The sequence below is a fragment of the Hevea brasiliensis genome, chromosome 9 (assembly GCF_030052815.1).
Source record: "Hevea brasiliensis isolate MT/VB/25A 57/8 chromosome 9, ASM3005281v1, whole genome shotgun sequence".
NCBI lineage: Eukaryota > Viridiplantae > Streptophyta > Magnoliopsida > Malpighiales > Euphorbiaceae > Hevea > Hevea brasiliensis.
The window spans coordinates 90943544-91015056 of record NC_079501.1 but is presented as its reverse complement, the minus strand read 5'-3'; the positions used below and the strand labels follow the sequence as shown (position 1 = coordinate 91015056).

The following is a 71513-nucleotide window of genomic DNA, read 5'->3' as shown; positions in this document are numbered from 1 at the left end:
AAATACTCAATTGGGGAGCTCAGCTCACCCTCCACATACTCATATCCTCATAAAAATAAATGGGAGCTCAGCTCCCTCATCCAATACATCAAACATGCATATCATTATACGTTTACAGGTCCAACATGATAATAATATTACAGACCATAATCAAATAAATACTTCTAACACATGCGGAAATTCTAGGAGTAAATAAAATTACACAAATATTGATAAACAACCTGCGAAGGAGAAAAGCAGGTTAACCAAAATAAAATCCTCCTGTAGCCTGAAAAAAAATATTGAACAGGAGTGAGCGTTCGACTCAGAGAGTAAAATATCAATTTTAACCATAATCTCTATAACTATCTAAAACTAATGCACCCTGTAGAGTGAAATGCAACATCAACATCATAACATCAAAAAGGTAATTTGGAGCACTCACGCACCCTGTAACATCAATCATAATATATGGGAGCTGATCCCTATCTGACCCTCTTAAATCCAACCTGGTACCAGCGAAGAACTCAAGCCGGACTTTCGCTTAATAAACCAAATCGAGGGTCCCAGCGAAGAACTCAAGCCGTGACTACCCCCCGAAGGATCGGGTCCCAGCGAAGAACTCAAGCCGTGACTACCCGTCCTGTCCATAGTCCACACCACATCACACGCACGCCAACGCACGCACACTGCTCCAAATTACCACAACAACATCCATGGCACGTTAACAGTTATGAATGCAACATAAATCGTGCCTAGAGTTTAACTACATAAATATGCATATAAGTGATGCATGGACATGCTTGAACATATAATAATATCGAAATTACAATTAAAATTAATATTTTACTCACAGACTTGACGGTGGTCACTGAGGCGGCTGGGCGGAGGAAGAAGGCTGTCCCGGCTCACCTGACAATTTTATTACAATCATTTAATAAATTTGACTCCATACAAACAAGGAAAAAGACCAAATACGTCCTAAGTCGTGCCGAAAATCCAGTGAGTCTCCCCTATACCTAGGACCTATCCAACCTGCAAAAGGGCTTAAAACACACTTCTATATCCACAATCCACATATCCACAACTCAATCACGTCACACAGCCCCCTCTTGGGCCCATCAAATCAATCATCCATCACAATATGTAAAATTTCAATTTAGTACTTATAATTGATCATTTTTGCAAAAACTGATCAAATAAGCCCTAAAAATTATAAAACTACTTGCATGGTCCTTAGAAATATTACTAAGCTATTGCAAAAAGAATCGTAATTTTATAAGCTACCAATAATATTTTATGGATTTAAGCACTAGAAAATTACGAAAAAGCAAGGTTCGGGTTTACCTTTGCCGATTCTAACTTCGGGAACGCGCTCGGGATGCATGACAATGGTGGGCTAGCCAAAACCTCGGTCCAATTCAGAGACTTTTCGTGCAGTGCATGCTGGCGAATTTCGAACCAGGTCAATCGTCGAATTCCATGAATCGAGGATACCTACGAAGCCCAATAATAATATATAAAAATCAGGGGTGTTACATTCTTCCCCCCTTACAGAAAATTCGTCCTCGAATTTTACACAAGGCAGAATAAAGTACATTTTTACACATTGAACAGAGAAGGGTACTTGCTACGCATGTCCGTTTCTGACTCCATGGTGCACTCTTCGACTTTCTGGCTCCTCCACAAAACCTTAACTATAGGGATCTGTTTTGATCTTATTGTCTCACTTGATAGTCCACTATGGCTCTGAGTTGCTCCTCAAATGTCAAGTTCTCCTTTAGTTCTATTACATCCGACTATAGTACATGAGAAGGATCGAGAATGTATTTCCTGAACATGGAGATGTGAAACACGGGATGAACGTGAGAAAGGTTGGGTGGTAGCTCCAACCGTGAGCAACTGCTCCAACTCTATCAGTAACCTCAAAAGGTCCGATATACCGAGGTGCCAACTTGCCCTTCTTTCCAAATCTCATGACTCCCTTCATTGGAGAAACCTTCAGGAATACATAGTCGCCTACTACAAACTCCACATCCCTCCGTCTGGGATCTGCATAACTCTTCTCTTCATCAAAGTCCTCGATCGTTTCTAATTAAAGGAACTACCTCAAGTGTCTTGCACTAGGTCTACATCATGCACCTTCGCTTCCCCATTTCTGTCCAACACGAGAGACCTACACTTTCTTCCATATAATGCCTCATAGGGTGCCATCCCTATCTTTGGAGTGATAACTGTTGTTGTAGGCAAACTCCACCAAAGCTAGCTGCTCATCCCATTCACCTCCAAAATCCAAGACACTCATGCGAAGCATGTCTTCCAGTGTTTGGATTGTCCTTTAATTTGTCCGTGCATGCGAGGGTGGAAAGGCATCTTGAAGTTCAGCTGTGTGCCAAGTGCCTCCTGTAACTTTCTCCAAAACCGAGAAGTGAACGGGGCCCTGCATCGGAATATTATGGGCCGGAACTCCATGCAATCGACTATTTCTCGAATGTAGAGCCGGGCATACTGTGCCACAGAATATGTAGTCTTCACAGGTAAGAAGTGAGCTGATTTGGTCAAGCGGTCTACAATTACCCATATCGAATCACATCCTCGCGTGGTACGAGGCAACCCAGTCACAAAATCCATAGTGATCATTTCCCACGTCCATTACGGGATAGGGAGCTCTTGCAGCTTCACGACGGTCTCGGTGTTCAAACTTCACTTTACGATAAGTCAAGCACTTGGACACAAAGTGCATTATGTCTCTCTTCATGCCATTCCACCAATAGCTATCTTTCACATCATGGTACATCTTGGTGGAACCTGGGTGGACACTGTACAGTGTGTAGTGTGCCTCTCGCATGATTTCATTCCTGAGGTTGTCCACATCGGGCACACATATCCTAGAACCTTGCACTAGGGCGCTATCATTGGCAAATCCAAACTCACCACCTTCACCCTGCTGTACTCTTTCTATGATCTTCATCAATTGTTGGTCTCTGTGCTGGGAAACTCTAACTCTGTCCCTCAAGTCTGGCCTCACTGAAAAATGAGCCAACAATACCCCCTCATCTGAAAGATCTAGGATTAAACCTTGATCCATCAACTCAGGTACTTCCTGAATCAACGGTCTCTTCTCTGCTTTGAAATGTGCCAAAGCGCGCGGAAGATTTCTGCTCAAAGCATACGCCACAACATTGGCCTTCCTGAGGTGGTGCTTGGATGGTGCAATCATAGTCTTTCAGAAGCTCCATCCATCTCCTCTGTCTCAAGTTTAAATCCCTCTGTTGGAAGATATACTTCAAACTCTTGTAGTCGGTGTATATCTCGCACACTTCACCATACAGGTAGTGTCTCCAGATTTTTAGTGCAAAGACTACAGTCGCCATTTCCAAATCATGGGTGGGATAGTTCTGCTCATGCCTCTTCAGCTGCCTTGAAGCATAAGCCACTACTTTTCTATTCTGCATCAAAACACACCCTAGGCCAACTCTGAATGCGTCACAGTACACGGTGTATCCTTCACCGCTCATAGGTAGTGTTAACACAGGGGCAGTGGTTAGACACTCCTTATCCTCATCATTATAACTGACTCTATCTAGCTCTCTTCCTGTCCTTTGCATCTTATCCACTTCCCTTTTCCTATTTTTGGTATTGTTGGTATCTTTTCAACCTGCTGTACTTATTCCTTAATTTTAGTCCTATCTCATCCTTACACCTTTTTCCTTCAAAGATGTCTATCCCATCATCAACTTTAACTTTCTTTTTATTTCTTAGTCTTATCTTGATTACTAGTTCCATTACTTCGGGGATTCTAACCTTACGATTTTCTCCTACCAGCACATTCTTCACCTTTTGTAACACTTATAATTAACCATAGAAAATTCGTTTTTGTAATCCCCTTTCCCAACTTAACTATCAGAACATTATCATTCCCTACCAGACTTAGTAGGAAATTGCTCATCCTGGATGGATAGGAGCTCCAGAAACTATAAGTTCCATCCGAACTAACACTTTGTGGGAAATGTGTGTCATGCCTTAATTCTAAATAAGATACTTCACGTGTTTATTCTCCTTAATATAATCACATATCGCCCACAACTTTCCAAACTTCAACCTCAAATTACCCATTAGCAATAATTTCATCTATTGAAACTCATCCACAATTAGTATTTCCTCCAGCTCATAGTTTAAAACAGTTGCAAGCCTTAGTAGCTAACTCAATTTAACTCCTGTCATTACTCTGTTCGCCCTTTCATACTTAATACTAGGTATGCACTTACTGTCATTCTCATATCAGGAAATTATGTATGAATTTGTGCCTACCAAACTCTCAATAACTAGGTCTCCTTGACTCAGTTTCTGTTCCTTATATAACCTTCTAGAACCAAAAGCACAAGCTAAACTTGAAAAGAAAGAAAATATCCTCTTATATTCAACTACACCCGATTGTCATATTATAATGTTTCACCTAAGTTTCTTGGTCTTTCTCTCCAAATTTCATCATCTCCTAGCACAATTATGCTCTACCTATAAGGTATCATCTGCATGAATCCTTTACGTACCATTTTCCTTCTTGACATAATATTTTATAATTTATTAACTTTACTTATACTCGACCTATGATTCATATCTATCATCGTTTTTATTTTGCCCTTAACTTTTGTTGATTCCTGAAAGATTTCTCTCACTAATAAATTCTTCCAACACTAACTCCACCCTTATCTAGGGTCATTAATTTGATCCTTGAACTTTCTAGTGATTTATAACCATCCAGACTTGTCACTTTTCGTTCTACCCCTACTATTTTCCTGTCGTTATTGCTTCACTACAAAGTGATTCTGTTGATCACACTAAAAATGTTTGCCTGACATTCATAACGAACCTCTAACTACCTTCTCACTATCTCAAAAGTCTAACCTAAAACCTATGTGTCATTATCTATCATTCTTTTCCTCTCATCATACCTATTTGATCCCTTAGACTGACTTTTATTCAACTTACTGCTTACTAACTTCTCTTTCTCTACCTATTTAGGTAGTCCGTAATACCATCGCACACCTTCTAACATTTACTCATTATTATTGTATTCCATACCTCCATCACTTTTCTCACTAATGTGGTCCCATTTTGGATTTTCCATCCTTGTCATTCTCCTTGCCAAGAATAACACTTAGCCTATCCTATATCTTAACTTTGTTCCTTTTATTATGCGCTCTTTAGGTTGTCCTTTCATTTATTTCCTTTGTCTTACCCAAAATAGAACTTGACTATTCTATCCCTGGTTCCATTCTTCTTCCTAACATAACAATTTGTACTTGCTAACTATATCTTTCAGAGTCTCTATCGCGTTATCATATGTCTGTGCTACTCAGATTTGGTCCTTTGACCACTCTAGCTAGTACTCCCACTGGCACTTAGATTATATTGCATCTGTAATCAATTATCCCAATTTTCATTCTACACTTTCTCTATCTACTGGCCTTCTGTGATTTATCTTCGCTAATTTATTACTCTTAACACTATTATAATTAGATTATACTACTGTTTGAACAATATGAAGTCAGAAAGGAACTCAGGAAATTGCAGTCATACCTTTATCGTATGATTTCTATTTTTATCCTTTAGCTTACATAATACCCTTACTACCTCGAGAACTGATTCTGCAGTAATTTTATTTATTTATTTATTATTATTATTATTATTATTATTATTATTATTATTATTATTATTATTATTATTATTATTATTATTTTCCATGTTTACTCAATTCCAAAACTTAAGATTTCGGGCACCCAAACCCGTCATCCAATTCAAAGGATTTACATCCATTATGATCTGATTATATATGATTCCTATAATGGAACTTGTATCCTCTCCAGGATACCCGAGCCAACTACTCTCTACCACACTCTACAGTCCCATCTTGGGCACTATTTTGTGGGTCACCATTATTAGTAATAACTTTCGATCCCTTACGAAAGATAGGACTATATCCTAACTTGCTGCAACAAAGGTACTACATTTACCACCTTGCCCAAAACCATGTCAAACTAATGTCTCTCTTATCATATCATAGCTCTGTAAATCATATATTCATAGTTTCGACCTTCTCTAGGTAGTAGGGTTGTACTTTATTCCATACTGATACACACAAGGTATACTATTCTCACTAAGCTCTAAGCAAAATGTTTGTCATACTGCAAAAACCATCCAAAATTCCATACCGAAGACTAGATGGTCTCACTCTATAGGTGTCACCTTTACTTTGCAACTCTTACTGTAACTCTAGCTCATGCTAGGGTAACTGGGTCACTGACTCTAGTTACCACCCAACTGTGACCTTCGATATTCTAGCTCTAGATCCCTAACCAGGAGTTCCCAACTCCTTTGCAGATATAGAACTCTATTCTGGCATTACTGTACCAAAACAGAGACTGCCTGCAACATCCTCATCATAAGCACTACAGGGAAGTACGCAGCTCTACACAATAATCTCATGTCGGTACTGTAATCTGCAGCTTACAGAACAGACATCGAGAATATTGTATAGTTACTACGATACGTCCTGGCAGACTAGGTCTCTTAATCTCTTATCTCTCTTGAATCTTCTATTATCATAAACTTATTCTGTCTGGGTCATCCACTGATGACTGCCAGCAATGGTATCCTCATCCTTATCTAGGGCAACTGTACTTTCAAGACTCACTTTTATGTACTCGTGCCTTGCACGAAATGGGCACACCATTTAAACCCATACTGACGAAAATATATTATTTATTGGAGTACGTGTTTCCAACGTAGACCTCAATAAGTTTGTTAAATCTATTTCATGTTTCTATGTACTCCACGAAAATCAAGACACTAACTGAGGTAATCTTATATTTCCCGAGGTATAACGTAGAATCTAGAAACAAAGAATTACAGGAAAGGCAAGCAGAATCCTATACTCCGCATGTGATTGCTAGTAAACTCTTCCCAACACTTAGATAATTTTTCCCTATGAATCGGAGCCTAAGCTCGATACCACATTTGTCACGACCCAACCTATGGGCGGACCAAGACTAGGACACAGGCCAGCCTAAAGCCCCCGAGGCCCGTAGTAAGCCTTAACTATTCATTTACCCAACTCTAAGGCCCATTTGGGCCCAATATCAAGAAAACAAACGGACAGAGTCCGGCCATAAAATGGACTTTCCAACGGGGAGTTTTCGACTCACCCGACCTGTAAACATGATAAATACTCAATTGGGGAGCTCAGCTCACCCTCCACATACTCATATCCTCATAAAAATAAATGGGAGCTCAGCTCCCTCATCCAATACATCAAACATGCATATCATTATACGTTTACAGGTCCAACATGATAATAATATTACAGACCATAATCAAATAAATACTTCTAACACATGCGGAAATTCTAGGAGTAAATAAAATTACACAAATATTGATAAACAACCTGCGAAGGAGAAAAGCAGGTTAACCAAAATAAAATCCTCCTGTAGCCTGAAAAAAAATATTGAACAGGAGTGAGCGTTCGACTCAGAGAGTAAAATATCAATTTTAACCATAATCTCTATAACTATCTAAAACTAATGCACCCTGTAGAGTGAAATGCAACATCAACATCATAACATCAAAAAGGTAATTTGGAGCACTCACGCACCCTGTAACATCAATCATAATATATGGGAGCTGATCCCCTATACAGCCCTCTTAAATCCAACCTGGTACCAGCGAAGAACTCAAGCCGGACTTTCGCTTAATAAACCAAATCGAGGGTCCCAGCGAAGAACTCAAGCCGTGACTACCCCCCGAAGGATCGGGTCCATGAAGAACTCAAGCCGTGACTACCCGTCCTGTCCATAGTCCACACCACATCACACGCACGCCAACGCACGCACACTGCTCCAAATTACCACAACAACATCCATGGCACGTTAACAGTTATGAATGCAACATAAATCGTGCCTAGAGTTTAACTACATAAATATGCATATAAGTGATGCATGGACATGCTTGAACATATAATAATATCGAAATTACAATTAAAATTAATATTTTACTCACAGACTTGACGGTGGTCACTGAGGCGGCTGGGCGGAGGAAGAAAGGCATCGGCTCACTGACAATTTTATTACAATCATTTAATAAATTTGACTCCATACAAACAAGGAAAAGACCAAATACGTCCTAAGTCGTGTAGAAAATCCGTGAGTCTCCCTATACCTAGGACCTACCCAACTGCGCAAAAGGGCTTAAAACACACTTCTATATCCACAATCCACATATCCACAACTCAATCACGTCACACAGCCCCTCCTGGGCCCATCAAATCAATCATCCATCACAATATGTAAAATTTCAATTTAGTCCTTATAATTGATCATTTTTGCAAAAACTGCTCAAATAAGCTCTAAAAATTATAAAACTCTGCCCCGCGGTCCTTAGAAATATTACTAAACTATTGCAAAAAGAATCGTAATTTTCTAAGCTACCACGAATATTTTATGGATTTAAGCACTAGAAAATTACGAAAAAGCAAGGTTCGGGTTTACCTTTGCCGATTCCAACTGTCGAATTTTCGCGAATCGAGGATACCTACACGAAGCCCAATAATAATATATAAAAAAATCAGGGGTATTACAATATATATATATATATATATATATATATATATATCATTCTTATAAAAAATATTTTATAATTTTTTAATAAATTTATTCAATTAAACTTAATTTAAATAACCAAACAAATCCGATCAGCCTATCGGGCTAAATTCCGACCCGAATCCGCCCGCCAACAAACAGTATCCATCATCACATTACCGATGAGCAGAATATTTCGATGTTTCAAAGCTTAACACATCTTCTCTTGCGCGAAAAAGAAGTTCTAGCGAAGAAGAAAATGGCAGATGATCCAGAGAAGAGATTTCACTCCATCATGGACAAGCTCTTTCACGCTCCTAAATCCCTTTCCAATCCTTCCAGGTATCTATTTCCTCTTTTTCCTTTGCGCTTTCACTGTTTGGTTACTGAGAAAACGAAGGAATCGCAAAAGAAATCAATTATTGTGTTAGCTGATAGGGTTCAAGCAAAGAAGCGGTATACGCCGTCTGTTATATTTATTGGTTCAATTTAGGTTTTATTCTGAATTTGTTTACTGTTAGTGGAATTTTTGTGCTCGTTTCAAATGGTTTATGCTTTTAGCTAAGGTTATGATGTGTGTTGAATTTAGTTGGTACTTTATTTTGTTTGATAGTTCATCTGGAGTGGAGTCATCAAGGGGGAAAAAGAGACACAACCCAGAGTCTGCGTTGGCACTAGTGGAACCTAGAACAAGAGGGGATGTGGTTGGGTCATCTCAGCGTTCATTAGCTCCAGCTGAAGCTCCATTGTGCAGACCCTGGGACCGAGGAGATCTCATGAGGAGGGTGGCAACGTTTAGGTCCATGACTTGGTTTGCTAAGCCCAAGGTCATCTTTTAAGTTTGCTACTTATTCTTATTATGTAATCTAATTATAAACTTCTATAGCTTTGATGTTATCATAGACTAGTCAGCACATTTTGTTGAAGTTCAAGTTTTGTTTGAATATGAACTAATTATTTTAAGATGCTTGCTGGAAAAAAAAAAAGGAACTAGTTTATGCTTAACTTTGCAGTTTTGGATTGGGGGCTGATGCTTTCTTTGCAAACAGGCTTGTAAAAAGTAGAATGTGGATTCTAGTGGAAGAAAATAATGACATTACTTAGAGAAAATGAGAGCATAGAGAGATTTATAGAATTCTTGAATGATTGTAGTAACTTTCTTGGATGCTGAATTTATCATTTTGAAAATGAAAGCTGATACTTTAACCAAGTCTTAATCAGGACCAATTTCCTAAGTTTGCCAATTGAAGTAAATTTATGATAATCTTTGATAAATCATTTTTCTTTGACTGAATTTATTTTTTTTGTCCTTTTCTTCACCATCTCTTTCAAAATTGGGTTTCTTTCCTGTTTTAACTAGTGTTTTCATTGGCATTAGATATTAAATTTCATAAGTTGCTCTGTATCTCATTTAAATTCTTCATAATTGCTTCCTCAGAATGTAGACCACAATTTTGTCTTGATTCTTTTCTATCACCTTGAGATGTGTTTTATTTAAGAGTCGTTTTCCAATTCCCTTGTTCTCCCAACCACCCTTATCTTTTTGGATCTCATGTATGTTTCTAACTTTTCTATCATTGTTAGGTGGTGAGTGCTGTAAATTGTGCAAGGAGGGGATGGATCAACTTAGATATGGATATTATAGGCTGTGAAGCATGTGCAGCTCGTCTTCTTTTTTCCACCCCATTATCTTGGACGCAGCAGCAAGGCATGTCATACTACTCTTTTGCTACAGTAGGCATTGATAAATTAGTGCTGTAAAAATGCAACTTCTAGTGATGGTGGCATCTGATTTGAAGTTTTGAACTATTTTCCCATGTTTTCAGTTGAGAAGGCAGCCATGGTATTTAGCTTAAAGCTGGATAGTGGACACAAATTACTGTGTCCTTGGATTGATAATGCCTGTGACGAAAGATTGGCAGAGTTTCCTCCCACTCCTCCTCCTGTTTTAGTTGATAAATTCAGAGAATGTTCTTCTGCTCTCTTACAACTTTTAGCCCTTCCAGTGATTTCATCTTCAGCCGTGGAATACATGAGAAGCTCACAGCTGGAAGAATTTCTTAGAGAGGCACCAACCTTGGATTATGGCAATGGATCTATTAACATATCTCAAGTAGAATACCTCGGAAATGAGTGTGAAGCTGATTCTGCTAACTTGTATTATCAGGTTCAATTATTGTATCTGTTATTGCACATAACTTTTCCACATCAATTGTCAGTTCTGTTTCAGTATCTAGATTTTACTATATACAACTTGCTATGAACTCAGAATTTAATTGTTCAAACAATATGATTGGTACTAGTGATAATTTATTGTTCCATATGTCCTTCATGAACATAGTGATGGTAGTTTTCCTTGTTTTAAAGTTCTTCATGAAGAGCAATGACAACTTTTAGTATTTACAGGCACAAAAGCTTATAAGTTTATGTGGCTGGGAACCACGATCACTGCCTTATGTTGTTGACTGCAAGGAAAGACCAAAGAAGCTCATTAAGGATGCCGACATTTTGAATTCATCCAATATAGTCACTAATGGACAAAATACAAGCATCAGTTTTTATTCTGCCGCCACCAATGAAAATTTGGAGGCTACTGAAGATTTTAGTTTGCTTAGTGGGCTACAAGCTGATCCTCACTCTATTGTTTTAGATTGCAAGCTTTGTGGAGCCAGTGTGGGACTATGGACTTTTTCTACAGTTCCAAGGCCAGTAGAGTTGTTTAGATTGGCTGGATACACCGAAGTGAATAGTAGAAAAAATTATGGACAAGATTCAGGCAATGAAAGTCAAGTTGACAACAGAGGAGCTGTTGCAAATTCTGCCTCTAATGGAGTACTATCTTCCATAGATAGACCATCAACTTTAAATTTAACAATTGCCGGGGGTCCACCGCCTACAAAACAGAACTTCAAAGCAACAATTTCATTGCCTGTTATTGGCCGGAATTTAAGGGCTAGGCTTTCTTATGACTCTGGTTTTAGAGATCGTACGTTTAATGACCTAGAAGTGCAGTCTATATCTGATAAAAATATATTTGTGAAAGAAAAGGGAATTACAGAAAACAGTTTTGGTGAGCAAGTTTCTCTTCCAGAACCTGTGGGGATGTTAAAGAGCAAAACAGCTGATCAGGGACAGTGTAGTTATGCAAGTGGAGATCAATCCTCTTGTTTGAACATTGAAAGTGGTGAAAAAGGATCTGCTCTTAGAAAGGAGTCTGATATTTACATGTCATCGAAAGGCACAGACATTAGTGGAGAAGGAATTTTTTCAGAAATTGGAGTGTGTGATTCTAATAGGGAATGCACAACAGAGAGCACAGCAGATATAGCACAAAGTTTTGATCAGAATTATAGGTTGCTTGAAAATGCACAAAATGCTGGGTCCCTTGATTCAGCAGTAGGAAGTTTCGGCAGTTCTCAAATTATAATATCTTCTGTTTCAGGCCCAGGTGCTACTGTCGCCATTGGAAATGGGAATAGTACAAGTGACTCATTAGCTTTGGTTGCCTCTGAAATTTGCAATCAGCAAGAGGTTCCAGGAGCAGATGTTTTATGTGGCAAAGATATTACTTCGAAGGTAGACTCAACCAAAGGTAAAACTCATTCTTATCTCAAAAACATGTCAAGCGCTCAAGCAAAAAGCCAGGAAGGCACCAAAGATAGAGTACAGAGTATGGTGAACAGTGACAATACAGCATATGGTACAGATAAGCAACAATATTATGGTTCCCGTGCTCAAACAATGATTTTGAACTTAAATAGAATGTTCATTACTTCATGAGAGATGCACTTTTTCTTTCTTGATCAACTAATCTACATGATACAATGTTATTGTTATTCTTTTCTCCCTTGCTCTGTTATTGTAGGGTGAAAGAAAATCTAGCATTGCATTCTTTTTGGGAATTGAATCCAAAATTATTTTTAATTTTAAAAACAATTTTTTTACATTCTGATTCTAGGCATGAATAAAGGATAATTTTCTGTTCTAGCCTTACTAAATTATTTATCCTTTAAAAACCTTGCTATCAAGTTTACCTGTAGTTACATATATTAGTCTAGTCTTTTAGGCTTTTAACCGCTTTCTCCATGTAGCTTTGCACTAGTTGTATTGTCTTTTGTCGTCTTTACATCTCTTCCAACTTCTTGGCTTTATATAATTGCTGTCTAATTATATTTTTCTTTACCAAAATTTGGGAGGGTTCCAATTTGAATGTGAAGTTCTGGTCTCACATCTGAATATTTGATGGATTTGCTATGAGTTTTATGCTATATGCTTGGCTTCCCAAATGCCAAGTCAGTATGGAAACAGGGTTTATTTAGAGAGATCTTGATGTACCATGATTCTATGATATAATTTGTTATGTTTATATATAGCTAAAGCTTAGGTTCTGTTTAGCATTGCCGTTGAGAAAAAATCTCCTTAAATATGTTGATTAGAGGGTGTTAAAATTAGTTTATATTTAAATTTGACATGTTTTGTCATAGAAACTTTTACTCAACTCAACTCAACTAAGCCTTTATCCCAAAAATTTGGGGTCGGTTATATGGATTCGCTTTCTCTACTCTAAACGATTTTGGGTTAAATCCTCAGAAATGTGTAATGCTTCTAGGTCATGTTGTACTACTTTCCTCCAAGTCAATTTAGGTCTACCCCTTTTTTTCTTTCTATCCTCTAACCTAATGTGCATTACTTGTCTAACTGGAGTCTCCGTATGTCTGCGCTTCACATGATCAAACCACCTCAATCTCCCTTCTCTCAACTTATCCTCAATTGGCACCACTCCTACCTTTTCTCTAATACTCTCATTATGGACTTTATCTAGTCTAGTATGGCCACTCATCCACCTTAACATTCTCATCTCTGCAACTCTTATCTTAGACGCATATGACTCCTTCAGTGCCCAACACTCACTACCATATAATATAGCCGGTCATATGGTTGTATGATAAAATTTTCCTTTCCACTTATTGGGAATCTTGCGATCACATAAAACTCCCGTAGCATGTCTCCACTTCAACCATCCGGCTTTAATCCTATGACTAACATCCTCCTCACATCCCCCATTTACTTGAAGGACTGAGTCGAGATATTTAAAGTGATTACTTTGGGACAGTACCACTCCATCCAAACTAACTCATTCCCTATCACTAGTTTGGCCTTAACTGAACTTGCAATGCATGTATTCTGTCTTTGTTCTACTTAACTTAAAGCCCTTTGACTCTAGAGTACTTCTCTAAAGCTCTAGCTTTCTATTGACTCCTTCTCGCGTCTCATCTATCAGAATAATATCATCCGTAAACATCATGCACCAAGGAATACTCTCTTATATATGTTTCGTCAATTCATCTAAAACTAATGTAAAAAGGTAGGGGCTTATAGCTGATCCTTGGTGTAATCCAATTGAGATAAAAAAATCTCTTGTGTCCCCTCCCACTGTGCGCACAATAGTAGTTGCTCCTTCATACATATCTTTCAACACTTGTATGTACCTAATAGATACCCTATTTTGTTCTAACACACTCCATAAGACATCTCTTGGAACACTATTATAAGCCTTCTCCAAATCAATAAAAACCATGTGTAGATCTTTCTTCACATCTCTATATTTTTCCATCAAGTTTCTAATGAGAAAGATTGTTTCCATAGTTGAACGATCGGGCATGAAGCCAAATTGATTGAGAGAAATAGAAGTATCATGACGTTGTCGATGCTCCACAATTCTCTCCCACAACTTCATAGTATGGCTCATGAGTTTAATTTCCCTATAGTTTGAGCAACTCTGTATGCCTCCCTTATTTTTAAAAATAGGTACTAAAATACTCCTCCTCCATTCATCAGGCATTTTCTTTGAGTTTAGAATCTTATTAAATAATTTAGTTAACCATGCCACTCCCATATCTCCCAAACACTTCCACACTTCAATTGGTATTCCATCGAGTCCACAGGTTTTACCCACTTTCATTCTTTTAAGTACTTCCTTTACTTCTAAATATCTAATCCTTCTAGTATAATTCACATTCTTTTCTATTGTTCTATAGTCTATATTCACGCTATTACCATTTTGACTATTATTAAAGAGATCATTAAAATAATTTCTTCATCTTTCTTTAATGTCCTCATTTTTCATCAACACTTTTTCTTCTTTATCCTTAATGCACCTAACTTGATTGAGATCTTGACATTTCATTTCTCTCCTCATTGCTAATCTATAAATATCTTGTTCTCCTTCTTTAGTTCCAAGTTTCTTATATAATTTTTCAAATGCCTGTGCTCTTGCTTGACTAACTGCATTTTTTGCCTCTTTCTTTGCTATTTTGTACTGTTCATATGCCTCATTATTATCACATTTAGGTAATTTCTTATACCATTTTCTTTTTCTCTTCACTGCCTTTTGTACTTCCTCGTTCCACCACCATCTCTCTTTTGTGGGTGGTCCATGTCCTTTAGACTCTTCGAGTACTTTTCTAACTACTTCTCTAATCTTTGATGCCATCTGTATCCACATATCATTGGCCTCCATATCTAGCTTCCATGCTTCGGACTCGAGAAGCTCATTTTTGAACTTCACTTGCTTTACTCCTTTGAACTCCCACCACTTTGTTCGAGCTATACTATTGCTTCTCACCTTACTTGAATTATTTCTAAACTTGACATCCAATATCACTAACCGATGTTGACTTGTTAAAGCCTCTCCTGGAATGACCTTGCAATCCTTGCATAGAGCTCTATTTGTCTTCCTGGTTAAGAGGAAGTCGTTTTGGCTTCTATGTTGCCCACTTTTGAAAGTTACTAAATGTGACTCTCTTTTTATAAAGTAGGTATTTGCTAGTATTAGGTCGTATGCCATAGCAAAATTCATGATGCTTTTTCCCTCCTCATTTCGACTGCCAAAACTAAAACCTCCATGAACATTCTCATAACCTTGCCTATCACTTCCTCCATGTCCATTCAAATCTCCACCAATGAAAACATTCTCTTCGTTCGGTATGCTTTGCATTAAATCATCCATATCTTCCCAAAACCTTTGTTTACTCTCACTATCTAGTCCTATTTGTGAGGCATAAGCACTAACTACATTTATTGTTTCTCCTTCTAGTACTAGTTTTACTAGTATAATTCTATCTCCTACTCTTTTAACAGCTATTACAGCGTCTTTCAATGTCCTGTCTATGATTATGTCCACTCCGTTCTTGTTTCTCTCCTTTCCGGTAAACCACAGTTTGTACCATGAATTACTCACTTCCCTGCTTTTCTCTCTTACCCATTTAGTCTCCTGAATGCAAGCAATATTCACTCTTCTCCTTTCCAAGGTATCTACAAGTTCCATTAATTTTCTTGTAAGTGATCTAACATTCCAAGTACCAACCCTGATCCTCCTCCTATCCTGTTCCTTCCTAATTGGTCTCTTTCTGTGATATCTTCTATTGTTTTCTATGTCTATCTTGTGTTCTGTTCCACTATCTGTCCTATGGACTAACTTCTTTACCCACACCCGTCCATGACGTGGGAACCCTTGCTCACTTAACACCACACCCGAGCGCCGGCATGACGCGTCGCTTTGGTGAACGCCCTACACCCTTGCATATTTCTCACTACACCCGGGTTCCGATGTAGTGCGTCGTAAGTAGAGGACGCCCCCAACGTTTATATTATTTGAATCCATATCATAAGGTGTGACGAAATTTTTACGCTGGTTGTCACCTACCGCAATCCTACTCCTTTATCCGGGTTTGGGACCGGCTAAGCGCAAACTACTTAGGCGGAGTTTGTCATAGAAACTTCAAGACCACTAAATATTTTTTCAACAACTGTGGTTTTCCAAAAATCAGCATTTTGGCCTCCCAACCACAATCCCAAATGGAGCCTCAAGTCAGATAAACTTTTTCTTGGAGGAAAAAAAAAAAAGAAAAAAGGAAGTTTCAAACAAATGAATTCTTTTGTTTCTGCATGCCATATTGTAATGCAATAATTTCTATTTTGCACTGATTGAAATAACCGAACTGGATCCAACTGATTCCATGCAGTAATGCTCAATTTTTTATTCCCCTTCAAATGTGGCAGCTAATGTAGAATATATTTTATAAAGGAGTGAAAAATATCTCATATAACATTGTTGTGCCATGGCTTTGAATCAAGTGCAATTCTCTGAGCGTTCACACTCCCCAAATCATCATGTAATTGATTGTCTCTCTTTGCAATTTCATCCATACCTCTTTTTGTTGGGATATGCCCATAAGTTTTGCTTGCAGGGGAGAACCATTGATCACCTTTGCTCCACTTGAATATTTTTGTACTGAAGTGGAGAATCAAATCCCAAACTATCACCTCTTCCTCTGCCAACTTCTTAAATATATTGTTCTGCATGCTTCTTATTGAACTAACTGAACCCTATTAGAGTATCTGAATTTCACATTTTGGACTTATAATTTTTTTGTTTTTTCATCAATGATCTTAGATTGCACAAATGGCTTTTCTTACTGCACTTACTTATCTTAAGATAAGAATTTACTTGCATAGGTTTGTCCGTTGAAACCCTTAATTCTTAGTTCTTCATTCTTTTTTTTTTTGGCTCATGCCAGTAAAATATCTTGAAGCTAGTTTTTCAGTTAACATTTTTAGTAAAAATTGGGACTTGGATGGATGCTGTCTAATAGATGTCGTGTGTATCTGAAGAATCTTCCAAATGTCAAAGAAATAAAAAGGTCTCAAAACAAGTTTGTGTATGTGTAATAATGAATTTCCGGATCTTCTGGATTCCTAGGCATTAAAGTGAATTTCAAAAGCTCTAAGGAGGAAATGATTTGAGCATGGTCTCTGAAATTATATAATTAGATTTCTTTCTGTTGGTTGCTCTACTTAATTAGTGGTATTACCCCAAAGTAATCACTTTAAATATCTCGGCTCAATCCTTCAAATAGATGGGGGATGTGAAGATGATGTTAGTCATAGGATTAAAGCCAGATGGTTGAAGTGGAGACGTGCCATAGGAGTTTTATGTGATTGCAAGATTTTTAATAAGTTGAAAGGAAAATTTCACCGTACAGCTATACAACCAGCTATGTTATATGGTAGTGAGTGTTGGGCAATGAAGGAGCCGTATGTGTCTAAGATGAGAGTTGCGAAGATGAGAATGTTAAGGTGGATGAGTGACCATACTAAACTATATCAAGTCCATAATGAGAGTATTAGAGAAAAGGTAGTAGTGGTGCTAATTGAGGATAAGTTGAGAGAAGGGAGATTAAGATGGTTTGGTCATGTGAAGCGTAGACATACGGAGGCTCCAGTTAGACAAGTAGAGCACATTGGGTTAGATGATAGAAAGAAAAGAAGGGGTAGACCTAAATTGACTTGGAGGAGAGCAGTATAACATGACCTAGAAGCATTACACATTTCTAAGGATTTAACCCAAAATCATTTAAAGTGGAGAAAGAGAATCCATATAGTCAACTCCAATAAATTTTTGGGATAAAGGTTTAGTTTAGTTGAGTTGAATTGAGGTTGTTCCACTTAATTGTCCTCTTTAAGTATAAGACATTGTTGAAGAACAGAACTAGAAGTAAGGGAATAGAGCTTGATGTTGCATCCATTGACTGGAAAAAGTAGTAGTGGAGAAATCCCATTTCTCGAGCAAGGAATCAGCCATCTTTTAAAATCTTTTGAAATAATTTCTGAATGTTAGGAAAACATACTCACATTTAAGTACTGTTTTTGAGGGGAAAAAAAGGAGTAAATTTCCTGTAATCTGGATATGGGATCTGTTTTTATTGGTGTTTTAAGATTAGAGTGATCATGGAATTCATCTGCTTACCAGTTCAACTGGTTTGACTTGGTCATATATAATATAAATATTTTTAAAATCAAATGGTTTTTAGGAAGAAAATTAAAGAAATTTAAAAAAAAAAAAAATAGAAGACCGAATTGGTCATTGGTCTGGTTCTGAGAGCACTACTTTTTCTTTTTTCTTTTTTTTTTTTAAATCTAGGTTCTTGTTTGAATTAATTGAGATTAGAAGTAGTCTCGGAATCATGGGAGAACATAAATCTCAAGGGGATAGAATGTGAGATTGCGTTGCTGCTTGAAATTCATATTGATGGTGGTTTGGCTAAACAATGAAAACCACAAAATTCCTGTTTGTATTAGACCATCATATTGTTAGCATAACAAATATTTTGTTGAAATTCTGATCCGTAGTTGGTCATTTTTAATGTGGTTTTCATCATTCATTTGCAGAATTTGCTGCTGATGTTGAAGTGCTCTTTTGTTTTTGGTTTGCTTGATAGTTTGTTGTTCAGAATAGGAATTTGTCAATCATGTTCCTCTCATGTTTCAGGCAAGGAGCTAAGGGAAATATCAGATGAAGGAATGGAGTTTGATCCAATCAGGCAGCACAGACATTTTTGCCCCTGGATTGTATCAACAAACAGTGGGGCAGCTGGTTGGAAGCAAACATTATCTGCTTTATTTCGTCTAAAGGAGCATTCTAGCCCTTCTACAAAATCTCCTTCACCCACTTCCGTGATTAAGGTACAAGGATCTTAATCTGTTTTTCTTGAAGCATTAATGTGCTAGTAAAATGAGTGAGGTTGTCTTTTAGATGGGTGCTAGAGATACCTAATGTGCTTGTAACATTTTGCACCATGATTTCCAACATCCCCTGGATTGGTAAGCGATTAGAATTTTGAAAAGTGAAGAAATGCCACCCTAAAGCTTACGTCGAGTTTGTGACACTTGAAGTTAAATAGATCACAGCATTATCATGTTAATCAGTAGTTCATGACGGTAACGTTGGTGATGAAGATGGGATTTTTGAACAAGTGGCCATCTCCATCTTACTTAAAACATACAATTATATTTTGGGTTTAGTTTGATTAAACTGCATTTATTCCACTATTGTCATATATAGGGATTTAATTTACTATTTTGTCATTTGCTAGGTGGATGATCCCATTACTTCAGTAAGAAAGCTATTCATGTCTCCATCTGCAAAGAAAATGAAACCTACTCCCGGGTCTAGCTGAAGCACCAGGTCCAGGTGTGCAGCTGATCAATTTGCAAGGTTTCAACATGTACGTACCCAAATGACCTTGGTAGATGTATATTTGACGGGACTCTTCTCCTTTTGCATATGGTAGATGCATTGACCTTGGAAATTATGTATGCAAGCAATGCAAGTGTTGAGTGTTGTATCATTAGCTGTGGCGTGGTAGCAGCCATTCAAATTTTACAGTCCGAGTACTTGTGAATTACAACGTAGCATTGCTAGAACAGCTTGCATTCTTAATTACTGTTGTGAGATTTTGGCAGGAATAGCAATAGAATTTATTGTCATATGAAATTGTACTCTGTTCATTGGTATATATATATATATATATATATATATATATATATATATATATATAAATGCTCCAACAGGTATTTGGTGTTAACCCATCAAGCCATATTTAGTGACAATCACCTTTGAATAAGGTCTGTTAAAGCCTCTTTCTACAACAACAGCCCTCGTCTCCTATAATCTGGGCAACTCTGCTCACCGGAAAACAAAATATATTTATTGTTCATTTACTCTGTGATTATGCAATGAATTCTCGACATGTGGTTCTATTTTTATGAGTTTAGCATTTCTCTGAACAATGTCCTGCAAGACAACTGCCACAGATATTGACTCACCTGGAATAAGGGGAAGCAGTATTCTCTTGCACCATTTTCACTTGTCCGATTCTCTTCACAGCCTCCATCCCTTCTATCACTCTTCCAACCACTAGATTTGAGGCAAGCAGCTCCGGTGAATCCCTAGTGGCGATCACGAACCCTCTACCATTTGGGTCAGTTCCCACCTCTTCTTGATCAATCTCTAGTTTCCCTTTCCTTGCAATCAACTTTAATTTTGGAGGAGGTTTCAATGGGTCCCTCAGAAGCTGAATTCTTGATCCCTGAACACTCATCCTGTCTCTCCCATTCATCTGTGAGACTTTCAACTGCCAAGTTACTTCCTTTTCTACTTGCAACCACAGCATCCACACCATCAGATCTCACCCCACCTTGTTGCACATAAATTTGGCATGATTTTGATGAAATCTTTTCTTCTGTAGCTAATACCAGAAGGTCCACCTGCAAGATCACTGAACCTACAAGCTCCAGCTGGGCTGCCTCTCCGTATAATCCAACGTTAATTTTTTAGGAGAAATTCATTTATTTATTTGGTTCTAGGAATGGCAATGAGTCGGATTTTTGCGGATACTTGATCCGACATAATCTTAATAGGATAAATTTAGATAGTATAGTTTAAATTTAGAAGATAGTACTAGTGACAGGTTCAAGTCAAGTTCTTATTTTATATGTTAAGTATATATTACTCAAACTCATTTATATAAATACTTAATTAAATATCAAATATATATTTTTTATAATAATATTTATAAATTTTATATTTTTATATTAAATAAATATAATTTAAATATTTTATGAAATTATTAAATTTTAAAATATAATTTATTAATAAAAAAATAATTTCTTATACAAATTATTTATTAAAATATATAAAATTAAACGAGTTTAGATATTTTTCAAATAATAATAATTGAATTTATGATGAGTCTAAATTTAAAAATATTAACTAGCATCGGATTTGGATAGCCTTTGTCATCCCTCTATTTGGAATGTTATAAAATAAAGCTTCAATTATTATAACATTAACACAATAGTAATAATAACAATTATCCTTTTTAACAAAGAATGGTTTCAGTTAATAAAACTCATTCAACACTCTCATCAGATTAAGAGTTCGAATTTCACCGATTATCAACTTTAGATTGAGGAATCTCCACTTACCTAAATCAACAAAAATTATATTAAATAATATTTAAAAAAAGTTTTTTTTCATTTTTTTTTTTTAATTATTATCTTATTTGTTTTTCTAATAATAATAATAATAATACAGGTAGAATGAATTTTTAAAAAAAATTTATAATTATAATATTAAATTTATAATTATATAAATGTTAAAATTCCCACATTTTTATTTTTATTTTTGTTAATATAAATCAGCTATATTTTTAGTCAATAACAAAACTCATGATTTATATTCGTTAATAGTTAATACTATTTAGATCTAATTTATTTTGTTACGTGAAATTAATTATATTAAATTACTTTTCAAATAATATATATTAATTTTAGTTTCAATATATAAATAGGATGAAAATAAATAAATAAATTTTAATTTTTATATAAAAATAAGATTCTACTTGTTAGTTTAGACTTTAAATTAGATAAATATATTTATTATAGTTTTCATATATAAATATGATTCTAAAAAAAAATTATTATAAATTATTTTTCTTTCTACATATTATAATAAATATTAATTGAAATAATGAACTTGTTTTTAACAAAATTTTATTAATTTTCAATAAAATAATGAAAATAAAATATTTAAAGAAAAATTTTAATAGAATATAATAAATTTATACTTTTAATTTAATATAAACAAATAAAAAATTAAAATGTGAATTATAAGTATAAAATCTTACCAAATTTTTTTTTCTAATATTACACTATTTACTAATATTGTTTGAATTAATTCAATATTTCTTAGATTTTTTTAAAGGTTTTCAATTAATGGTTGACATTGATGTAGTCAATTAACACCCTAATATTTATTTTAGAGGCGAATTTCCTACAGTGATTTTTTCTTATTTTAATTTATTAGTATATAATATAAATTTATTTATTAAAAATAAAATATAATTAGAATATAAATTTTAAATATTATTTTAATAATATATTTATTTTTTTAAATTATAATATTTAAATTTATAAATATATATATAAATAATTTAATAATTATTAAGTTAATTCCCATGGCAGCTCGTATCCAAAAAATGAATTAATACCGCGATTAGGGAATAATTTTTTTTAAATAATTAATAAATAATTTATGGAACAAGAAAAGAAAGGTGCTTCTATGACCTAACGGTAACCGTACCATTTCCTCTTCCCAGCTAGGGTTTACAGTTTCTCAGTAGGGTTTAAGGCTTGAGGGCAAACACAGAATCTTTGATTTTCATCTGAAAGAAATGGTTAATTCAATTGCTACTCTAACACGCAGGCTCTCTCGTTCCCTTCTCTCTAACCCTAAATTCTCTCAGATTTCCATGCCCTTTTGTTCTGATAACCTCTCCTCTATCGAGGACTCTGCTTTGGAAGACTCCAATCCCAATTCGGACACTGATACGATGCCGAGTTCAATCTCACAATCATCATTTTCCTCATCAACAGCAGCAGCTGCTTCGCCAGGGTCGACTGAGGAGCGAGTGGTCTATGATCGGAAGCTTGAGAATGGCCTCGATTTGGGCATTTACAGGGTGCTTCTTTAATCCCTCCCAATACTAAAAAGAAAAAGAAAATCCTTGTTTTATATAGTTATTTTGCTAAGGTTAATCCTTATAATCCCCTACTTTTATGATTTTGATTAGTGGGTTCTGTATGCGACTTTCTAGGCAATATTGGTGGGGCAGGTGGGACAGATTCCATTGCAGAAGAAGTTAAAAAGTGGGAGGATTGTGACATTGTTCTCGCTTGGAACAGGTGGGATTCGCAATAATAGGAGGCCATTGCAGAATGAGGAGCCAAGGGAGTTTGCAAATCGGAGTAATGTTCAATGGCATCGGGTTTCAGTTTACCCTTTAAGATTGGGGGCTCTTGTCATGAAGAATATTTTACCAGGGTAAGGTTTTAAGCAATTGATACTTTTTTTCCCCTTCTAATAGAATTATGTTTTGGATGCATAAATATGAAGTTTTCATTCTATATTAGAGGATTGCCGAGTTACATATCTGGAATAACAGAATCATTTTAATTATTAAGCATTTCAATATTTGTGATACTTATCATGCATATAATTTAAAGTTGTATCTTGAGATATATTGTTGTGCTCATATTTTGTGCTTAATGGAACCATTCTTATGATTCAAATCATAGTTTTCATTCCATCAATAAGATTGCATGTCGCGATCATCCATGGTGAATAATGGTGGCCTTGGAAGTGTGGTAATTTAGATCTGAGTTTTATGATCTGCAGGTCAAGGTTCTTCATGTGTGGACTTGTATGATGGTGAGAGCTCGTATTAATTGTGTGCTCAGCATTGCATTAGTTTTGCTATATTTAGTGTTGTTAGAAGTCCTCTTAGGATTACGAGTGCCATAAAAATTAGGAGTCCGAGTCTTAAAAGATTTAGGATTAAACTTTGAGTCCATAAATATATGCCTATAAGGCTTTATTGATGGAACCAATTAGAGAACTACTTCAAAGATTTCCAGCAGTTCTGCCTCTTTGGGATTATGTTATCCAATGCAATCTATTTTGGCTTTGGCAACAATGCGGCAATGCCAATAGGATCTTGAGTGTTATGTATAAGGAATTCTAAGTATAAAGCTAAAAGATTCTAAATTTCACACTTTAAATTCAATTATATTAAAGAATTAAGTTCAACTAATTTTGTGATAGAATTCACATGTTCAGAATTATGTTTAAAATAATAAAATTGGATTGAATGATTTCAGTGTTTGAAATAATTGAAAAATAGATTGAATTTGAGATGCAACAAAGTTAATGATGGGAAATATCCATTTCGTGCAAAATGATAATTTTGACTCCTTAAGAATTGAATTCTATCACCTGAAGTGCTTTCCAAATATGAGAATTGAGTGAGTAGGATTGAATTCTTGGATTTTAAAGCTTTTTTAACATACTGCTTTTTCCCTCTTCGATTTTGCAAACAAATTTCTATTTCTTTCAGGTCTTAGATTTTTTTTTTTTTATCCTTCATGGCCTTCTAGTTGTTCTCTGTCAAATAGCTTGTAAAGTTATAATTCATACAGACACTGTTTGATGAGCTGTTTTAGATCAATTTATGGGAAACAACTCTTGTCAAACAAGGGAAATTTTCTGGTTTACTTAAACTTTTTTCATCTAAAGGTATTCTCCCTCTCTCTCTCTCTCTTTCTCTCTCTCTCTTTCTACCTTTTTGGTTTCTGGAAATTATTTTATTCCTAACATGAATGTCTAGCGTTTTGTTTTATTATCGCACATTTTAATTAATTTTCTTGTTAGTGTGAAATGATTATTTTTTGCTGAGGATTTTTATATTGTCTCGACTTTTGGCCACTGCTAACTATTGCAATCAATTAATCACATGGATCCTGATTTTTGCTAATCTTTTAATTTTCTTCTTTTAGTTCAATTATTTACCTGGAGGGGAATCTGGAGACCAAGATGTTCAATGATCCAATTACTGGTCTTGTCCGGCGTGTAAGAGAGGTTGCTATTCGTCGAGATGGTATATTCATTGCTTCTGTATTTGTTTTTGTTTCTATTTCTGTTTGCCAATGTTACCCTTGAGGAATGGGAGCTTCAGTTATGGCTTCATGTTTTGAAAATGAAGACATCTTTACACGAACATGGACACGTCACTTTCTTTTATATGCATGTAATAAATTTTATACACACCCCACCTTAAAAAATGAATTCCTTATATATAATATTGTGAAAGATAGCAGTGATCTAAAGTGTTGCCTGTATCCTCCCATTCTTCTTAATACTTGCATTAATTTGTGGATGGATGATAAATTCTATGAATTCACCTAAACTGTTTGGTATTCTTTTTTTTTTTTTTTGAATTAAAGTTCTATGTGTCTTGAGAACAGTACCGGTATTCTTTCGCATGGCTTCTTTTGACGTGTTTTTCATTTTTAACACTCCAAGACAATTTGGCATAGAGGTGTGTATTTTGGCATCTTGCTTGCTTTTGTGTGTGGAATTTTGAAATCATTAATTTTGAATCAACATTAGGAGCCAGTTTATCTAAGCCTTGTTACGCAATTTTTATATGTAAACATCTTTAGCTCTGTTTTTTCTTGTGTGCGCTACATCGAGTCAAAGTGATAAAATGCTCATTGAAGTCCTGTTGGTAACGCTGCTTACATGCATTTAGTATATGCATGATGCATTGTGAGTTGGTGATAAATGCTAGTTGAAAACACATCGTAGATAAATAAAAGCCGAGGACACGAAACTTCAAGGCATAGAAGTTATGGATTTTTTGTTTGGCAGAGTTTGTGTCAGAAGCAAGTGACTGCATAAGTTTGCTTCTTTCATTTGTCACTTAATGGGATTTTATTTTTATGAATAATCAAAGATGAGATTACAAGTTCAAATTCTATATATTATCAAATCAAGTTCCACTTGGATGGTTTCTTGACCAAGATGTCCTCTGATCAGTACTAGGCCTAAATTATAAAATTTTCCTCTTCTACAGAGCAAGGAACCAATTTTAAGTTAATTGCAAGCTACTAAAGCATTAACTGCTAAATTAACTTTTTTATGGGACTTTCCAGGTCGGATTGTGTTTTTGGGAAAAGGTGGTGATGACCAGCAAGAAGGTGCAAAAGAATTGAGAAGTGTTGGCTATTTCTAGGAGCATAACTTGAAAAGATTCGGGTATTTGTCTAACAGTTAAGCAATTTTCACATTTGTAATAGTAGACTGTAGTATTAGTAACAATGGAGGCAGGTCTTCCTTGTGGTGATTTGTTTTTGCATGTCCATGTCATTCAAAATGATTTGTTTATGGACGAAAAATTAACTTTGATTTGCTATTTGCCTATTGATGTTCAACTCGTAGGAAATTGTGACTTGTGAGCTTAATGGTGGTGGCACTTTTCAAGATTTGGTAGCCTGTTTTGGACAGGATAGAGGAGTTTGCTATGTAATAATAATTGCATGTTGTAACCAGAGGAAAGTTGCAAATGCTTACAGCAATAGCCCATTGTCGATCACAGAGCAACAATTTTGCACCAAATGGGAGGAAGTCGAGTCAGGAAAGAGGAAGAAAGTTGTGAACTGAAGAGTAAGTCGCAAGGGGGCGAGAGAAAATTGATGAGAAGACTAAAGAGTGACGACTGAATGAAAAAAAAAAAATTAAGTTTTCAATAGGTTTTCTATAGGTTCAATTCAATTATTTTTTTTTCCCTTTCAAGTTGGAAATAAATGTTTTTTTTTAATATTTATGAATTGAAATCAAACTATATTTTTTAAAAAATCAAATTGAAAATAAATTCAATTGCTTTGGGTGGATTAATTGATTATTGCTCACCCTTACATATTATTGGTTCAAGTTAGTTTAGACAAAAAGTTATTTATTTTTAGTTTAAAGTTTAATTATACTTCTATATTTACTAGGAAAGTTTAATTTAATTTATTTTTAATTTATTTTTAATTTAATTAATAAATTTTAATTTAAGTTTAATTTAGTAAAAAAATTAATAAAATTAAAAAATTAAGCTTCTCGATTTTTAAGTATAAATTAAAAAAATTAAAAAATTTAATTCTAAAATCAAAAAAATTAAATTTATAGATCCACGTGCATATTCATCCATGACTGATAATCCAAAGAACTAATACATTGATAAATAGGACATTTCGCCGGACACCTGCCCCGGGCTTTAAAGTAGAGCATGAAAATCCTACAAAATGGAGAGGTTACTTAACAACGTCAGAATCAAACAAGAAGCTTCACGCTTGACATCCCTGGAGATTGAAAGTGGGGGATGATTTCATCTGATTGCCTCAGCTGAGTCCTAATTTAATAATTTAGCTAAACAATGGCGGAAACGACATGCAAAAGCCAAAGGGCGGCAACGACAGAAAAAGCACAATTGACGACAGAAAAGCTCAAGTGTCGTCATTGCAGGAACTTAAATAATAGTATTAATAATGCTTCGTATCCATTATTTTAATTTTATTCATCACATTATTTAGATAACACGTGGCCCTTTCGCTTTCTCACACCATGACGACGTCGGTCTCACCATATGCCTTCCCTCCTCATCCAACGGTTAATAATTATCCATCTGAGAATTGACACTTGGCATTTTGGTCTTTGTCCCTTGACGGCCGTTTCATGTCGATGGAAATTTTAATTATTTTTTTTAGTAAAAATTAATATATATATATATATCACAAAATGAATTAAACTCTGGAATGAAAATGAGTAAAATCATATGATATTTTTTTATTTATATATATATTTTTTTTATTTCACGTCAATGACTTTCGACGATGCAAGATGAAAAATTATTTTTTGGTAATAGTGTGAAATCTTATGGTACCACTTTATTACAAAATAAATCACAGACCTTGAAATAAAAAATAAGTGGGGCTATATATTTATTTTTAATAAAAAAATTTTAATATTTATTTTTAAATAAAAATATTTTTACTTTATTTTAAAGGATAAGATCATAGTAGGTTGAATAATTTTTTTATAATTTATATTTGTGCATTAATTATAAAACCATATAAAAAAATGCGTATATAAATTCATTCAAAAAAATTACTTATCATATGATAATTGTATCCATAAGCAATAATTTTAATCTTATCTTATTATAAGGTTATGAATTCTCTTAAAAATTGCATGCAAATTTATTGATTTATCTTTCTTTTTCCAAAAAGTTTTATTGAAAAAGACTTTCAATAGGATTTTTGAAAATTTATATGCATTAATGTGTAGTTGAAATTAACACAATATATGACAAGCCTTGTCATTTCCAAAAATTAAAGCTTTTACTTTCTTTTCTTTTGTATTTTCTTAGCTAATAATTTCCAATTCCCACATTATAAAATCATATTATTTTTCATTGACCATATAATTTAATTAGATACCAAATCTTTCATATGATAGTGTTTGTTTTTAGCCATTCAAAAGAACAATTTTTGTCAAAAAAGGTCATACATCCTATCCTAATATAAATCCATTATATGATTGTGATGTAATATAATTAACTATATAATAAAATAAATGATATATTGTAATTATTATGTTACTTTTATATTAATTATAAAATAAAAATAAAATTAATACATTATAATAATAAATTTTATTTTAATATTTATTTCTTTTTATAATGATAATAATTAGAGAATGATAATGACTATGATGATGATGGTGGTGAGTAGTGCAATGAAAAATTAAATTAAAACAAATAATTATGATTATATAATATATATATTTAGTTTATTTTAGGATTACTTTGTTTTGTTACAAAGTAGAAATTTAATAAAATTTTGCAATTAATTTTATGTGATTTTTATAAATTAATATATTTTTTTTATAAAATAATTAATTATAAAAAAAATCATTAATTTACTAAAAATCATTTTTAGTGATCAATTTGTAACAAATTGTAAAGAAAATTTTCAAACTTAAAGGTTAGATATATATTTTTTTTAAAATAAATAGTAATTAATTTTAAATTTTAAAATAGTTTGATTAATAAATTTATTTAAATTACATGCTACATGGAAATTTTTTAAATAAATTTATTAAATAAGGTGGTATTTGGTATATTGATTATTTCATAAGAGAAATGACAATTTATTGGAATAATTTTTTTTTTATAATATTAATTAACATTTCTTTTTTTTTTTTAATTTTAATTCTTTTCATTTTTAATTTTTTTTTAGGCTCCATCAAAATAGAGAAAGATTATTATTAATTTGTATTTGAATAGATAAAAATTTTAAATCAAAGCAATTTGAATTTGATATTTCATGATTTTTTTTAATTTAAGAATAAATTTCAATACAATTTTATTTTATTTTAAATACATATCTAATAACGATCATTCTAATAAAATAAAAAAAGATAAACTAAAATAAAATTTTAAATATTTTTAAAATTTGCAAAATCCTAGATAAATTATGATGAAATTTTAAATATTTTAAAATTTATAAATTATAAATATTTTATATTTTTAATTATTCTATGTATAAATTATTCATGAATACACGTGTTAATTATTGATTAATTATTATTTAGTTCATATATATATATATATATATATATATATATATATATATATATATATATATATATATATAATTTTTGTGAGAATATTAAGAAAATTATAAAAATTAATTTAGAAATTATTTTAACATACTTTAATTATAATAATTAAAAAAAAACAATTTTTAAAATTTTTAACATTTAAAATAATATTTTTTAAAAAAAAAATAACTTCTTGATCAGTCAAATTTATTTCTCTTAATTTTGATTTCAATTTTAATTTAATTCAATTCAATTCATTTAATTTGATTAAATCATTACTTTTTAATTTTTTAAAATAAAAAAAATTCAGTATTAAATAAGAAAATAGATTATATCCAGTCAAAATCAATTAAACTTATTTTTAATTTAATTTTTATAAAATTTAAATTTAACCAATTTAATTTAAATTTTAATGTAGCACAGCTCCATGCAAGTTAAGATAGAAAGAAAGACAGACAGACAACTCATAAGCCAAGTAAATTAACATTTGCATGACTTGAGAGATACCAACCAAACTCTTTTTTAAAACTCCCTCACAGAGAGAGAGAGAGAGAGAGAGAGAGAGAGAGACCACACAGAAGAACAGAGATCTCAAAGGTTAAAATTAAGGAATGGATGTGAGGAAAATAGTGGTGGTAGTAGAAGATGTAGAGGTTGCAAGAACAGCACTTGAATGGGCTCTTCACAACCTCCTTCGTTTTGGAGATTTGATTACTCTTCTTCATGTCTTTTCTTCTCCTTCAAATTCAAGAGCCAAGAACAAGATGAGGCTTCTTCGCCTCAAAGGCTTCCAATTGGCTCTCTCATTCAAAGATATATGTAACAACAGTTTCTTTAATGTAATCTTGTAATACATAACATACAAGAGAGAGGATTTGCATTTGTTTCATGATTTTGTTTAGTCACAGAAGTGTCTCTCTCTGTGTTTTGTGCAGACAAATATAGAGATTATTGTAACAGAAGGAGATCAAGAAGGAGGGACAATTGCAGCTTTGGTGAGAGAGATGGGTGCCTTTGCTCTTGTTGTTGGACTCCATGATCAGAGCTTTCTCTACAAGTAAGTTTTCTTAATTTTTTTTAATTTCCCAATTTAATTAATTCTATTCATTTCTGTAAATCTCAAATTGTACCCTAATTAACAGTCACATGTTAACCCATCTCTCATTCATTTCAGTAATGAATTGGAGAGATTCTTCTAATGCTCATTAAAATCAGAATGATGATAAAATTGTACAATTTACATAGATGTGGTTAAGAAGTTGGTCAACTGGGCAGATGGTGTTTGGTAATTTCCCTACCAAGTTCTTGTTCTTGTTCTCTGGTCTTGGGTTTTGCCCTGGTCCAAAACTTGAAGGCATTCAATTCAAGAACTATTATTTAACCTCTTATCCTGGAGGAAGCAGCTGAGAGTGAGGGATAGTGTAGTGTGGCCGCCTAAGCAGACCACTGACCTGTGATATTGAGACATTAGCCATAAAGCACCATAGCAACAGCAATTGACATGTCCATTATAGCGAAAGAGCCAAAAGGCTTTTGGAATCCACCTTGGAAATGGTCAGTAGCGGTTGTCAGTTTGGTTGGTGATAAAGTGACTGTGGATACTCTGACTCTTTTTACTCAAAGAAAGAAGGTTCCCTCTTGTCTTCAGCCAAATTTGGCTCAATTTTTCCAACATTTGATGCCCCCTTGGGCTAAAGCAAAGGCAAAAGCTTTAAGTGAAGATTTAATGGTTAATTTCAAGATTATTAGATCATAAATCTTGAACTCCAAAATGCTTCAATATAAGTTACCCATTCAAAGCAAAATCAAGCCTGCAAGAAACTCTGATCAAGAAGATGAGCTGACATTATTACCCATCCTGGGAACAGGAATTGAACATATTAAATGCATTGGTCATTGTAAATTAGTCTGAATTGTATTATAATTTATAAATTGGGTAAGGAAAGAACTCAAAGCAGTGTTTTTTTCCCCTTCTTGTGTAGGTTGGCAATGGCCCACAACAATATTGCAACCATTTTAAATTGCAAAGTACTAGCTATCAAGCAACCAGCTGCAATACCAGCAAAGAGGACAAGGGCAACACCAGTGGTAGTAGTAGACAGTTCAACCAACATGGGCTTTTCACAGATTGAGATTGCTAGTTTAGAGTAAGATTCTCATCACTTTCTCTACCATTTTAATGCACTATTTACCTGCTCCCTACTAGTTAAAAATTGTCTTTCTTTTTCTTTTTCCTTTTCAACAATGGATGACCAAGATAGAAGCCAATTCAGGCATTCTACATATATTATTCACCTGCCCCACAAAGACCTGTTCATAAGTTGCATCACCTCATCTTTTAAGGGGTATTCTGGTCATTCAGCAAGCAAGAACAAAGATTGGATCAAGTTGCAATTTTAAATGAAAATATACAGCTCCAGCCAAATATGATTAAATTAAGTTCTCTATATAATCCCTCATTTTATTTTATAATTGTTTTCCTCTTGAATCTGTACTTAGTAGTATCAATCTTGTAATATTAAAAATCAGCACATTGAACGCCCAAGCACTTCCTGTAGCAGCCCAAACTTGATGCTTGAGATTTTTTTTTTGCAGGGTTCCTGATATTCCTCCACCAAAAGTTCCATACAGAATCTGTCCAGACCCATATGCAGTATTTTGGAGATGGAGGAAGTCCAGGAGGAAGAATGGATCGTAAAAGGGTAGCCTGGTTTGAGAATATCGTAAATGCAGAGTCTCAGCTGATCTTGGCTAAGACCCTACGGCAATTTTTGGACATGTCTTGGACTATGGTTTGTAGCTCTTCAGACTTGTCTCACCCAGCACACGTCTTGGACTGTGGTCTCTAGCCCTTTAAGCTTTGTCTCACACAACACACCTCAATATACATAGGAATAGTTGAATTGCCAGCAAATAGTTATTTCTGCTTACAAAATTGTAAGTTACGAATGATTTTTATCTTGTTATGGCTTCACACGGCATTCAGCGTTCATTTTCTTCTTCTGAAAGCAAGATTAGTAAGATAAGCAGTCAATAGAACCTACCATTCGTATGTATCACCTAAAAGATAACATGAATAGAACAGTAGAATCAGTACGGAATTGCTGTAACCCAATCACATGTATGATGATGATACGGATGAATATCTATAACATGCCAATCAAACAGTTGGGATAGGCTCAAAAACCAAAAATGACTTGCCAGTTGAAAATCGTTCACCCAGGTGACAAACTAGGGATAGCAAATCCTATGAAGATTCACGGTACCAGGACTTGCTTTTATCCACCTTTGTTCTTTCTTTTATATCGCCGAAATGATGTTAGTGAAGATTCAAGCTGCTCCCTATTACCAAGAGTGAGATTGCAACGTGTACCATACTTGTTTATCTCCTTAATCAAGAAAAATCTGATGCTTTTAACCATGTCATTTTGAGTTGTGATACACGGAAGATAAATAGGTTGATCACCAGTCTATCTCATTCAAATCTACTATGAATCCAATGGCAAAGAATACAGCAGAATGTCACAATCAAGGCGTTAAAAACAATATTGATTATGTTCTTTTTGTCTTTTATCTCCTACTATCCCGGTAGTCCTCCTCACTCTCTTTATCTTTTAAAAATCCTAGAAATGCAAGAAAACCAAAAAAGAAGAATCCGCCTGACCAGTTTCCTCCCCCACCACCCCCGCCACCACCACCACCATCATCACCACCAGGTGGGAGCCCAGGTCCTCCATCATCAAGTTGTGGCGTCTTCGTTGGTTCTGAAATGCAACTGACCATTGTTAGCCATCTTAAACAAGACGTGAATTTACCAAAAAAAATTGGCTTACTTAAAATAAACTATTCACGCAACCATGTATAACTTACAACTGGGAAGGGGGGGGTGGGCCGCCAGGTGTATTTTATATTTATAACTCAAAATGGAATAATTGTGCTACATTTTTGTTATATACACATTGGGAGGTCCACAGAGCTTAAACTAATACAATAGAAAGAACCTAATCCCCACCCCATTCAAGATTTTAAGTACACTACTTGTCCAAAAGGGAATTGCTTCTTTGAGGATTTGGTTTTAGATCTTGATAGCACTAAATTTATTAATGCCAAAAAAAAAAAAAGGACGTGAGATAGCTTTTTAATGGATATTGATGCTCAAGCACTTCTATGCACAATTCAATAGAACCCCCCACAGGAAGTGCCCATAGCAGATAGCATACATGTCCAAATTCAAAAGTAGAAGTTTATGCATGTTTGTTACAGTGCCTTGAAGACATGCAGAAAATTTGTATGCTTAAGCTAATTGCTATCACTTAATTCTGGATGGTTGGAGCCAAAAAGCTATTATTAGGCATAAAGTTGCCCATGCTACACCATGCAATTTGTCAGCTTAATTATACTTATGCAAAGGGCTATTACGTCATCCAGGAACCTTTGCTATTGTTTGGTTAAACCACAAAATGAACTATGCATGAACTCCAGTAGGGATATAGTTGGTAATGCTTCAACAGTTAGTTATCATGCAAATAGTTACTACTCTGCCTAGGAACTTGGTAATTCAAGGCTAAACTTGCCCTCACTACGACATGGCAGTTGCTGAAGCCACAGGCTGTTAGCCACAAGGCTACCATGCTACACAACACAATTTGTCAACTTAATTATACATGCCTTACACGTTTCCCAGAATTTAACCCAAAATCATTTAGAGTGGAGAAAGAGAATCCATATAGCCGACCCCAATAAATTTTTGGAATAATGGCTTAGTTGAGTTGAGTTAATTATACATGCCAATTACCTCGTACAGGAGCCTTGGTGATTGTTGGTGCCTCACGAGTTACGGTTTGAGTTTGCCCTGAAGCAGAGCATCTTGCATTCTGCAGGAAAGGGACAGAGTTCAAACATTAGAATCCCATGTTTACCAAAACACTGAATCTAAATATGATAGGTTAGTAGGGGAAGGGAAAGGGGAAGACCCAAGATGACATGGAGGGAAGTAATCTAAAAAATTTTGACGTGGACCTAGTGTCTAATAGAATGAATGGTGAAAAAGGATTCATATAGCCAACTCCAACTAGTTTGGGATTAAAAATTAGTTGTTGTTGTTATCGTTGTATTCCTAAGTATGTATATTACTTTACATACATATTCATGCATACATATTTTGCTTGCATACTCATGGCTTTTCTAAAAGAGGCAGGTTTTCTATTTCTTTATTAATATATTTTTTTACAGTATCCTTGCATTACAACATTTCTCTTCCAAGCTAACAACATAAATAAATACATGATTGGATGAAAAACTTCAGAAATTGGACTGCCAAGAGGCTCAACTCTAGGCCAACTCTTCAACACAGTTGAAATTGTAAAATTCCTTCATTGTTGTTCAAATATATATATATATTCAAAATAAAATAAACACAGACAAAGAAATAAATCTACCACAACTGGCATAAAAAGATGTAAAGAAGTATGAATATATAATATTACCATAGCAGCAGAACATGTAATTGAAGCAGATTGCTTTCTATTACAATGTTTCCTTCCATAAATAGGATGTAATTGCTTCCCAAGCCCTATTGGGCTCAGCACAAGCTTATTTAACCCACTTCGATGATCATAAGGTTGAAGCTGAGTGGAAACACTGACAGGACTGCAGCTTGTTTCCTTTTGACTCTTGCATCCATTCCTAGTTTTAACTGCATAAACTAATATTTTAAATCAACAAAGAGAAATTAATATGTGAACCTAATAAGTTTACAACCACTAAATCAAAAGTGATTTTCCATCCCCATTATAAACATGTCACAGATAAGAATCATGTACTATGTTTGTTGGGTAGAACTTCACCCATTGCACCTAGAATACAAAGTAATCATCACAAGCACTACTCAACCAAAAACTTAATTATCACATATAACTGAAGTTTCTTCATGGGTTGAATATTTCAAGGAAGATAAAGCCTCCACATACCATTAAAACAGAAACAACATTAAACCAAGTCAGAGTTTAGATTCAGGACAGTTACAGTTTTGAAAATGTATGTTCCTCTCAGTTTGTCTAATTAAAAAAAATTACATAAGCGAGGGAGCAACAGAGAGATTAATCTGTTACCAACTAACCATCTACAATCTCCGGTTCCTACTTCATCATTCATTTTCTAAAATCAAATGAAAAAAAAATCCTTACACATATCCCAACTCGAGAAACTTCTATATATTAATTTACTCTCTACAATCAAGCTTCATTGCTCCACAAATAGTCCTAACCAGCACAAACATTCCTAGCTCATAATGCTCATTCTACACACCACAGTTATTAAAGGCTCAAGGTGCACTAAGGCATCAAGGGGTCCTTGAGCCTAGGCGCAAGGCACAGGCGCACGCCTGAGAGAGGTGAGGCGCAAAAGTAAAAAAATTAAAAAAATCCATAAAAATCAAATAAATGTGATACTTTTCATTTTTCCTTTGGCATATATCTTGAAATAGGTGTAGATGTAACATTTTAAAAAAAAAAAAAGATAATAATAGAGCAGTAGTGTTGAAAGTGAAAATATAGGAGTTTTGTGATCTTGGGCATGCTAGTTTGATGACTAGTTATCACCGGTAATACTAATTCGAAAAACTTTGTAGTGTGTCAATATAGAATTCTTGTGGATCGACAAATATCAAGATTAAGTGGTAGTGTTTTTTGCCAATGAAAGTCCTCACTAAAAGTGGAAATAAAGAAGTCATCCTTTCTAGAATCTTGTGATTGGAACAAAGGCGCACGCCTAGGTGCATAAGGGCTAAGATTTGAGCTTGGTGGCCTTGAGCCTGAGAAGTGCCTGAGGCGCACCTTTAATAACTATGCTACACACTCACAGCTAAGCAACTACTCATGTTCACAACAATGTACAAACGCATTTTTGAGCATCAAAACTGCTCAAAAGTGAATTATCTAAGGGAAATCTATGTCACCACATATGTATTTTATAATTTCCATGTGCTAAATTATAGGAAACATACCTGGCGCCACAAGAGGTAAGGTACCAACAGAACTTGCAGTAAATGCCAACATCTCAATCGAACCTGAAAGTTTAACAGCTAGCATTGTGAATATATAACAAATACATGTATCACCGGAAGATATCTAATTTACAGTAAAAGACTAATATAAGTTTAAATGTAAACTAGCTGCTATGCCCAACAGAACCAAATACCGATTTATTGAAAACCCAAATTAACAGAGTCAGATGTGAGAAAGGCTCTCATTCGTCCTTTTTTTTTTCCCACTATCTATCAATCTTCATCATTTGGTTACAAACAACATAATTGGAAATCAATAAAAACGCACTCAAATCCCCAAAACAGTTTTGCCCTCATAAAATCAAATCCCCTACGCAGTTCAGAACAAAAAGACTCATCTTAATCGAATGATAAGATACAAATCAGAAGCCATCATTGACAAAAAAAAAAAAATAATAATAATAACAATAAACAACCATCATCGCCAGCCATTATCGCAAATTCAAACCCAACTAAAATTTTCACGAATTACTAAAAAAAAAGTATATGAAAATAACTGAATTAAATCCATAATCAGAACCCTAACCTGCAAATCAAAACCTGAATTTGTTAAAAACAAGAAGAATCCGAAGTGGATGTACGCTCCTGACAGTTCTGAGGATTTTATAGCAAATGCAATCGGGAAGGAAGGCGGTCCGGGTCCCGACCGCCTTATTGCTCGGGTTCAAACGTGTAAACTGGATCGGGTGTTATATGTCTTGTCCGGGTCGGCCCATTTAGTATTCGAAGCCTAAGTTTAACGGGTATCATTTTTTTTAATTAAAAAATTATATAATAAAATGAAATTATATATATATATATATAAAATAATTTTAATATAATTATTAATTGTGATAGATCAAATTAAATTATTATATATATAATAATTATAGAAAATAAAAATTTTAATTATTATTTAATTTAGTAGTTAAAGATAAGATTAAAGTATTTTTCATTTTATTTAAAAATAGTGTTGAGAAATAGTGTTTTCTTTTAATTTTATATAAATATTAAATAAAATTATAATTAACTTTTAGAATAATTATAAAAAATATAATACATTTGTAAAATCTTAGAAAATTTTGACTTTTTTATTATTATGCTTTTTTCTTAAAAAGATAAATTATGCATATAAAAAATTCAATATATATATATATATATATATATATTATAATTTAAAAAAATTAAATATTTTTCTTATTTTTTTTATAAATTCACCTCTTTATTTAGTATAAATTATAATAAATAAAAATATAAAAGAAATATTAATTAAAAATAAAATAAAGTAAATGGCTCAAATGTTCACGTGAAGGCGTGAAGCTGTTGGCTGTTGCATTCAATTTGCACTCACTAGCGCCGAGCCACTCAGCTCGAGTTGGTTCCAAACTCCAATCTCACCAGCCGAGCTTCTCTCTCGCTATCACGCCATTCGCATATCGCATCACAAGGAAAGAGCACTTTTCCCGAACTCCAAACATGGCGTCACGGCTCTTCAAACTATGACAAAGCTGCCTTCTTTTTTTCCATTTTTGTCTGTGCTTGCTCGGCTCAGAACCGGTTTAGTTATATCTAAGCAGCTAATTCTCTCTTTCTTAGCTTGCTTTTTCTGTCTATACCTTGCTTTTTCTAGCATCTTTCTGTTTCAGTTGGCTTTGTACTTCTGTTTTCCTGGCTCACAGAGGGATAGAAGAAGTACCCATTTGGCCATTCGAATTGGGTGATCAAATTGTATAAATAGCAGAGCGTTGTATTTTGTAAAGATTATCAATTCAGTAACACACAATTCTTTCTCTTTCTCTAACTCTCTTTCCTTCCTTCTCTTCCTGAACCTCTTTCTTCTTCCCTATTCTGCTTCTTCCTTCTGTTTCCCTTTCTTCCTTTCTTCTTCCTCAATGCTGGAGTCTTGGAACAATGGAAAAGCTTGCTAGGTAACAAAATAGCACTATCATTATCTAGTCAATTACAAAACTTTTTCCCTGTTTCACTTTCTGATTTGGAATTTATCCCTTCATGTGTCCCAGATTGTGCTTGTTAGAATTGGGATTTGTATTTGTGTTAGGTTTCATTTTCTCATGAATTTCGGGGTAATGGTTCGGTTAGCTGTTGTTGCTAAATTGCTTTCTTATGATTTCTTCGAGTTCCAACTATACACCATGTTCTCACACACACACATACAAAACCGTTGCCTATCGATCTCATCACCATCGCTACAGAAGAGTTCTTCAGATGCTACTGAAGTTGGCTACACAGCCAAAAAATCCCGAGCCATTACAGAAAGCTGATGGTAAAGTGTGCTGTTGACCTTCCACCACTCTAGAACATCTGTTGGTATTGGAGCAGGAGGCTCTCTGATAGATGCTGAGTGAACTCGTCAGTAGCATTGCAAAAGCTTGCCTTTTGCTCAATTTCCTCTGCAAAGGAAAGCTTCCTCCATCTTCGATCTCTTGACTGCCATACCCACTTGTCATGGATGAAAAATGGCTTGAAGAGTAATTTCTTATGAAATGTTTTCTGGTTTTATCTAGATAATTTCCTGTGTCAAGATGAGCTCACTTTTTATTTGAGGATCAAGAATTGCAGTCTGCTATATTCCTTGTGTTGCTTGTGCTTTGAATTTGATTATTGATGATGGATTAAGAACCACAAAAGCAGTTATATCTAAGATATGCTACCTGGTTTTGAATTTCATTAAAGTCCCTGATTTTAATATAACTGGTTTTGTGGTTCAAAGCACAAGCAACACAAGGAAAATAGCAGACTGCAATTCTTGATCCCCAAATAAACTTGACGCAGGAAATTATTAGATAAAACCGGAAAACATTTCATTAAGAAATTACTCTTCAAGCCATTCTTCATCCATGACAAGTGGGTATGGCAGTCAAGAGATTGAAGATGGAGGAAGCTTTCCTTTGCAGAGGAAATTGAGCAAAAGGCGAGCTTGTGCAATGCTACTGATGAGCTCACTCAGCATCTATCAGAGCCTCCTGCTCCAATACCAACAGATGTTCTAGAGTGGTGGAAGGTAAACAGCACATGTTGTTAACTCTGGGCTTTCTCTAATGGCTAGGGATTTTTTGGCTGTGCAGCTAACTTCAGTAGCACTAAAGAACTCTTCTGCAGCAAAGGTGATGAGATTGACAAGCAACGGCTCTACATGCCACATGATAGCACACTTGATAGGAAATTGCTTAAGCTGTATAGTCTAAAAGAACAGCAATCATACACTTCCTAGCTAGCAATGCCTAATATCGTCATTATTTGTTAGAAGTATCTTCAGCAAGAAATGAAAGGGTATCTTGACTGAAAGGAGCTATAGATATGGCAAAATATATGATACAAGAAATTCAGGGGAAAATGGATGCCAATACAAACCAGTTGAAGTTCCAATTGATGATGCTTCAAGAAAAGTTTCTAGATTTCAAAGACATGAATTCTCTCACAGAGATACTGGGATTGTGGAGAGAATGAAAGCCCTCAGTAAAGATGTTGAGTTTGGATAATTTTTAGATGAGGAGGAAAAATAAAGAACTAGAATAACTTCACTTTCCAAGTTGAGAGAGGTAGATATAATTTTAGGCTTTATAGATACAATTAAGCATGAGCATGTATATTGTTGAACATATATCTATGCATTTAGATGTAGCATGAACCTTGAGTCTTATTCTTCTTTCAAATGTCATCCTTATATATGAGGGTAATCGATCAACGTTCAAGGATTCTTGATATGCTCCCTACTGAAATTAACATTATTGTTGTTTTCTTCATTTTTGGATTCATTCCACTTGCTTATTTTCCACTCCTTTTTCTGGGGTTCACGAACATCCACTTCTCCTGTATCTGATTCTGAAGTTTGTCATGCATTTACTCTGTTAAAATATGAGCTTCAGATGTTCTTGATATTGCAGAACCAGACTTCTATTCCTTTCCCAGTCAGATTCAAGCAATAGTTGCAAACCCTACAGAATTCATTTTCCAGGCCAGGCCTGATGGGCTCGGGCCAGGACCAAGACCACCCTAAACTTAAAGCAGGACAAGAAATCAGTCTATTCATCAAAAACAAAAAGTCAGTGGGTTCTAAAAACTTAATCTATGCACACGTGTGCCCGTGCATGTCTCCAAACCCAGCCCGCTTTACCACCTGACCCCATTTATTTCCTCCATTATATCTTCTTTGACACTTTCTTTCCTTTCTCTCTCTCTCTCTCTCTCTTTCTCTCTCTATATCTCTATCGCCAATCAAGCTTCCTCCCATGGCTGACCGTGCTCCTCCTCAGCAAGCTTCAAGGCCCGACGCCACAACATATGTTTCCGCCTTTCTACGTAAACTCCTAGCTCATGCTCCCAAGTCAACCCAACTCGTCGGTTTCTTGACTCTCCTCATCTCTGGTTCCATTCTTCTCATCCTCTCAGGCATCACTATCACAGTTGCTGTTCTTAGCCTTATCTTTTTCGCTCCTTTGATCATTATTTCCAGCCCAATATGGCTCCCCGTCGGAATCTTCCTCTTTCTTTCCATTGCCGGGTTCTTGTCGATTTGTGAGGTGGCAGTGGCGGTTGTGGGTGGATTATTCTGGATGTATAGGTATTATAGAGGGATGAGTCCACCGGGTTCGGACCGGTTTGATTATGCTCGGAGCCGAATCTATGATACGGCAAGCCATGTGAAAGATTATGCTAGAGAGTATGGTGGGTACCTACAGAGCAAGGTGAAGGACGCAGCTCCAGGGGCATGATGATGACGATAATGATGATGATGATGAATCAGGCCGTGTTGGCGGTGGGAGTGGATTATGGCGAAGTGGGTGTTTCTTTTTTTCCAAGAAGTGGGTGTTTCTTGTTTTGATCTAGAATGGAATTTATTATAATGTTTGCTTATTTGTTTTTTTATGGTTGGTTTTTTTTTTTTATTATTTGGAAGTAATTTTGGATGCCTTATGGATATTCTTGACGATGTATCGGATTGAAGGATGTGAATAATTTTGATAATTATTTTTTTTTGTTAATTTTGGTCTTTGGTAAGATTAGAGACCAGCTCTTTATTATTGTAAAATGTTCTAAGAGTACAGTCTTTCGATGTACCAGTGCCAACTATATCAGGAAAGTAGAAATATAATATATATGCGAACCACTCATTTGTATTGACAATGTGTTTCCTTACCAAACCTTGGCTGGCCGCCCGCTAATTGCTTGTGATTTGGGGCCACTTGCGTTTCTAATTTCTATCGCTGGCAAGTGCAAGACTTTTGAAAATTGAATATAATATTTTGAAAAATAAATGCAATACTTAGAAAATAAAATTAAGGCTCTGAATATCAGCTATTTAAATAGAAGGCTCTGAATAGTAGTAATGCAGCAATCTCTGCTGGTGATTTATTAAGATCAAGCTCTGGGTAGTGGTTGGGTGGTTTTGCTGCGAATCTTGATTCGTGTTTTATTACCATGGCTAATTTGTGGGGTATTTTTCGGAATGGCAGCTTGCTTGGGACAAAAGAGACAAGAGGGTGCTTGTTGAAAGAGATAACTTGCGGGTGGCCTTTTTTTTAACATCAGAATGTGGATCTCACAAGCCTTTTTGTCATCCTCTGGCAAGTTTGGAAGAGCAGAAATGCCCCTACTTTTGACAACAAGAGGCTTCCACATGAAACAATGATAGCTTCAGCCATTCATCATTTTGACTCTTTTTTCTGCTCTCAAAGTCAACAGGGTTCTTCTTCGACCTCTAACCCTACTTACTCCATTTGGACCCCTCCCTCAACAAGAGGGTTCAAAGTTAATTTTGATGCTGCTGTAAACACGACAAAACTTATGGGATCAGTAGCAGCCATTGTTCGTGATGAACAAGGTCAAGTGACTGGATGGCGTTGCAAATTGTTTCCAAATATAGAGGATCCCCTAGTTCTTGAAAGTTTGGCTTGTCGAGAGGATATTCAACTTGCCATAGCTAAGGGTTTGGCAAATGCTATCATTGAAGGTGAGGTGGTCATCAACAGTTGCAAAGGATATGTGAGCTCAGTGGAAATCCAAGGACTTATATCTGATGTTATTTTGCTAGCTGAATCTTTAACTTCTGTTACTTTTTCTTATGTCAGATGAAATTGTAACATTGCAGCCCACTCTCTGGCTGTAAAGGCTCTTAAAGATGAGTCCCTCTTGTTTAACCCCATGAGCCAATTGCTCTTTGTATCTTCTTTACCTTCTTGATAGCTTAACGAATTTTCTTTCAGAAAAAAAAAAAAAAAAAGAAAGTGGTATTGTTTCTTATAATTCTTGCCTGGAGCATAGCATTAAAGATCTGTTGACGAGGGATTGGGTGATGAATATCAAGCATGTTTTCAGGGAATGCAATTTTGCCGTTGACTGGTTGGTCCACTTGGGTCACTCTGTACATCTAGGTGATGAATATATTTTATTATAGCTAAGTGCTGTTAATTTTGTTAACTTTTCATATGTAAATAACTTCTTACATTCTAATAATTATCTCTATCCATTAAAAATAATCAACTAATAATATTTAAACTTTATAATTTAATTAACATAATAAAATTAATTTTATAAAAATTAATTTTAATTAATTATAATCTCAAAATAAATAATTATTCGGAAATTAATATTTTTTATATAAATAAAATGTAAGTTTTCAATTTCGTTGAAAAGCATTTTAAATCTGATTTAGGTAAGAATAGATTTTTTTTTATCAATTAGGATCAATTTTATTAAAAAAATATTTTTTAAAATTATTTCTTTTAAATGAATTATTTAAATATTTATTAAAAATATTTATTTATTTTAAAATTATTATGTCGATTTTAGGCTTTAGTCTCATAAGTAAGCTAGTGAAAATACTTTAATTATATATATATATATATATATATATATATATATATATATATATATATATATATATATATATATATATATATACACACTGTGAAAATCCAATATTTATCTATTTATTTATTTTAATTAGTTAACAATAATTTAATATATTTATCTAAAAAAAAATATTTTATTGGATGACCTGCTTATTTATTTTTTTATATATATTATTTTTAAAATTAAATATATATCTGTAATCCGAACAACTCAGTTTAATAATAACTCTTATTACATTCTACACCTAATAGAATTCTTGAAATATATATACCATAATCATCTCTTTCTGCTAAATTTTGCTCTCAAAGCTTGTTTATTATCTACTTGTATACCAAATACTCTCAACAGGTATTTTTCATCATCTTTTATTTATATTTATATATATTTACGATTTATAATCTAATTTGCGCAGAGAATCTCTAAATTTTTATTTCTCTATTCATCACCTTCGATTCTATTTTCAAGGAGATTCGAATATTCAATCTGTCAATTAAAATTGTGTCTCTTCCATTGAAAATAACTATTGTCTTGGAGGTTTCAGGTGAGTGGTAATTATAGTACATGACACCGTTTTATTTCCTTTTAAAATTTTTTAGCATTAAGTTTGTTATTAAATGAAATTTTAAATCAATATTTTAACAATTATTTTACATGTAATTTTCTAGAGTTTTATTTTATTATTGAATTTTATTTCAATTTTGATTAAATAATTGATTTTGTCAACTATCTCTGCATTAGAGCCATTAGGATTCCGAGAATAGACTTTTAATGTATTTATATTGATTGATATTTGATTATAAAATTCACCGATGTGTTACACTGAATTGATTTGAGATTGATTTGATATTATTGACTCTCTGAAATTATTAAAATAAACTATTAGAATTGCACTATCAGTTATTATTTGCTATTTGAAATTTTTTATTGATTTTGATTGATTTGTACAAATTGATTTTCTATTTTGAATTAATATCTGTGCCCAGTATCTGTTTCTATTATCTGGCCCCACTGTGTGGACTATCATGATATTAGATTGCATTGTCGAGTCATGTATCATTGCAGTTTATGGTTTGCATTAGTATCATATGCATTGATATCTGTGAAGGAGGAGGAAGGTATCTAATCTCTGGTAGCGCGTTTACCATCTGGCCTTTGGTGATGTGGGATATCATCATCCTAGTGCACTGTACCATAAAATTTTTATTGAATGAATTTCTTTTATATAAGTGTTTTATGAAATTATTTTATTAATGATTTTGACAGCATGAGCATGATTTTATTGAATAAAAAATTTATTGTGAAATTAATCAAGCGTCTGCCTGTTCCTATTCCGTTGTGTGCTATAATTATCATTCACTGAGCATTTAGCTCAAACCACGTTTTCTCTGTCTGTTATCTATTTCAGATCAGTAGAATTCTGCAGCTGATCCAAATATTCAGTCCATTTTCTGGAGAGGGACAATCTTTGATTTGTTCTCATAGTATGCCCGAATTCATATTTTCTCGGGCTAATAATTAGTTTAGTTTATTGAACAGTTTAAGTTTTTATTTAAAATCTGTAGAGACTTCACAGTTTACTTATGAGATATTTATGATATTTATTCAGCATTTTGTTTATTTGAATTTTATCTATTTTTTTGGGATTAGTAAGTGACAATATATTCATTCAAGATACTCTGATAAGGCTTGCATGATTTAAGAATACTTAAATTATGCGCCGGTCACGGTTCAGAATTTTGGGTCATGACAAAGATGGTATCAGAGCTCGGTTGAGGTCTAGTAAACTTGCGGAGCATAGGATCCTTAACGTCTTTTCAATTTATCATTGCTTTAGATATCTGCGTCCTTCGTACCTTTTCACTTGTCTTAATTTGGCTCACATTTTCAAATTTAATGCTTGTTTATTAAAATGAATAGGTGCCTGGGTCTGTTAGACGTAAGAGGAGAACTAGGGCAAAGGGTCTTAATGGTGCAAACCTTGATCCAACAGGGGAGGTACCACCTCAAACTATTAATTAGACATCTGAACAGACGCCTACGGCTAAGACTGGGGCACAACCATTCTTTTGTTTCTCCATACTTTTCCATGATATTTAGTACACCACCTACTTTGTTAGAGTATCCTTTATCTGTATCAAAACCTATGAGGAATGCAATAGACACTGATATGGTGTATAGATGATGTATAGTTCACATTGGAGATAGGGAATTAGCTACAGATCTTGTTTCTTTAGATATATTTGAGTTTGATGTGATTTTACGCATGGATTGGTTAGCCACTTATCACGTTTCATTGGATTATCATAATAAAGTTGCACTCTTTAAAATTCCTGGGGAGGCAGAATTTCAATTTCAGGGAGATCGCAATATAGCCTCTAATAATCTTATCTCAGTAGTGAGTGCTAGCCGATTATTGCGAAAGAGGTGTAAGGGATATCTAGCTTATGTTAGAGACGTTCAGGTAGAAGGTGCAGGTTTGGAGAATGTTGCAGTGGTTAAGGAGTTTCCTAATGTGTTTCCAGAAGATTTATCAGGTTTACCCCCGAAGCAAGAGGTAGAGTTTGGTATAGACTTAGTTCCTAGAACTGAGCCCATATTTATGCCACCTTATCATATGGCACCCGCAGAACTTAAGGAGTTGAAGGAGCGGCTACAGGACCTACTAGATAAGGGGTTTATTCGCCTTAGTGTTTCTCCATGGGATGCTCCTGTGTTCTTTGTACGGAAGAAGGATGGGTCTTTGAGAATGTGCATTGATTATAGGCAATTGAATAAGGTGACTGTGCGTAATAAGTATCCTCTTCCACGCATATATGACCTGTTTAACCAACTTCAAGGTGCAAAGTATTTTTCGAAGATTGATCTTCGATCTGGGTATCATCAATTGAGAGTCAAGAAAGAAGACATACTCAAGACGGCCTTTAGGACTAGGTATGAACACTATGAATTTCTTGTAATGTTTTTTGGTCTTACCAATGCTCTAGGCTCTTTTATGGATCTCATGAATAGAGTTTTCAAGCCTTTCTTAGATCAATTTGTTATAGTGTTCATCAATGACATTCTAGTGCACTCAAAGAGTAAAGAGGAGCATGAACAGCATTTGAGAATTATCTTTCAGACCTTACGGGAATACAAGCTATTTGCCAAGTTCTCAAAATGTGAGTTCTGGTTAGATAGTGTGGCTTTCCTAGGCCATACAGTATCTAAGGATGGGGTGTGTGTTGATAAGAAGAAAGTTGAGGCAGTGCTTAATTGGCCTAGACCCACAACTGTGTCAGAGATTCATAGTTTCTTGGGTTTAGCAGAGTATTATAGACGATTTGTTCAAGACTTCCCTCGTATTGCAGCACCTTTAACTAAGTTGACATAGAAAAATATAAAATTTCAGTAGTCTGAGGCTTGTGAAAAAAGTTTTCAGGAGCTTAAGACTCGTTTAACTACAGCACTAGTGTTAGCCCTTCCGTCTGGATCAAGGGGTTATGCAGTATATTGTGATGCTTCTAGGATTGGTTTAGGATGTGTTTTGATGCAGCATGGACGGGTTATTGCATATGCTTCTCGTCAGTTGAAAGGCACGAGCAGAATTATCCAACTCATGATTTGGAAATGGCTGCAATAATTTTTGCTTTAAAAATCTGGAGGCACTATCTGTATGGTGAGACTTGTGAAATCTTCACTGACCATAAAAGTCTCAAATACATCTTTGACCAATGTGATCTTAATCTTAGGCAAAGGAGATGGGTAGAATTGTTGAAGGATTATGATTGCACCATACAATATCACCCTGGAAAAGCTAATGTGGTAGCTGATGCTCTAAGCAGGAAGTCTTCTGGTAGTTTAGCCCATATATCTACTAAGAGAAGGCCTCTGATTGGTGAATTACATGAGTTGCTAGATTAGGGAGTAGAGTTTGAAATCATAGCTAGATCATTCTTAGCACATTTTCGAGTTAGGCCTATCTTGATTGATCGAATTAAGGCTGCTCAGAAGAGGGATTCTCAGTTGTGTGAGATTATAGATAGTATTCATCAAGACCAAGCTCAAGGGTTTATGTTAAATGATGTTGGAGTTCTTCGTTATGGCACTAGACTTTGTGTTCCCAATGTTGATGAGTTGAAAAGAGAAATCATGGAGGAGGCACACCATTCTACTTACACAGTACACCTAGGTTCAACTAAGATGTACCGTGATTTAAGGGAGCATTATTGGCAGGAAGAGAGATGTTGCATACTTTTTTGCTAAATGTTTGACTTGTCAACAGGTTAAGGCAGAACATCAGAGACCATCCGGGTTACTTTAGCCATTGCCTATTCCCAAGTGGAAGTGGGAGCATATTGCCATGGACTTTATTGTGGGTCTACCTAGTGCACGAGGTGGTTATAATGCAATCTGGGTGATAGTGGACAGATTGATAAAATCTGCTCATTTTCTCCCTGTGAAGACTACATATGACTTTGCTAAACTTGCACAGTTGTATATAAACAAGATTGTTAGTCTTTATGGAGTTCCAATTTCCATTGTCTCTGATCGTGGTACTCAGTTTACTTTTCAATTTTGGAAGAAATTCCAAGAAGCTTTAGGAACACGAGTAGACTTTAGTACTGCTTTTCACCCTCAGATGGATGGACAGTCAGAAAGGACCATACAGACATTAGAAGACATGCTTCGTGCATGTTTTATGGATTTTGGTGGCTGTTGGGATCATCATTTGCCTTTAGTGGAGTTTGCTTATAATAATAGTTATCAGGCAAGTATAGAGATGGCTCCATACGAGGCATTTTATGGTCGAAGGTGTAGGTCACCGATTTGTTGGGATATAGTTGGAGAAAGAAGGCTTACTAGACCAGAGTTGATACAGTTAACTTCAGAGAAGGTTCGACTAATTCATGATAGACTTTTGACTATCCAAAGTTGATAGAGAAGTTATGCTGACCCTAAGCGTAAAGATGTAGAGTTTATAGTTGGTGATCATGTATTTCTGAGAGTTTCACCTATGAAAGGAATCAGGAGGTTTGGGAAGAAAGGGAAGCTTAGCCCTCGTTTTATTGGTCCATTTGAAATTTTGGAGAGAATTGGAGCAGTTGCTTATCGTTTAGCCCTTCCACCTGGTTTTGCACATGTACATCCAGTTTTCCATATGTCTATGCTTAAGAAGTATGTATCAGATCCATCTCATATTTTGCAACCTCAGACCATATAATTTAGGGATGATATGTCATATGAGGAGCAACCAGTAAAGATTTTAGATCTACAAATTAGGAAACTTCGGTCAAAAGAAGTGGCTTTGGTCAAGGTCTTGTGGCACAATCACTCAAGTAGTGAGGCCACACGGGAGGCAGAATCTGAAATGCAAGCCAAATATCCCCACTTATTTGATTATTCAGGTTAGAATTTTATCTGTTTAAATTCGGAGACTGAATTTCTTTTAAGGGGGGAAGTATGTGGAAACCCAATATTTATCTATTTTTTTATTTTAATTAGCTAACAATAATTTAATATATTTATCTAAAAAAAAGGAATATTTTATTTGATGGCCTGCTTACTTATTTTTTTATATATATTATTTTTAAAATTAAATATATATCTGTAATCTAAACAACTCAGTTCAATAATAACTCTTATTCCATTCTACACCTAATAGAACTCTTGAAATATATATACCATAATCATCTTTTTCTGCTAAACTTTGCTCTCAAAACCTGTTTATCATCTCCTTGTATACCAAATACTATCAACAGGTATTTTTTATCATCTTTTATATATATATATATATATATATATATATATATATATATATATATATATATATATATATATATATATATATATATATATATATATTTACGATTTATAATCTGATGTGTGCAGAGAATCTCTAAATTTTTACTTCTCTATTCATCACCTTCGATTCTATTTTCAAGGAGGTTCGAATATTCAATCTGTCAGTTAAAATTGTCTCTCTTCCATTGAAAATAACTATTGCCTTGGATATTTCAAGTGAGTGGTAATTATAGTACATGACACCGTTTTAGTCTCTTTTAAAATTTCTTAGCATTAAGTTTGTTATTAAATAAAATTTTAAATCAATATTTTAACAATTATTTTACATGTAATTTTCTAAAGTTTTATTTTATTATTGAATTTTATTTTGATTTTAATTAAATAATTGATTTTGTCAACTATCTCTGCATTAAAGTCGTTAGGATTCCGGGAACAGGCCTTTAATATATTTATATTGATTGATATTTGACTATAAAATTTATCGATGTGTTACACTGAATTGATTTGAGATTATTGGCTCTCTGAAATTATTGAAATAAACTATTGGAATTGCACTATCAGTTATTATTTGCTATCTGAAATTTTTTATTGATTTTGATTGATTTGTACAAATGGCTTTTTTATTTTGAATTGGTATCTGCGTCCAGTATCTGTTTCTGTTATCTGGCCCTACCGTGTGGACTATCACGGTATTAGGTTGCATTGTCGAGTTATGCATCATTGCAGTTTATGGTTTGCATTAGTATCATATGCATTGATATCTGAGAAGGAGGAGGAAGGTATCTAATCTCTAGTAGCGCACTTACCATCTGGCCTTTGGTGATGTGGGGTATCATCACCCTGGTGCACTGTACCTGTCACACCTTACCTCTCTATAAGGCATAACATGATCCCGTAGAATACTTAATCAACTACCGAACTTTACCTACTAATAACTCATTAAGTACCCTACAAGGGATTTTAAAACAATTTTCTTACTTTTTATAAGTGGTGAGCATTTTCTAATAGGTATCAAAACATTTAATTAGAGTTTGAAAACTAGTTAAGATTTTTGTCCCATTTTATTTTTCCGTAAATTTTATAGAAATTTCGACAGAGTGCCGTCTGTATTTTGAGAAAACAGTTCTTCAAATACCTGTAAAAAGCACTTTCAGTACTTTATCTGAACAACTTCATCAATTTCCACAACCATCCCAACCAAATTCAACATCATTTCTCAATTTCTAAAATTCAACAATCATTGAAATACTATTAATCAATTTCATTCAAATTAAAACAAAATACTTCCATTCATATTTCATTAAAGATAAAACAATTTATATACACCATTACAAAAATTTACATTAAGAAAAATCCAAACTAAAATTTATTACAAGTTTTATACAACTGCTCATGACCATTTCCTACATTTACATACATCAAAATGATTTTTACAATCAAGGTATAAAATATACCCGATAAACTTCAGAGTAGGTAGCTCCTCAATCCTCAGCAGCTCACTCTGCTACTCCTCTAGTCTCTATATCTGCGATAGCAATAACAGCTATCGCTGAGTACTACGACTCAGTGGTGCACAATATACTAAAATAATCTTTATGCGGAATTTAAAACATACTTCTTCAAAAATTAAACTGAACAAGAAATATAAATTCAAAACATGCTTTACAAGATTTTAATTCAAACAATTTCATTTCAAAAGTCTCAAAATAACTTTCATAAAAACTCACAGTTATATCATGCCATTCGAAACAAATATAATCTCAATAGCCGGAGGCTAAGGAGAAGTCACAACACAAGGCTAGCTAGCTCAAATAAATGGGAACCCATTCTTTTTCTTCTTCTACTGGCACTCACCTCAACACTTCAGCCAGAGAAGGAATCAAAATTCGAAACTGATTTCCCCCACTAGTCATGCTAGTGAGGTGTTCAAATATATGGTCATGACACTGTAGTTTCAAAACTTATCTTAACAATTTACTAAACATTTATTGCCATTTCAAACATACATAAATAAACTTTCAATAATTCAAAGCAAAAGCATAATACACATTTCATGCACTTTGTAAATGAATTTTAAAGCATATTGATGTTGTGCACAAACCTTAAGTGAGTCGCCTCTTGGCCTTGACTCGATCCCTCGGGTTCTTTTCCGATATTCTTTTCCACTGAAACACACAGTTTCACAGTGTTTTAGTATCATAACTCATCATAAATCTAAAAATGAATTCAAATTCACTTATACCTAGCTTTAATATGCTAAACTTGGCGTTCTTTAAATTTTGTATTTCGGGGTTACTATTCAAGTCAATTTGTTGACTTTCTAAGGCTTAATAGGTATGAGAATTCCAACTATACTCACATACCACATTTTGGTCACCAATTTTGTTGGTTTTGGTTATTTTCTCAAAACTTAAGTCTTTTAGGTAAATTTACAAATTTTCAGTTTTTGTATCTTATGTTGCACTGTTCCATTGGTCATTTTGCTGTTAGAATTTGACAAAAATTTCTTCATAGAAAATGTTCCCTATTGTCTTAACTTTATTCTTCTTTTTGAATCACTCCAATTGGAGTTTTTTAGCTCAAGTTATAGCCATTTGAATCATGGCTGCCGGATTAGACTTAATCCAGATTTCTAGGCAAATTATGGTTCTGGCAGTTTTAGGTCACCAACTTTGGGTGGCTAAATGACTTGGTTAAGAGCATAATTTGAGTTTGTGTTCTTCATGAAAGTTTTAGGTCTATATCTCAAATTTCCACTGGTAAAATTTTAGGTCATTTAGACCTGCCGAGCCTAAGTTATGGCCAAATGATTGTTCATTTGGTCATTTTTGTACAGATCAGATTGCCTAATCCAGATTTGGTCAATTTGTTCACTAGGTTTCAGTCACTTTTTGGCATGATTCCTAAATGAAAAATGTGTCATTTTGTATCTAGTTTCATTCTCAATTGGCCTCACACCAATTGGGCTTGTAAATTTTTAGTTTTGGTCCCTAAAAGGGACCTTGATCATGCTGCCTGCATACTGCCCACATCCAATCTGAATCTAAACCTAATACTAACACTTCCAACATACATTAATTGGTCACACTTGACCATTACTCAACTCAAATAAGGTTAACTACATCATTTAGCTAATTCTCAAATTTTTCTCCCCAAACCCTAGGTGCTATGAACCCTAATGATACAATTGTTTCAATTCATGCAATTTCAATACTCTAAACATACATATAACTTCACTAACCTTAGAATTCATATTCAATTAGGTCAAAGCACACCAAGCCCTAACCACTCATAGCTGACCAAATTTTCTATGGTTCCTTACCTTGTCAATTTGTTTCAATTTTCAACACTTTCTAACGTAGTTTAATTGCCTAAGCATGAATATAAAGTGGAAATTGGAAAATTCATCACTAACCTTTTTGTTGGATTTTCCAAGCCTTTATTTCTTCAATTTTTCCTTTTCTTTCTTGCTCCAATCTTCTTTTCAAGACTCAAAGATAAGGTTTAATTAAGGGGACTATGAGATTTATAGCTAGAATAAGGGTTTATGGATGCTTGAAGGGAGCTTTCATGGTGAAAAAGAAAAAACAAAGTGAAAGAAAGAGAAGTGAGAGACGGCATAAGAGAGGAAGACCACCTTTTTTTTTTTCTTTTGATTTTTATGTATTTATTTGGCTTTTTGACTTAGTCAAATTTAATTAATTAAAATTTTCCTTTATTACATCATGCATATATAATATTGATGATGTAATCAATTCAAATTTTCTTTTCTTTTTTTTTTCTATTTCTTCTATTTTTCTATTCTTCTTTAATTTAATTTTATTTTCCTAAATTTTCATTTCTCCGATTTTATCGGACGGTTAGGTCAGGAGTCACCTCTAGGGGTGAATTGATAAATTTGCCCTTGGCCGATTTGATCCGGTTTGCAAATAATCCGGTATTTCTTCCAGAGTCCTGACCTAATTATTTGACCCGCTTAACCATTCTTTTCTGTGATTTTTTCTTTTCCACTGTGTTCGCAATAGTCCTAAAGATCGCGGCGTCACATTTTACAGTTCAAAATTTGAGTTTAAATTGACATCGCAGTCCTTCCCGAGAAGGTCACCCATCGCTGTGACTTTCGGCTCGTTTAACTTCTTATGTTCTGTTTTTCTTATTTATACTTAACTAATTGAAATTACTAATTATTTGTATTCAAGGCTTATCTAGTTGTCTTAGACGTGTTTCTAATCCCCTAAATTACCTAGACCGACACCGGTCACTGGAATAGTGAAATATAACAGGCTATGCAAATAGGGATGTTACAGTACCATAAAATTTTTATTGAATGAATTTCTTTTATATAAGTGTTTTATGAAATTATTTTATTAATGATTTTGACAGCATGAGCATGATTTTATTGAATAGAAAATTTATTGTGAAATTAATCAAGCGTCTGCCTGTTCCTATTCTGTTGTGTGCTATAATTATCATTCACTGAGCATTTAACTCAAACCACGTTTTTTCTGTCTGTTATATGTTTCAGATTAGTAGAATTCTGTAGCTTATCCAAATATTCAGTCCATTTTCTGGAGAGGGACAATCTTTGATTTGTTCTCATGGTATGCCCGAATTCATATTTTCTCGGGCTAATAATTAGTTTAGTTTATTGAACAGTTTAAATTTTTATTTGAAATCTGTAGAGACTTCGCAGTTTACTTACGGGATATTTATTCAACATTTTATTTATTTAGATTTTGTCTATTTTTTTGGGATTAGTAAGTGACAATATATTCATTCAAGATACTCTGATAAGGCTTGCATGATTTAAGAATACTTAAATTATGCGCCGGTCACGGTTCAGAATTTTAGATCATGACATATACATATATACACCGTTACTATTGCCACTATCACTATCTCCATCTAGCCATCACTTTTACTCTCGTTACCACCACCGTCGTCTGGCCACTATTACCTAACAACCACATTAATTGTCACTATCATCACTATTTGCCTGCTGATTACTACCATCGCTACCATCATTGTTTGACCACTATTGTCGTCACTGCCATACCACCACCACCCACCCACCTAGACACTTCCAATACATTGTCACAACTATTTGACCACCATCACCACTGGGTAGCTACCAATAATCACTGCATTTATTATTACTTATTATTAATATTATAAATAAATTAAATATTAAAATAAAAATATAATTACAATTACATTACATTATATGATTAATTATATTATATAGTATTATATCATACTAAGTGTGGGCTCATTCCTCATTCACTATTCACTTAATTATAATTAATTTTTTTAAAACATAATTAAAATGCTTAATTATATATTTTTTAATGTGAGAGAATTTTATGCTTAATTTAGAAATTATTATATATAATCATGTAAAGAGTAGCCCTTGTATTCTTGAAATTGGTCTGCCAAACCAAACTTGTGGAAGTCAAGGTTGACTTCTACTGTTGTTTCTTAGGGTTTACTTGGAATAAGGGACTCAAACTTTGATTTTACCCTTTGTTGAATTTTTCTTCTGTCCGTACATTATAGTTATAAGATTAAATTATAATTTTTTTAATATTAATATTATTGTAAGATTAAATTATATTTTTTTAATATTAATATTATTAATTATAAATATCGTATCACTACTTCATGAATTGAATATCAATACAACTTTTTCAACACAAATATGATATCACTAATCCACAATTCCTTGCTAATTATCATTGCTAAGAAGACTCATTAATATTTCTCCTTATTCTATGCCCCATATTGCATTTAATATTCATAATTGAATATTATGAATATTCATAATTTAGTATTAATAATATCTTTTAAAAATAAGCATGCACATTATTCAGAATTATAAATCTCATTGTTATCGAATTTCCCTCGACCGATTTCCACTTTAATCAGATTTTCTTAAACCGAATTCATTTTCAATAAAATTTTATCCAATATTTATATAAGGAGCTAAAATTTCATAGTCAAGTATATTATTCTCTCTCATCATTCTTACACATTTCTCATAGCAGCTCTAACTTAAGTGTCAAAGAGTTCTCACCAAAAATATTTTTAATGAATCTCTAATCCATTTATTTTTTGTTTTACAAATCAATAATTGTTACTAATTTTGATTGACTACAACAATATTCCTATTCATTTAACAAAAAAAAAAATCATATAACTAAACATTAAAATTCTTTCATTTTTTGAACCTCTAATAATATATTTCCCAAGTTCTACACCCAACAAAATATTAATTATCAAGAGTTGCTAAAGGCTTTAGCGATAATTATTAAACAACTAGCTTTAATTTATTAGTATTGAATTTATTTTTGAAATTGTGAGGTCTCTAATTTAATTAAAATTAAATATTAAAAAAAATTATTGGATGATGTGATTACATATGCATTTCCAGGATTTCTCCAAACTGTAATTATTATGTCCACACCAATACATAATTTCAAAAAGAGGCTAAAAAAATGTAAAAAAAAAAAAAAAATTGAGTTTTATCAACTTTCTACTATTTCCTTCTCTCGAGTCAAGTACCGAGGCAAAGGACTGGCAAGAGGCGATCGGAGAGGAATCTCGTTAAGTTGCTTCCCACTACTATCATAATAAATTACACCCGAGAAATCCAACGGCTGACACTTATTCCCCATTAAGATCGTCTTTTGCCAGACCCCACCGTCCCCGAACTCCTCAGGCCCCATCACAGCGTCCTCGTCGTCGTCTGCGGCTCTTTTCTTGCTGTGAACAAAAGCGATTGTCTTATTGCTTATTTGCATCAATAGTTGCTTAGGGCGGACAAGCGGCGATTTCAACGACAGTAGTTTTAGGGTTTTAACGCCGTCATGGTGGTGGTGGGTGGACAAGGCCGTGGTCTTGAGCTTGGTGGAGACTCTAGTTGCATGCTTGGCGCAAAGAGACATGAGGGATGATATAGACGTAAGGAAACCCAGACTCAGACGCTTCGGTGAGTCGGAGCCGGAGCCGGAGACGGAGACGGAAGTGTGCTCAGGTGATGTTAAGGCCATGGTTGGTGGTTCTTTGATTTTGTTTTAGTAGAGAAATGGCGGAGATTAGAGAGGTTTTGTGAAGCATATATAGGAGGTCTAGGGAGGAAAAGGGTGACTGGTAATAAGCCTGTGGATGGAATTTAGTTTTGGCAGTTGACTTGCTAATTTTTGAAGTGGGAAATTGAGACTTTTCTAAACATTCTAGGAGACCAATACATGACAAAAATTCATGGAATTTTTTTTTTCCAAAATAAAAATTTATATATTTTATTTCTATTTAATTCAATGGAATTATATATTTTTTCTTTTAAATTATTATTTTAATTATTTTTTTTTAAATATTTCATAGGTATCTCAAACTCAGTAGATCAGAACTAATTCTATTTGCAATAAATCGGCTTATTAAGAGATATTTTTTTCATTTATGAGAATCAAATATTCGACCGACCTCACTTAAGGGATAAAAATACAGAATCACTTATACTAAATACTCATTAATTATTTTAATTATTTATTAGCAAATTGTTTAATTACTTTGTCTTGTATAAATATATTTATTTTTATTTAAAATAAATTAATTATTATATATATTTTATAATTTCTTTTAATAAAGGTATAAGAACTCAAATCGTATTCTATCGTGATATACATTTAACCACTAAATAAATAAAATTAGACCATATTTTATAATTTTATTCATACATTCATTCATAATTAATTTTAGCTCTAAGCAAGTAATCAAAATCATATAATTTATAATTATAAAGATGGTAATAATAAATTAAGAATATGTATATTTTTTCTTTTAATTTCAAGTGATGTTTAAAAAAAATTATCATACTTTTATTTATTTTTTTAAAAGATTAAGAAAAAATAAATTATTTTTTTAATTTTACTTTTATTTATCGTTATTTTAATATAATATTTTTTATATTTTAATTAAATATAAAGATATTTTAATTAATTATTATTATTATTTTTTAAAGAAACAGGAGGAGTATATTAAAAGTTGGAATGTTGACAACCAACAACAATGGTGAAGAAAATTGCAAGACAGAGATATAAAATCATCCTATTGTCCACGACCACTTCTAAGCTATTTAGTGGGCAAGAACATATATCTTTATTGTAAATTCTCGTAAAAATTTTAAAATTAAATATATATATATATATATATATATATATATATATATATATATATATATAATATTATAATTTAAAAATCAAGTTAAATATTAATTAAAAAATAATAATAGATAAAATATTTATGAAAAAATTACTTTATTTAAATTTATATTTAATTAATATTTTTAATATTTAAATTTATACTGAATATGATTAAAATTCATTTAAAATTTTTCGTACTCATTTAAAATTTAATTATCATTATTCGAAATCATTTAATTTAATATATTTTAATCAGTAATTTTTATTAGTAATCTATATTTAAAATTTCAATAATTTTATAAAAATATTTTAAATTATATTATTTAGAATGTAATATTATAAAAATTTATAAATATTATTATAAAATTTATATTATATTCAATTATTTATTTATATAAACAAATGTACATAAAATTAAAACTCCCTTAACTTAATTTGATAGTTAAAGCTCATCCGATTCTTAAACATATCACAATTATTATTATTATTAAACTTAAACTCAAACTCATTATAAATTTAAATATATATTATCTGAATATATTGTATTAAAATCGAATGAATTTATTTAAAAATATTAACAGTTGCCATCCACTCATATGAAATAAAAAAAAATTATTGTAATATTTTAAATTTAAGAAATAAATTTTATTCTACAAGTATTATTTTTATTTATTCAAAAAAAAAAAAAATCGAATTCGAAGGATTGTGATTTTTTTCTTTATACTCATTCTCAAGCAATTACTGATTGGAAGAAGTCTCGGTAACGCTTATGAATTTATGCACACACTCGTGCACAACAAATGTGGGAGTCCGAAGGCTCAGCCCCAATAGGCACGCCCACTAACTCGTGGATCTCATTAAATCATTGAACTACACTGAGAATCAAGTTTCGCCCCTCAAAATTTATTTTTTTATTTTAAGATATAATAAAATTAATATATGTATAATAATTTTATTATAATTATTGATTCTGATAAATCTAATTATAATTAATTATTATATATATAATAATAATTATACCAAATAAAAATTTCAGTGGCTATTATGATTTTTCACGTTAAAAAAAAATAATAATAATGATTTTTTTGCGGGTCAAACACTCTGCAGTGCCAATTACGTTAATATGATCAACGTGTTTGCTGAATCAAACCGCTGGGGAATTTGGCTTTGCAGGTTTTCCAAATTTCAAGTCTCCTTTTTCCATCCCTGAAGAATTTTAAAAATAAAAGCTGATTGGTTTAGTGTAGTTTTTAAAACTGTGAAGACTTAAATTGGAATTTTAATTAAATTTAATTATATAAAAAAATTAAAATAAATAAATAAATTGTGTTCAGTGGAAGGCTCAACATGGCCATTACAATGGTGGACTTCACTTGCAACTTTAACTTTGTGTGTTTCTCGTTGCCTTAGGCCCTACCAATTTGTGTGAATTTTGCTAAACATTCAATTACAATACATATGGATAATTTTTATAACTACTCCCTAATCTTTGCATCGTGTTTCACTTATGTTTTCTAATTTTAATTTATTATCAAAAAATTCTTGAATTTTAATTTTATTTTATAAAAAAATCTCTTTAATCTGTAATATTATTTTTTAAATTAAAAAAATTCTCCTAAATTATAGTGTGACTTTTATAAATGTAGTTTCAGTATTTTCTAGTGAAGGATAAACCCTTCTCTTTTTCAAGAAATAGATGATTATGATGGCATTGATATTTTTATAATAAATCTAAATGGTGATTAAAATAATCGATATTTTTTAGTGTAAAAGGAAAAAAGATAATTTTATTTTATTTTTTATTTAACTTAGGAACCTATTGTAGCGAATTCTAGGGTCTTTTATAAAAACAATATTAAAGTTTACAAATTTTTTAGTAATAAAATAAAGTTAAGAGACAAAAGTAAAATACGAGGCAAAATTCAAAGACGAGCTATAAAAATTTCCTTAATATGTATATGAAACTGAGATGTGCATAAAATAATAATTCATATCATGCTACCGATGCATATAAAATGGTGTTTCATCTCTCATAAAAATATGAGTCATCTTTCTAATATAGAAGGTAGGTCTCACATGATTGTAAGAAATAATGCATGTTTACAGAGTACACCTAATAATCTCTCAAATATTTATATACTCTCTCATTTGTGTGTTGTCCGCTTTCAAGAAAACAAAAAACCAAAAGTTGTCATGTCTATGGTGGGACTGGTATGTATGTGTTTTCACCGATTTTATAACCTCTTATGGGATGGTTTTTTCGGAATCTCATATCAGTTATGGATGAATGTATATACGAATTTATATAAATTAATATGCCTCGACAAAAATGCCATAATTTTATTAAGATGTGTGTCTTATACCTGAACCTATGTGTATGCGTTGTTCGCCTTTGAGAAAAACTCTCATCCAAAATTTCTAGTTATACCCAAACCATAATTTCAATAAAATTAGTAAATCATAGCTAGAAACTAACTCATATCTAAACCAGATAATTTCAATCACAACATAAATCAAATCACAATATTAAACAAATTTTAATTAACCAAAATTTCTCAGTTTCTCAAATTAAAACCAAACTCAAATTTCAATCATCTAGAATGTAACAACCCAGAGAGAAAAAAAAAAAAAAACTGCAGAACTTAAAACGCAACAGCCCCTCACCCTCTCCCCCGCGTCACCTTCTCCCCCTCACCTTCTCCCTCTTGCTTCCGACCAGCACCAGCGCCGGCGAGGCACCGGTGGCTTTCCCCCACCTCAGGACGGTGTCAGGCGGCGACAACCACAGCAGTAGGCGGCAGGGAGGACGAGAAAGAGAGAGAAGAAAGGGAAGGAAAGAAAGAAGAGAGAGAGAGAGAAGCGGGCCGTTTTTCGGCCGATTCAGGCCACCAACGCCTGCGTCCAAGGTGCCACCAAACCCCTACGAACCCAGTTCCATTTTCCGACCAGCCATGCCTGGAATGGTGGAGTTTCCGGCGAGTTTCGAAGAGAGAGAAAGAGGAGAGAGAAAGTGACGACAGTGGTTTTCCGGCCACTTTTCCGGCGATCCGACCGTCGGATCGGAAATCTGAGGCCACCGATGGACTCAGGACGACGAGATCTTCTAGATAGGACTGGTCCCGCTCCGATCGGACACCGTTTGAAAAAGGCGATAATCAGACGGCCCAGATTGCTTTGTGAGATTTTCGAACTTTTTTGATTCCCAAAATTTAAAAATAATTTTAGGATAATTATTAACAAAATTTGGACTTTATTTAGGTGCGATCTGATCGAGGATGGCTCACCGGCGCTGGGACCCCATTTTCAGCCAGATCCGACTGCCCGGTAGTCCATCTCGGAACGTGGTCAATATTACAATCAATCCTAGCATTTTCAGACGTTCTGGACGCGCTCCAGGTGTCAGAATTGGCATAGGTAAACCCGAACTCCAAGTTGCTCATTTTCGGCTAATATCGATTTAGAATAAAATTCATAAAATATTCGTGGATTATCGAAAAATTATAATTCCTTTTGCAATAGTCATATAATATTATTAGGGACCGCGGGGAGAAATTTTAGAATTTTTGGAGTTTGTTTGAGTGGATTTTTGCAAAATATCAATTATAGGGACTAAAAAGTAATTTTTAAGATTTTGAGTATTGTCTGATTTGGAGGGCCCAGGAGGGGCCATGTGATATTGATGAGATGTGATTGTGGAAATTGAGAATTTAGAAGTGTTATTTGAGCCTTTTTGCAGGTTGGGTAGGTCCCAGGTATAGGGAAAACTCTGCCGGATTTTCGGCATGAATTAGGCTGTCTATTACCTCTTTAGAGTTTTATCTTAACTTAGTACTAATAAATTTATAATTTAATTATTAGGTGATCGAGGTCGGCTATTTTTCTGCATCCAGCAGCCACAATAGTCATCGGTGTAGTGTGAGTAAAATATTAATTTTAATTGTAATTTCGATATTATTATATGTCCAAGCATGCCCATGCATCACTTATATGTATATATTTATGTAGTTAAACTCTAGGCACGATTTATGTTGCATTCATAACTGTTAAAAGTGCCATGGATGTTGTTGTGGTAATTTGGAGCAGTGTGCGTGCGTTGGCATGCGTGTGATGTGGTGTGGACTATGGATAGGACGGGTAGTCACGGCTTGAGTTCTTCGCTGGGACCCGATCCTTCGAGGGTTAGTCACGGCTTGAGTTCTTCGCTGGGACCCCCGATTTGGTTTATTAAGCGAAAGTCCGGCTTGAGTTCTTCGCTGGCACCATGTTGGATTTAAGAGAGCTGTACAGAGGATCAGCTCCCATATATTATTATTGATATTACTGGGTGTGTGAGTGCTCCATATTACCTTTTTGCTGTTATGATGTGAAAATATTGTTGATGTTGCATTTCACTTCACAGGGTGCATTAGTTTTAGATAGTTACAGAGATTATGGTTAAAATTGATATTTTACTCTCTGAGTTGAACGCTCACTCCTGTTCAATATTTTTTTCCAGGCGACAGGAGGAGTTATTTTACAGAGCAACCTGTTTTCTTCCTCGCAGGTTTAACGTAGATTATTTAATTATTTTACTATCTTTTCAAAATTTAAAATCTAGAACTCCACATGTGTTAGTAATAGTGTGGACCTTGATAGAAATTGTGTTAATTTAAATTTTTGAAATTAATAAATAAAGATTTGTATGGTATTTAGAAGAGTTTAATTTAAATTATTTTATATGCATATTGGGCCTGGTTATGGATTTGAGGAATAGTTAGGCTTACTACGGGCCTCGGGGGCTTTAAGCTGGCCCAGGTCCTAGTGCCGGTCCGGCCCATAGGTTGGGTCGTGACAAAGTTGGTATCAGAGCTTAGGCTCTAGATTCATGGGAAATAATATAATTGGGAGTGTAAAAGGAGTCTTGTTAGGATGTTACATGCGGAGTATAGGATTCTATTTTGTCTTTTTTTGTAATTCCTTGTTTCTAGATTCTGCGTTATACCTCGGGAACTATAAAAGTGCCTCAGTTAGTGTCTTGATTTTCGTGGAGTACATAGAAAGGTGAAATAGAGTTAGCAGACATGTTGAGGTCTATCATGAGGATATGTACTCCAATAAATACTATATTTTTGTCAGTATGGGTTTAAATGGTGTGCCCATTTCGTGCAAGGCACGAGTACATAATAGTGAGTCTTGAAAGTACAGTTGGCCTAGATAAGGATGAGGATACCACTGCTGGCAATCATCAGTAGATGACCCAGTCAAAATAAGTTTTTGATAATAGAAGATTCAAGAGAGATAAGAAATTGGGAGACCTAGTCTGTCGGAACGTATCGTAGTAACTATACAATGTTCTCAATGTCTGCTCTGTAAGCTGCAGATTACAGTACCAACATGAGATTATTGTGTATAGCTGCGTGCATCCCCGTGGTGCTCCATAATGAGGGTGTTTGCAGATGGCTTCTATTTTGGTACAGTTATGCCAGAACAGAGTTTTATATCTGCAGAGGAGTTGGGAACTCCTGGTTAGGCGTCTAGAGTTAGAATATTGAAAGGTCACAATTGGGTGGTAACTAGAGTCAGTGACTCAGTTACCCTAGCATGAGCTAGAGTTACAGTAAGAGTTGCCATCAGACCAGAGGTTTTGGACTAGTTGCAAAGTAAAGGTGATACCTATAGAGTGAGACCATCTAGTCTTAGGTATGGAATTTCTCGGGAACTATAAAAGTGCCTCAGTTAGTGTCTTGATTTTCGTGGAGTACATAGAAAGGTGAAATAGAGTTAGCAGACATGTTGAGGTCTATCATGAGGATATATACTCCAATAAATACTATATTTTTGTCAGTATGGGTTTAAATGGTGTGCCCATTTCGTGCAAGGCACGAGTACATAATAGTGAGTCTTGAAAGTACAGTTGGCCTAGATAAGGATGAGGATACCACTGCTGGCAATCATCAGTAGATGACCCAGTCAAAATAAGTTTTTGATAATAGAAGATTCAAGAGAGATAAGAAATTGGGAGACCTAGTCTGTCGGAACGTATCGTAGTAACTATACAATGTTCTCAATGTCTGCTCTGTAAGCTGCAGATTACAGTACCGACATGAGATTATTGTGTATAGCTGCGTGCATCCCCGTGGTGCTCCATAATGAGGGTGTTTGCGGATGGCTTCTATTTTGGTACAGTTATGCCAGAACAGAGTTTTATATCTGCAGAGGAGTTGGGAACTCCTGGTTAGGCGTCTAGAGTTAGAATATTGAAAGGTCACAATTGGGTGGTAACTAGAGTCAGTGACTCAGTTACCCTAGCATGAGCTAGAGTTACAGTAAGAGTTGCCATCAGACCAGAGGTTTTGGACTAGTTGCAAAGTAAAGGTGATACCTATAGAGTGAGACCATCTAGTCTTAGGTATGGAATTTTGGATGGCTTTTGCAAAACGATAGACGTTTTGCTTAGAACTTAGTGAGAATAGAATACCTTGTGTGTATCAGTATGGAATAAAGTACAACCCTACTACCTAGAGAAGGTCGAAACTATGAATTGATGATTTACAGAGCTATAATATGATAAGAGAGACATTAATTTGACATGGTTTTGGGCAAGATGGTAAATGTAGTACCTTTGTTGCAGCAAGTTAGGGTATAGTCCTATCTTTTCAGAAGGGATCGAAAGTTATTACTAATAATGGTGATCAACAAAATAGTGCCCCAGATGGGACTGCAGAGTGTGGTAGAGAGTAGTTAGCTCGAGTATTCTGGAGAGGATACAAGTTCCATTATAGAAATCATATATAATCAAATCACGATGGATGTAAATCCTTTGAATTGGATGACGGGTTTGGGTACCCGGAGTCTTAAGTTTTGGCTAATTGAGTAAACATGAAAAATAATAATAATAATAATAATAATAATAATAATAATAATAATAATAATAATAATAATAATAATAATAATAATAATAATAACAATAATAATAATAACAAATAAATAAAATTACTGCAGAATCAATTCTCGAGGTAGTAAAGGGTATTATGTAAGCTAAAGGATAAGAATAGAAATCATACAATAAAAGTATGACTGTAATTTCCTAAATTCCTTTCTAACTTCATATTGTTCAAAACAATAGTATAATTTAATTATAACAGTATTAAGAGTAATAAATTAGCAAAGATAAATCATAGAAGGCAAATGGATAAAGAAAGTGCAGAATGAAAGTCTGGACAATTGATTGCAGATGCAATATAATCTAAATGCCAGTGGGAGTACTAGCTAGAGTGGTCAAAGGACCAAATCTGAGTGGCACAGACATATGATAACGCGATAGAGACCCTGAAAGATATAGTTAGCAAGTACAGCTGTCATGTTAGGAAGAAGAATGGAGCCGGGAATAGAATAGTCAATTTCTATTTTGGGTAAGACAAAGGAAATAAATGAAATGAAAACCTGAAGGGCGCATAATAAAAGGAACAAAGTTAAGATATAAGGTAGGCTAAGTGCTATTTTTGTCAAGGTAAATGACAAGGATGGAGAACCCGAAATGGGACCATATTAGTGAGAATAGTGATGGAGTTATGGAATCTAGGAATGTGATACTCATAGCATAATGTAGCTGAGATTGTGACAGGGGTTAAAACATAGAGCTTGGAGTTACATGATTGGATCATACTTTATTTATTCCCTATTTTCTAAAGTGAAGTGGATAGCAATGGAGCAAGATTCTTTTAATTTGTTAACAGTATCAAGAAGATTAGGCGAGGAATACAATAATAATGAGCAAAAGCTAGAATGTGTGCAGTGGTATTGCGGATTATCTAATTAGGCAGAGACAAAAGAGTTAGTAAGTAGTAAGCTGAATAAAAGTCAATCTAAGGGATCAAATAGGTATTATGAGAGGAAAAGAATAATAGACAATGACACATAGGCTTTAGGTTAGACCTTTGAGATAGTGAGAAGGTAGTTAGGGGTTCGTTATGAATGATAGGCAAAAAAAAAAAAAAATTATTTAGTGTGACAAACAGAATCACTTTGCAGTGAAGCAATAACGACAGAACAACAGTAGCGGTAGAACGAGAAGTGACAAGTCTGAGTGGTTATAAATCACTAGAAAGTTCAAGGATCAAATTAATGACCATAGATAAGGGTGGAATTAGTGTTGGAAGAATCTATTAGTAAGAGAAATCTTTTAGGAATCAACAAAAGTTAAGGGCACAATATAAACGATGATAGATATGAATCATAGGTCGAGTATAAGTAAAGTTAATAAATTATAAAATATTATATCAGGAAGGACAATGGTACGGTAAAGGGTTCATGCAGATGATACCTTATAGGTAGAGCACAATTGTGCTAAGAGATGATGAAATTTGAAGAGAAAGACCAAAAAACATAGGTTAAACGTTATTATATGGACAATCGGCGTAGTTGAATATAAGAGGATATTTTTCTTTCTTTTCAAGTTTAGCTTGTGCTTTTGGTTCTAGAAGGTTATATAAGGAACAGAGACTGAGTCAAGGAGACCTAGTTATTTGAGAGTTTGGTAGGCACCAATTCATACATAATTTCCTGATATGAGAATGACAGTAAGTACGTACCTAGTGTTAAGTATGAAAGGACGATCAGAATAGTGACAGGAGTTAAATGGAGTTAGCTACCAAGGTTTGCAACCGTTTTAAATTATGAGCTAGAGGAAGTACTATTTATGGATGAGATTCAATAGATGAAATTGTTTCTAATGGAAAAAGTTGAGGCTAAAATTTGGAAAGCTATAGGTAGTATATGTGATTATATTAAGGAGAATGAACACATAAAGTATTTTGTTTAGAATTAAGGCATGGCACACATTTCCCACAGCAGTGTTAGTTCAGATGGAACTCATAGTTTCAAGGGCTCCTATCCATCCAGGAAGAGCAATTTCCTACTGAGGCTGGTGGGGAATGATAATGTTCTGATAGTTAAGTTGGAAAAAGGGGATACAAGAAAAATTTTCTATGGTTAACTACAAGTGTTACATAAGGTGAAGAATGTGCTGGTAGGAGTAAATCGTAAGGTTAGAATTCCCGGAGTAATAGAACTAGTAATCAAGATAAGACTCAGAAATAAGATGAAAGTTAAAGTTGATGATGGGAGGAACATCCTTGAAGGAAAAAGGTGTAAGGGTGAAATAGGATTAAGATTTAGGAACAAGTACAGTAGGTTGAAAGGATATCAACAATAGCAGAAATTGGAAAAGGAAGTGGATAAGATCCAAAGGATAGGAAGAAAGCACGGTATAACTAGTTATAATGAGGAGGGTAAGGAGGAATAGGTATGCTAGGAACACACTAAGAGATGTTTAAAACAAGTTATTATGAGATGATAGATTAAAGGAGTAGTAGAGCCTCGATCTGAGTGCCAATGTGTCAGAAGTAGGCCACATGCTGAGAAGCTATAGAAAGAAGTCTAGATATTTCCATTCCAGAGAAGGAGTGAGAATTGATAAAGTCGCATTGGATTGAGTTGTCAGGGAATATAAACACTTTTGTTACCTAGAAGGAGGGACCCAGTTTACTTTCCAATGTTGATAAATGATACACTTGGCCCCTGGAGGAGACTATACCTGACTAGTTACATAAGATGGATAGAGGTTGGTCTAAGTACCTTAGTAATGACACAAAAGAGATTAAAAATTTGAAGTATCATGGGAGTGAGAAAATTTATAGGTATTGACCACTGAGGTCATAAGAAGAGTGAAGATCTCGAACAAGATGCCTAGATTAGGTGCTACAGGAAAGCTATTCATAGGATACCATGGAATAAGGAACATAAGTTATGTCATTGGGGAAACAGAGATTATTAAAACAAAGGAATGATGACTGAAGTCACCAAGAGACATGTTGGGGCATAATAAAAGTGAGGTAAGCACCAAAGTTGATTGAAGTTATGAGACATCAAGTCTAGAACAGTGAGGTATAGCGAATACTTGAAATGTCAGAAAAATGATCAACAAATAGTTACAAGATAAAAGCCCTCTAGAAAGAGATGATGACAAATAGGACACTGTTGTAGAATCAGCGAGCAGCAGAATGTCATATATAATATACGAAAAGTTTGAAGAATAAATATTTTACCAATCTCTGCATAGCTGGAGGAGTAATGATTGTGCTTGTCCTAATAATCTTCTTTTCCTTATTTCTTTGTTTATTCGAAAATTTGAGGACGAATTTTTCTTAAGGGGGGAAGAATGTAACAACCCAGAAAAAGAAAAAAAAAAAAAAACTGCAGAACTTAAAACGCAACAGCCCCTCACCCTCTCCCCTGCGTCACCTTCTCCCCCTCACCTTCTCCCTCTTGCTTCCGACCAGCACCGGCCGTGGCACGGTGGCATTCCCCACCTCGGGGCGGTGTCGGCGGCCACGGCGATGGCGGCAGGGAGGAAGAGAAAGAGAGAGAAGAAAGGGAAGGAAAGAAAGAAGAGAGAGAGAGAGAAGCGGGCCGTTTTCCGGCCGATTCAGGCCACCAACGCCGGCGATCCAAGGTGCCACCAAACCCCTACGAACCCAGCTCCATTTTCCGACCAACCATGCCCGGAATGGTGGAGTTTCCGGCGAGTTTCGAAGAGAGAGAAAGAGGAGAGAGAAAGTGACGGCAGTGGTTTTCCGGCCACTTTTCCGGCGATCCGACCGTCGGATCGAAAATTTGAGGCCACCGATGGACTCAGGACGATGAGATCTTCTAGATAGGATTGGTCCCGCTCCGATCGGACACCGTTTGAAAAAGGCGATAATCAGACGGTCCAGATTGCTTTGTGAGATTTTCGAACTTTTTCGATTCCCAAAATTTAAAAATAATTTTAGGATAATTATTAACAAAATTTGGACTTTATTTAGGTGCGATCTGATCGAGGATGGCTCACCGGCGCTGGGACCCCATTTTCAACCAGATTCGACTGCCCGGCAGTCCGTCTCTGAACATGGTCAATATTACAGTCAATCCTAGCATTTTCAGACGTTCTGGACGCGCTCCAGGTGTCAGAATTGGCATAGGTAAACCCGAACTCCAAGTTGCTCATTTTCGGCTAATATCGATTTAGAATAAAATTCATAAAATATTTGTGGATTATCGAAAAATTATAATTCCTTTTGCAATAGTCATATAATATTATTAGGGACCGCGGGGCGAAATTTTAGAATTTTTGGAGTTTGTTTGAGTGGATTTTTGCAAAATATCAATTATAGGGAATAAAACGTAATTTTTAAGATTTTGAGTATTGTCTGATTTGGAGGGCCCAGGAGGGGCCATGTGATATTGATGAGATGTGATTGTGGAAATTGAGAATTTAGAAGTGTTATTTGAGCCTTTTTGCAGGTTGGGTAGGTCCCAGGTATAGGAGAAACTCTGCCGGATTTTCGGCATGAATTAGGCTGTCTATTACCTCTTTAGAGTTTTATCTTAACTTAGTACTAATAAATTTATAATTTAATTATTAGGTGATCGAGGTCGGCTATTTTTCTGCATCCAGCAGCCACAATAGTCATCGGTGTACTGTGAGTAAAATATTAATTTTAATTATAATTTCGATATTATTATATGTCCAAGCATGCCCATGCATCACTTATATGCATATATTTATGTAGTTAAACTCTAGGCACAATTTATGTTGCATTCATAACTGTTAAAAGTGCCATGGATGTTGTTGTGGTAATTTGGAGCAGTGTGCGTGCGTTGGCGTGCGTGTGATGTGGTGTGGACTATGGATAGGACGGGTAGTCACGGCTTGAGTTCTTCGCTGGGACCCGATCCTTCGAGAGGTAGTCACGGCTTGAGTTCTTCTCTGGGACCCCCGATTTGGTTTATTAAGCGAAAGTCCGGCTTGAGTTCTTTGCTGGCACCAGGTTGGATTTAAGAGAGCTGTACAGGGGATCAGCTCCCATATATTATTATTGATATTACTGGGTGTGTGAGTGCTCCAAATTACCTTTTTGCTGTTATGATGTGAAAATATTGTTGATGTTGCATTTCACTTCACAGGGTGCATTAGTTTTAGATAGTTACAGAGATTATGGTTAAAATTGATATTTTACTCTCTGAGTCGAACGCTCACTCCTGTTCAATATTTTTTTGCAGGCCACAGGAGGAGTTATTTTACAGAGCAACCTGTTTTCTTCCTCGCAGGTTTAACGTAGATTATTTAATTATTTTACTATCTTTTCAAAATTTAAAATCTAGAACTCCGCATGTGTTAGTAATAGTGTGGACCTTGATAGAAATTGTGTTAATTTAAATTTTTGAAATTAATAAATAAAGATTTGTATGGTATTTAGAACAGTTTAATTTAAATTATTTTATATGCATATTGGGCCTGGTTATGGATTTGAGGAATAGTTAGGCTTACTACGGGCCTCGGGGACTTTAAGCTGGCCCAGGTCCTAGTGCCGATCCAGCCCATAGGTTGGGTCGTGACATAGAATTTCAACCAAAATCAATAAATCATAGCATGAATCTTGAATAATAAATTCAATCCACATGATATAAATTAGTTCAAAATTTTAGGCTTTAAACATGATATAAAAACGATAATTTAGTGAGATGCATGTTTTAGGTATACGTATCTGATGCTTCTTGGTAATCCTTTGAAACATATTCTGAATTGTTTTTTATATAAAAACAACTTTGCATCATCATTCACCTAGGACTCATGGCATTGTATTCATTGAGTCAAAGCCTCTCTTATTTGCTCCCCAAATTCTATTTAGTAAGACACAAACTATTTTTGAATGGGGGAGTACATTAAGAGGGAGAATTTCTGAAAAATACACACTTCATTTATGCTTAATTTTTCTCATTCACTAATTGTTTGTCATCATCAAAAAGGGAGAGATTATTGGACCTAGGTGTCTTAACCTATGTGTTTGATGATAATAAACAATTAATGTGCTACTAATATATTTTGGAAGTGTCTGTGTTAAGTTTGTAGACCCTAAATTCAAAATTGTCAAATTGCTTCCAATCAAGGTTAAGGAAGAGTAAGATAAGGAAGCAAATATTTATGAAACCCTACAATGTAACTTTATTTATTTTATATCTTATAAATATCATTTTATTAATTGTGTTGGCTCAAGTCTGGGTGATACTAAGAATATTTCGTTCAACTTAGTTTTCACCTAATTAGTTATCAAGGGAAAATTAAATAAATTTTTTGAAAATACAAAATTAATTTTGAAAAGTATTTTAGTTGCAAAATACATTAAATTAGCTTTCCAATGGTTCAAATGTATCAAAAATCCAAATTCGGATAAAATATTTATGAGTTTTTTTAAACTCTTTTAATGTCTTTACTTGTAACTTTTTCTTGATCAAGGGGGAGTAAAATGAAATTTTCACATTTGAGAAATAAAAATTTGTTTTTGAAAGTGTTTTTCATTGAAAAGTTTATCAAGTTCGCTTTCTAACTGTTCAAATGGATCGAAAATCCAAGTTCCGATCAAAAAGTTATGCATTTCCAAAGCCTAAGTGCCATTTTGACACTTTCTGTTCAGAGAGCACTTCAGCAGCAAAAAGTGGGAAGTTTGGCTGCCGAAGTTCATTATTTAAATCATGATTTTTTAGCGTTAAAAACTATTTTGTCAAGAGAGTACTCCGACAGCCGAAAGTGGAAACTTGAGTAACCGAAAGTGGAAACTTTGGCAAGCAAAAGTGACTTTTCAAAAATTATTTTTTGGCGCTTCAACCTTCGATAACATAACTTTGGCAGCCGAACCTGAGTTTCTACAACTCAATAAAACAGAGTTTTTGGTGGTTGAACGGCTAGTTTTGCATTTAATGCACTCCCAATGGTTATTTTCTTGTAAAAACTATAAATATGCACCATTTATGACTGAAAACAAGTTTGACAATAACATATTTTTGGAAATTTATTGTATTCTAAAGATTTTTTTTATTCTCTCTCTCTAGAACTTGAGCTACCATAGTTATTGTTGAGAACTTGATATTTGAGTTGTAAATTTTTTGTTGTTAGAGTTCATTCAAGGTTGTTGTGAGCACTTATTGTAATTTTGAGTATGATAGAGTTTTAAATAGCTCTTGAGTGTAAAATTATTTATAAAATAGTAAGGGTTTGCTCTTGTGGTGATTGTAATGGGTTTATTCTTCACCCAAAGAATAAT

The 71513-nt window shown here is 34.1% G+C and overlaps 6 protein-coding genes and 1 pseudogene across 13 annotated transcripts; 4 read left to right on the top strand and 3 right to left on the bottom strand.

The window, feature by feature from the left end:
* Nucleotides 1–8785: 8785 nt before the first annotated feature.
* LOC110650370 (uncharacterized) lies at nt 8786–19947 on the top strand. Of its 3 annotated transcripts, none has more exons than XM_058153945.1 (7): nt 8786–8954; nt 9226–9439; nt 10197–10320; nt 10439–10779; nt 11019–12204; nt 18943–19136; nt 19547–19947. In XM_058153945.1, the coding sequence occupies exons 1-7, from the start codon at nt 8812–8814 to the stop codon at nt 19628–19630; spliced, it is 2286 nt and encodes a 761-aa protein (XP_058009928.1). In that variant the 5' UTR covers nt 8786–8811; the 3' UTR covers nt 19631–19947. The 3 variants fall into 3 exon arrangements, with proteins under 3 accessions (XP_058009928.1, XP_058009929.1, XP_058009927.1); XM_058153944.1 differs by having other exon boundaries at nt 8787–8954; nt 11019–12312; XM_058153946.1 differs by lacking the exons at nt 10197–10320; nt 10439–10779 and having other exon boundaries at nt 11019–12312.
* Nucleotides 19948–20236: 289 nt separating this feature from the next.
* LOC110650371 (peptidyl-prolyl cis-trans isomerase CYP26-2, chloroplastic-like) lies at nt 20237–20780 on the bottom strand (annotated as a pseudogene).
* A 1764-nt stretch (nt 20781–22544) lies between these two features.
* On the top strand, nt 22545–26582 carry LOC110650374 (single-stranded DNA-binding protein, mitochondrial). 4 transcript variants are annotated; one of them, XM_058153941.1, is made up of 6 exons: nt 22545–22975; nt 23111–23337; nt 24849–24949; nt 25317–25390; nt 26007–26109; nt 26293–26582. In XM_058153941.1, exons 1-5 carry the CDS (start codon nt 22688–22690, stop codon nt 26064–26066), a joined length of 750 nt encoding a protein of 249 aa, XP_058009924.1. In that variant the 5' UTR covers nt 22545–22687; the 3' UTR covers nt 26067–26109; nt 26293–26582. The 4 variants fall into 4 exon arrangements, with proteins under 4 accessions (XP_058009924.1, XP_058009923.1, XP_058009926.1 ...); XM_058153940.1 differs by having other exon boundaries at nt 26007–26304; XM_058153943.1 differs by lacking the exon at nt 25317–25390 and having other exon boundaries at nt 22547–22975; nt 26293–26579.
* A 3455-nt stretch (nt 26583–30037) lies between these two features.
* Nucleotides 30038–32538, top strand: LOC110650372 (uncharacterized). The gene is made up of 4 exons (XM_021805313.2): nt 30038–30338; nt 30435–30556; nt 31482–31646; nt 32095–32538. The coding sequence occupies exons 1-4, from the start codon at nt 30111–30113 to the stop codon at nt 32195–32197; spliced, it is 618 nt and encodes a 205-aa protein (XP_021661005.2). The 5' UTR covers nt 30038–30110; the 3' UTR covers nt 32198–32538.
* Nucleotides 32539–32949: 411 nt separating this feature from the next.
* LOC110650373 (uncharacterized) lies at nt 32950–37231 on the bottom strand. 2 transcript variants are annotated; one of them, XM_058153938.1, is made up of 5 exons: nt 37089–37231; nt 36503–36565; nt 34986–35203; nt 34295–34373; nt 32950–33263 (listed from the first exon to the last, which is right to left on the bottom strand). In XM_058153938.1, the coding sequence occupies exons 2-5, from the start codon at nt 36552–36554 to the stop codon at nt 33070–33072; spliced, it is 543 nt and encodes a 180-aa protein (XP_058009921.1). In that variant the 5' UTR covers nt 36555–36565; nt 37089–37231; the 3' UTR covers nt 32950–33069. The 2 variants fall into 2 exon arrangements, with proteins under 2 accessions (XP_058009921.1, XP_058009922.1); XM_058153939.1 differs by having other exon boundaries at nt 34986–35194; nt 37089–37230.
* Nucleotides 37232–38221: 990 nt separating this feature from the next.
* LOC110650369 (oleosin-like) lies at nt 38222–42699 on the top strand. 2 transcript variants are annotated; one of them, XM_058153937.1, is made up of 2 exons: nt 38222–38469; nt 40447–41544. In XM_058153937.1, exon 2 carries the CDS (start codon nt 40792–40794, stop codon nt 41272–41274), a length of 483 nt encoding a protein of 160 aa, XP_058009920.1. In that variant the 5' UTR covers nt 38222–38469; nt 40447–40791; the 3' UTR covers nt 41275–41544. The 2 variants fall into 2 exon arrangements, 1 of the variants encoding a protein (XP_058009920.1); XR_002493931.2 differs by lacking the exon at nt 38222–38469 and adding an exon at nt 42016–42699 and having other exon boundaries at nt 39635–41364.
* A 12864-nt stretch (nt 42700–55563) lies between these two features.
* Nucleotides 55564–56302, bottom strand: LOC110653200 (uncharacterized). The gene has a single exon (XM_021808776.2). The coding sequence runs from the start codon at nt 56242–56244 to the stop codon at nt 55720–55722; it is 525 nt and encodes a 174-aa protein (XP_021664468.2). The 5' UTR covers nt 56245–56302; the 3' UTR covers nt 55564–55719.
* Nucleotides 56303–71513: the final 15211 nt, after the last annotated feature.

Excerpts from the sequence above, each read along its gene's own strand:
- LOC110650370 (XM_058153944.1), top strand. The coding sequence starts at position 8,812 with ATGTTTCAAAGCTTAACACATCTTCTCTTGCGCGAAAAAGAAGTTCTA. Across the intron at positions 8,955-9,225 it reads TCCCTTTCCAATCCTTCCAG|TTCATCTGGAGTGGAGTCAT; the intron begins GTATCTATTTCC and ends TTTGTTTGATAG. Across the intron at positions 9,440-10,196 it reads CTTGGTTTGCTAAGCCCAAG|GTGGTGAGTGCTGTAAATTG; the intron begins GTCATCTTTTAA and ends TATCATTGTTAG.
- LOC110650374 (XM_058153941.1), top strand. The coding sequence starts at position 22,688 with ATGGTTAATTCAATTGCTACTCTAACACGCAGGCTCTCTCGTTCCCTT. Across the intron at positions 23,338-24,848 it reads ATGAAGAATATTTTACCAGG|TTCAATTATTTACCTGGAGG; the intron begins GTAAGGTTTTAA and ends TTCTTCTTTTAG. Across the intron at positions 24,950-25,316 it reads GGTTGCTATTCGTCGAGATG|TACCGGTATTCTTTCGCATG; the intron begins GTATATTCATTG and ends TCTTGAGAACAG.
- LOC110650372 (XM_021805313.2), top strand. The coding sequence starts at position 30,111 with ATGGATGTGAGGAAAATAGTGGTGGTAGTAGAAGATGTAGAGGTTGCA. Across the intron at positions 30,557-31,481 it reads GATCAGAGCTTTCTCTACAA|GTTGGCAATGGCCCACAACA; the intron begins GTAAGTTTTCTT and ends CTTCTTGTGTAG. Across the intron at positions 31,647-32,094 it reads ATTGAGATTGCTAGTTTAGA|GGTTCCTGATATTCCTCCAC; the intron begins GTAAGATTCTCA and ends TTTTTTTTGCAG.
- LOC110650373 (XM_058153938.1), bottom strand. The coding sequence starts at position 36,554 with ATGTTGGCATTTACTGCAAGTTCTGTTGGTACCTTACCTCTTGTGGCG. Across the intron at positions 35,204-36,502 it reads CTTACCTCTTGTGGCGCCAG|TTTATGCAGTTAAAACTAGG; the intron begins GTATGTTTCCTA and ends TTAAAATATTAG. Across the intron at positions 33,264-34,294 it reads CACCAAGGCTCCTGTACGAG|AACCAACGAAGACGCCACAA; the intron begins GTAATTGGCATG and ends GTTGCATTTCAG.
- LOC110650369 (XM_058153937.1), top strand. The coding sequence starts at position 40,792 with ATGGCTGACCGTGCTCCTCCTCAGCAAGCTTCAAGGCCCGACGCCACA.
- LOC110653200 (XM_021808776.2), bottom strand. The coding sequence starts at position 56,244 with ATGGCCTTAACATCACCTGAGCACACTTCCGTCTCCGTCTCCGGCTCC.